Below are 72,089 nucleotides of genomic sequence, written 5' to 3'. Positions count from 1 at the left end.
GGAATTTAGAAATGAGCATATTTTTATGCCGTTGACAAACGGTATCGGTTCTAGACCAGGATGTATGTTCAAATGAGGAAAAATTTTCAGTTGAATTATCAATTTTTAAATGTAAGTAATATAATTCAAATTCAATTTTAGATAAACGTTTGCGCGTGTCCCTTATAATATGACGAAGAAGTGCCAATTTGAATTTATTCAAAATTTTTGAAACGTGAACGGAAGCTTTAAGGCTACATTTCACATGTATAAATTTGGGAATGATATTTTGATGTTTGCATTTAAGTAGAAACTGTAGATGATTCAAGAATTTCGTACGCTTAAGGCGTAACTTACAAAATCGGTTCTTGTCAGTGGACATATTGTGAAACGGGTACAAGCAAGAAACAAGTGAACAAAAGAAATATAATTCCGAAAGTCCAAACAAGGAATTACTTATAACATGAAAAAACACCAATAAATAATGAAGACAATTTTCATCAACATATGACAAAAACATTCCAAAAGGAGAGAATCATCCATTACTGAAAGCTAATAACCACGTGGAAAGAAGCAACGAAAGTCAAAATCGTGCACGTGGTAAACCGATACAAAGTAGAATTTCCTCGAAAATACCGGTTGATAGCACAAACCAAATCCGAAAAACTAATAGCCACATGGAAAGAAATAAATAAAATGGTGCACGTGGCAAAACAATAAACAGTAAAATATTCTCGAAAATGCCAGTTGATAGCACAAACTAGACTAGAAGAGAAACACGCTAATAAGACAATCAAAATCGTAAAAACAACCTGGTATTTAGCATAAGTATAATGAAACACTCAATCGATTTCGAGGGCAGCTAAAGGTTCCTCCTCATCAGGAGAAAGAAATACCTAGAAAGAAGAAAATAAAGGAGAAGGAGTCTCAGAAACACGTGGTCCTTATCAGCACTGCACGTGGTTATAACTGGCTTTTTTATTTAGAGTTGCATTGGCCGCCTACTTTTACTGAGCCAGGCTATCTGATCTAGCCTAAAGGACAAGAAAAATTAGCGAAGTTAAAAATAGGGAGCGAGGGGCAAATGCACCTTCACGCTCAAAATCTGAACTTCAAATAATGGAAAGCAACCACTGAACGGATTTTTATACCCTCTGGTAGCAAACGCGACTGGTACCAAACGCGAGGAGGTAACGCCATCTATCGAAAAAAATAACTGAATTAAGATAGTAGAATTTTAAATGCATTAGGAAGGACTGGATTGGACTTCAAATCATTAACTAAACCTGCTGAATCTTTGTGAATATGGAAAGCCTCAAGAAAATCCAATTCACCTATGGAAGAAGCCTTTTGGATAATTTTTGCAGACCCAAAGTCAAAATTATGGTTAAATGTCCAACTATGATACGCTATTGAAGACTTGTTAATTTCGCCTTTTCTGACATAAGATTCATATTCCTTGATACGAAACTTCAACGCTCTTTTTGTTTGGCCAATACATCTTAAACCACACTGACACGATATACTATAAATTCCCCAAGAATTCAAGACAGAAACACAATCTTTTAGAATCGAAGGATGAATTTTATTAATAGGGGAGAAACCGACTTGAAAATTGAATTTCTGGAGAATCCGTGCAATTTTATAGTTAACAGAAGGATAAAATGGAAGCACGACAAGGTCATTAATATTATTTCTAACAGTGGAATGTCTTCTTTGATGGGAATCTGAACATTTTTTAACGGCTTTATCAATAATCACGGGAGAAAATCCACGGTCAATCGCAGCTGCTCTCAAATAATTAAGTTCATTGGTAAGCAAAGATTCAGAGGAACAAACTTTAAGCGCGCGGAATACATAATAGTAAAAAGAAGCCATTTTTTGCTTAACAGGTTGGCATGGGGTGATAAACAAACTGCAAAGGGTTTATGGTACGCAGTGGTGCTAAAGTCAGTTTCATTGCGAATTATAAGAATATAAAGGAAGGGGAGGGACTTGTTGGATTCAATTTCAAGAGTGAATTGGATGGCTGGATCAATTGAATTCAAATAGATAGAATCTCGGATAAATCCTCTTTATAACCGTCAAGAAGTGCGAAAGTGTCGTCAACATACCGAATCCAAAGACGAAAAGATAGTTTATCAAGTTTATCAAATAATTTCATCTCAAAATAGTGCATATAAATGTCAGAAAGTACCGGAATGAGAGGACTACCCATAGCCAATCCTTCAACTTGACGAAACTATGTATTTTGGAAAACAAAGTGGGTTTGACTCAGAAACTTTAGTAAGCGAAACCAACTCATAAATTTCAGTATGTGTGAAGTGAAATTCCCGAAGCCTAGTTTCAAGACAATTTAGTGCTCCTTCGACCGGAACATTAGTAAACAGTGATTTGACATCAAATGAAACCATAATGGAACGAAGTGGAGAAATATTTTTAAGTTTATCAATGACTTCAACAGAATTTTTTACAGTGTGAATATTGTTGTCAAGTAGAGGAGAAAATCTGGAAACTAAATATTTGGCCAAATGATATGAAGCAGTACCTATGTTGGAAACAATTGATCGGAAAGGAATATAGGTTTTGTGGACTTTGGGAAGAGTATAAAGCCTAGCGCAATTAGTAATAGGTGGAATAAGTGATTTCTTCAACTGAGTTGGCAGAATGTGGGAAGATTTGATAGCACTTTTAACTTTCGTGAGGTCCGAAGTTGAAGGATCTTTAGGGATCGCAGTATGATCTTTAGGGATCGAGCAGTATGGGCCTTCATTTATCAGTTTAGAGACTCCAGTAATATATGTGTGTTTGTCCATAACAACGATCTGTCCGCACTTATCAGCTTTAGAGATAATGATATTAGTATCAGAATGAATTTCACGTAAGATCTCATTTTCCTTTTTGCTAAGATTCGAAGCCAAAGATTTGTTGTTAAAATTAACGTTATGAGTAATTAGGTGGCGGATTGTATCCTTATGCGCTTCCGAAATTTTGGAGAATTTAAAGGCTTTCTCAATAGGTGCGTTGATATGAGGAATTGAAGGTTTAGATGTCTTTGAAAAGTTGAAATTATATTTTAATACTTTTAACTGATCCTCCGAAAGATTCCTATTGGAGATATTAACAATGGGGTTAACGTTTACAGTGAGAAGATCAGCTAGATAGGTGGGACTATCCGACTGGTGTGTGAGTTTAAGGAATTTAGAAATGAGCATATTTTTATGCCGTTGACAAACGGTATCGGTTCTAGACCAGGATGTATGTTCAAATGAGGAAAAATTTTCAGTTGAATTATCAATTTTTAAATGGAAGTAATATAATTCAAATTCAATTTTAGATAAACGTTTGCGCGTGTCCCTTATAATATGACGAAGAAGTGCCAATTTGAATTTATTCAAAATTTTTGAAACGTGAACGGAAGCTTTAAGGCTACATTTCACATGTATAAATTTGGGAATGATATTTTGATGTTTGCATTTAAGTAGAAACTGTAGATGATTCAAGAATTTCGTACGCTTAGGGCGTAAATTACAAAATCGGTTCTTGTCAGTGGACATATTGTGAAACGGGTACAAGCAAGAAACAAGTGAACAAAAGAAATATAATTCCGAAAGTCCAAACAAGGATTTACTTATAACATGAAAAAACACCAATAAATAATGAAGACAATTTTCATCAACATATGACAAAAACATTCCAAAAGGAGAGAATCATCCATTACTGAAAGCTAATAACCACGTGGAAAGAAGCAACGAAAGTCAAAATCGTGCACGTGGTAAACCGATACAAAGTAGAATTTCCTCGAAAATACCGGTTGATAGCACAAACCAAATCCGAAAAACTAATAGCCACATGGAAAGAAATAAATAAAATGGTGCACGTGGCAAAACAATAAACAGTAAAATATTCTCGAAAATGCTAGTTGATAGCACAAACTAGACTAGAAGAGAAACACGCTAATAAGACAATCAAAATCGTAAAAACAACCTGGTATTTAGCATAAGTATAATGAAACACTCAATCGATTTCGAGGGCAGCTAAAGGTTCCTCCTCATCAGGAGAAAGAAATACCTAGAAAGAAGAAAATAAAGGAAAAGGAGTCTCAGAAACACGTGGTCCTTATCAGCACTGCACGTGGTTATAACTGGCTTTTTTATTTAGAGTTGCATTGGCCGCCTACTTTTACTGAGCCAGGCTATCTGATCTAGCCTAAAGGACAAGAAAAATTAGCGAAGTTAAAAATAGGGAGCGAGGGGCAAATGCACCTTCACGCTCAAAATCTGAACTTCAAATAATGGAAAGCAACCACTGAACGGATTTTTATACCCTCTGGTAGCAAACGCGACTGGTACCAAACGCGAGGAGGTAACGCCATCTATCGAAAAAAATAACTGAATTAAGATAGTAGAATTTTAAATGCATTAGGAAGGACTGGATTGGACTTCAAATCATTAACTAAACCTGCTGAATCTTTGTGAATATGGAAAGCCTCAAGAAAATCCAATTCACCTATGGAAGAAGCCTTTTGGATAATTTTTGCAGACCCAAAGTCAAAATTATGGTTAAATGTCCAACTATGATACGCTATTGAAGACTTGTTAATTTCGCCTTTTCTGACATAAGATTCATGTTCCTTGATACGAAACTTCAACGCTCTTTTTGTTTGGCCAATACATCTTAAACCACACTGACACGATATACTATAAATTCCCCAAGAATTCAAGACAGAAACACAATCTTTTAGAATCGAAGGATGAATTTTATTAATAGGGGAGAAACCGACTTGAAAATTGAATTTCTGGAGAATCCGTGCAATTTTATAGTTAACAGAAGGATAAAATGGAAGCACGACAAGGTCATTAATATTATTTCTAACAGTGGAATGTCTTCTTTGATGGGAATCTGAAAATTTTTTAACGGCTTTATCAATAATCACGGGATAAAATCCACGGTCAATCGCAGCTGCTCTCAAATAATTTAGTTCATTGGTAAGCAAAGATTCAAAGGAACAAACTTTAAGCGCGCGGAATACATAATAGTAAAAAGAAGCCATTTTTTGCTTAACAGGTTGGCATGGGGTGATAAACAAACTGCAAAGGGTTTACGGTACGCAGTGGTGCTAAAGTCAGTTTCATTGCGAATTATAAGAATATCAAGGATGGGGAGGGACTTGTTGGATTCAATTTCAAGAGTGAATTGGATGGCTGGATCAATTGAATTCAAATAGATAGAATCTCGGATAAATCCTCTTTATAACCGTCAAGAAGTGCGAAAGTGTCGTCAACATACCGAATCCAAAGACGAAAAGATAGTTTATCAAGTTTATCAAATAATTTCATCTCAAAATAGTGCATATAAATGTCAGAAAGTACCGGAATGAGAGGACTACCCATAGCCAATCCTTCAACTTGACGAAACTATGTATTTTGGAAAACAAAGTGGGTTTGACTCAGAAACTTTAGTAAGCGAAACCAACTCATAAATTTCAGTATGTGTGAAGTGAAATTCCCGAAGCCTAGTTTCAAGACAATTTAGTGCTCCTTCGACCGGAACATTAGTAAACAGTGATTTGACATCAAATGAAACCATAATGGAACGAAGTGGAGAAATATTTTTAAGTTTATCAATGACTTCAACAGAATTTTTTACAGTGTGAATATTGTTGTCAAGTAGAGGAGAAAATCTGGAAACTAAATATTTGGCCAAATGATATGAAGCAGTACCTATGTTGGAAACAATTGATCGGAAAGGAATATAGGTTTTGTGGACTTTGGGAAGAGTATAAAGCCTAGCGCAATTAGTAATAGGTGGAATAAGTGATTTCTTCAACTGAGTTGGCAGAATGTGGGAAGATTTGATAGCACTTTTAACTTTCGTGAGGTCCGAAGTTGAAGGATCTTTAGGGATCGCAGTATGATCTTTAGGGATCGAGCAGTATGGGCCTTCATTTATCAGTTTAGAGACTCCAGTAATATATGTGTGTTTGTCCATAACAACGATCTGTCCGCACTTATCAGCTTTAGAGATAATGATATTAGTATCAGAATGAATTTCACGTAAGATCTCATTTTCCTTTTTGCTAAGATTCGAAGCCAAAGATTTGTTGTTAAAATTAACGTTATGAGTAATTAGGTGGCGGATTGTATCCTTATGCGCTTCCGAAATTTTGGAGAATTTAAAGGCTTTCTCAATAGGTGCGTTGATATGAGGAATTGAAGGTTTAGATGTCTTTGAAAAGTTGAAATTATATTTTAATACTTTTAACTGATCCTCCGAAAGATTCCTATTGGAGATATTAACAATGGGGTTAACGTTTACAGTGAGAAGATCAGCTAGATAGGTGGGACTATCCGACTGGTGTGTGAGTTTAAGGAATTTAGAAATGAGCATATTTTTATGCCGTTGACAAACGGTATCGGTTCTAGACCAGGATGTATGTTCAAATGAGGAAAAATTTTCAGTTGAATTATCAATTTTTAAATGGAAGTAATATAATTCAAATTCAATTTTAGATAAACGTTTGCGCGTGTCCCTTATAATATGACGAAGAAGTGCCAATTTGAATTTATTCAAAATTTTTGAAACGTGAACGGAAGCTTTAAGGCTACATTTCACATGTATAAATTTGGGAATGATATTTTGATGTTTGCATTTAAGTAGAAACTGTAGATGATTCAAGAATTTCGTACGCTTAGGGCGTAAATTACAAAATCGGTTCTTGTCAGTGGACATATTGTGAAACGGGTACAAGCAAGAAACAAGTGAACAAAAGAAATATAATTCCGAAAGTCCAAACAAGGATTTACTTATAACATGAAAAAACACCAATAAATAATGAAGACAATTTTCATCAACATATGACAAAAACATTCCAAAAGGAGAGAATCATCCATTACTGAAAGCTAATAACCACGTGGAAAGAAGCAACGAAAGTCAAAATCGTGCACGTGGTAAACCGATACAAAGTAGAATTTCCTCGAAAATACCGGTTGATAGCACAAACCAAATCCGAAAAACTAATAGCCACATGGAAAGAAATAAATAAAATGGTGCACGTGGCAAAACAATAAACAGTAAAATATTCTCGAAAATGCTAGTTGATAGCACAAACTAGACTAGAAGAGAAACACGCTAATAAGACAATCAAAATCGTAAAAACAACCTGGTATTTAGCATAAGTATAATGAAACACTCAATCGATTTCGAGGGCAGCTAAAGGTTCCTCCTCATCAGGAGAAAGAAATACCTAGAAAGAAGAAAATAAAGGAAAAGGAGTCTCAGAAACACGTGGTCCTTATCAGCACTGCACGTGGTTATAACTGGCTTTTTTATTTAGAGTTGCATTGGCCGCCTACTTTTACTGAGCCAGGCTATCTGATCTAGCCTAAAGGACAAGAAAAATTAGCGAAGTTAAAAATAGGGAGCGAGGGGCAAATGCACCTTCACGCTCAAAATCTGAACTTCAAATAATGGAAAGCAACCACTGAACGGATTTTTATACCCTCTGGTAGCAAACGCGACTGGTACCAAACGCGAGGAGGTAACGCCATCTATCGAAAAAAATAACTGAATTAAGATAGTAGAATTTTAAATGCATTAGGAAGGACTGGATTGGACTTCAAATCATTAACTAAACCTGCTGAATCTTTGTGAATATGGAAAGCCTCAAGAAAATCCAATTCACCTATGGAAGAAGCCTTTTGGATAATTTTTGCAGACCCAAAGTCAAAATTATGGTTAAATGTCCAACTATGATACGCTATTGAAGACTTGTTAATTTCGCCTTTTCTGACATAAGATTCATGTTCCTTGATACGAAACTTCAACGCTCTTTTTGTTTGGCCAATACATCTTAAACCACACTGACACGATATACTATAAATTCCCCAAGAATTCAAGACAGAAACACAATCTTTTAGAATCGAAGGATGAATTTTATTAATAGGGGAGAAACCGACTTGAAAATTGAATTTCTGGAGAATCCGTGCAATTTTATAGTTAACAGAAGGATAAAATGGAAGCACGACAAGGTCATTAATATTATTTCTAACAGTGGAATGTCTTCTTTGATGGGAATCTGAAAATTTTTTAACGGCTTTATCAATAATCACGGGATAAAATCCACGGTCAATCGCAGCTGCTCTCAAATAATTTAGTTCATTGGTAAGCAAAGATTCAAAGGAACAAACTTTAAGCGCGCGGAATACATAATAGTAAAAAGAAGCCATTTTTTGCTTAACAGGTTGGCATGGGGTGATAAACAAACTGCAAAGGGTTTACGGTACGCAGTGGTGCTAAAGTCAGTTTCATTGCGAATTATAAGAATATCAAGGATGGGGAGGGACTTGTTGGATTCAATTTCAAGAGTGAATTGGATGGCTGGATCAATTGAATTCAAATAGATAGAATCTCGGATAAATCCTCTTTATAACCGTCAAGAAGTGCGAAAGTGTCGTCAACATACCGAATCCAAAGACGAAAAGATAGTTTATCAAGTTTATCAAATAATTTCATCTCAAAATAGTGCATATAAATGTCAGAAAGTACCGGAATGAGAGGACTACCCATAGCCAATCCTTCAACTTGACGAAACTATGTATTTTGGAAAACAAAGTGGGTTTGACTCAGAAACTTTAGTAAGCGAAACCAACTCATAAATTTCAGTATGTGTGAAGTGAAATTCCCGAAGCCTAGTTTCAAGACAATTTAGTGCTCCTTCGACGGGAACATTAGTAAACAGTGATTTGACATCAAATGAAACCATAATGGAACGAAGTGGAGAAATATTTTTAAGTTTATCAATGACTTCAACAGAATTTTTTACAGTGTGAATATTGTTGTCAAGTAGAGGAGAAAATCTGGAAACTAAATATTTGGCCAAATGATATGAAGCAGTACCTATGTTGGAAACAATTGATCGGAAAGGAATATAGGTTTTGTGGACTTTGGGAAGAGTATAAAGCCTAGCGCAATTAGTAATAGGTGGAATAAGTGATTTCTTCAACTGAGTTGGCAGAATGTGGGAAGATTTGATAGCACTTTTAACTTTCGTGAGGTCCGAAGTTGAAGGATCTTTAGGGATCGCAGTATGATCTTTAGGGATCGAGCAGTATGGGCCTTCATTTATCAGTTTAGAGACTCCAGTAATATATGTGTGTTTGTCCATAACAACGATCTGTCCGCCCTTATCAGCTTTAGAGATAATGATATTAGTATCAGAATGAATTTCACGTAAGATCTCATTTTCCTTTTTGCTAAGATTCGAAGCCAAAGATTTGTTGTTAAAATTAACGTTATGAGTAATTAGGTGGCGGATTGTATCCTTATGCGCTTCCGAAATTTTGGAGAATTTAAAGGCTTTCTCAATAGGTGCGTTGATATGAGGAATTGAAGGTTTAGATGTCTTTGAAAAGTTGAAATTATATTTTAATACTTTTAACTGATCCTCCGAAAGATTCCTATTGGAGATATTAACAATGGGGTTAACGTTTACAGTGAGAAGATCAGCTAGATAGGTGGGACTATCCGACTGGTGTGTGAGTTTAAGGAATTTAGAAATGAGCATATTTTTATGCCGTTGACAAACGGTATCGGTTCTAGACCAGGATGTATGTTCAAATGAGGAAAAATTTTCAGTTGAATTATCAATTTTTAAATGGAAGTAATATAATTCAAATTCAATTTTAGATAAACGTTTGCGCGTGTCCCTTATAATATGACGAAGAAGTGCCAATTTGAATTTATTCAAAATTTTTGAAACGTGAACGGAAGCTTTAAGGCTACATTTCACATGTATAAATTTGGGAATGATATTTTGATGTTTGCATTTAAGTAGAAACTGTAGATGATTCAAGAATTTCGTACGCTTAAGGCGTAACTTACAAAATCGGTTCTTGTCAGTGGACATATTGTGAAACGGGTACAAGCAAGAAACAAGTGAACAAAAGAAATATAATTCCGAAAGTCCAAACAAGGAATTACTTATAACATGAAAAAACACCAATAAATAATGAAGACAATTTTCATCAACATATGACAAAAACATTCCAAAAGGAGAGAATCATCCATTACTGAAAGCTAATAACCACGTGGAAAGAAGCAACGAAAGTCAAAATCGTGCACGTGGTAAACCGATACAAAGTAGAATTTCCTCGAAAATACCGGTTGATAGCACAAACCAAATCCGAAAAACTAATAGCCACATGGAAAGAAATAAATAAAATGGTGCACGTGGCAAAACAATAAACAGTAAAATATTCTCGAAAATGCCAGTTGATAGCACAAACTAGACTAGAAGAGAAACACGCTAATAAGACAATCAAAATCGTAAAAACAACCTGGTATTTAGCATAAGTATAATGAAACACTCAATCGATTTCGAGGGCAGCTAAAGGTTCCTCCTCATCAGGAGAAAGAAATACCTAGAAAGAAGAAAATAAAGGAGAAGGAGTCTCAGAAACACGTGGTCCTTATCAGCACTGCACGTGGTTATAACTGGCTTTTTTATTTAGAGTTGCATTGGCCGCCTACTTTTACTGAGCCAGGCTATCTGATCTAGCCTAAAGGACAAGAAAAATTAGCGAAGTTAAAAATAGGGAGCGAGGGGCAAATGCACCTTCACGCTCAAAATCTGAACTTCAAATAATGGAAAGCAACCACTGAACGGATTTTTATACCCTCTGGTAGCAAACGCGACTGGTACCAAACGCGAGGAGGTAACGCCATCTATCGAAAAAAATAACTGAATTAAGATAGTAGAATTTTAAATGCATTAGGAAGGACTGGATTGGACTTCAAATCATTAACTAAACCTGCTGAATCTTTATGAATATGGAAAGCCTCAAGAAAATCCAATTCACCTATGGAAGAAGCCTTTTGGATAATTTTTGCAGACCCAAAGTCAAAATTATGGTTAAATGTCCAACTATGATACGCTATTGAAGACTTGTTAATTTCGCCTTTTCTGACATAAGATTCATGTTCCTTGATACGAAACTTCAACGCTCTTTTTGTTTGGCCAATACATCTTAAACCACACTGACACGATATACTATAAATTCCCCAAGAATTCAAGACAGAAACACAATCTTTTAGAATCGAAGGATGAATTTTATTAATAGGGGAGAAACCGACTTGAAAATTGAATTTCTGGAGAATCCGTGCAATTTTATAGTTAACAGAAGGATAAAATGGAAGCACGACAAGGTCATTAATATTATTTCTAACAGTGGAATGTCTTCTTTGATGGGAATCTGAAAATTTTTTAACGGCTTTATCAATAATCACGGGAGAAAATCCACGGTCAATCGCAGCTGCTCTCAAATAATTAAGTTCATTGGTAAGCAAAGATTCAGAGGAACAAACTTTAAGCGCGCGGAATACCTAACAGTAAAAAGAAGCCATTTCTTGCTTAACAGGTTGGCATGGGGTGGTAAACAAACTGCAAAGGGTTTACGGTACACAGTGGTGCTAAAATGAGTTTCATTGCGGATTATAAGAATATCAAGGAAGGGGAGGGAATAGTTGGATTCAATTTCAAGAGTGAATTGGAAAGCTGGATCAATTGAATTCCATTTTATCCTTCTGTTAGCTATAAAATTGCACGGATTCTCCAGAAATTCAATTTTCAAGTCCGTTTCTTCCCTATTAATAAAATTCACCCTTCGATTCTAAAAGATTGTGTTTCTGTCTTGAATTCTTGGGGAATTTATATTATATCGTGTCAGTGTGGTTTAAGATTATTGGCCAAACAAAAAGAGCGTTGAAGTTTCGTATCAAGGAACATGAATCTTATTCAGAAAAGGCGAAATTAACAAGTCTTCAATAGCGTATCATAGTTGGACATTTAACCATAATTTTGACTTTGGGTCTGCAAAAATTATCCAAAAGGCTTCTTCCATAGGTGAATTGGATTTTCTTGAGACTTTTCACATTCACAAAGATTTAGCAGGTTTAGTTAATAATTTGAAGTCCAATCCAGTCCTTCCCAATGCCTTTAAAATTCTACTATCTTAATTCAGTTATTTTTGCCGATAGATGGCGTTACCTCCTCGCGTTTGGTACTACCAGAGGGTATAAAAATCCGTTCAGTGGTTGCTTTCCATTATTTGAAGTTCAGATTTTGAGCGTGAAGGTGCATTTGCCCCTCGCTCCCTATTTTAACTTCGCTAATTTTTCTTGTCCTTTATGCTTGATCAGATAGCCTGGCTCAGTAAAAGTAGGCGGCCAGTGCAACTCTAAATAAAAAAGTCAGTTATAACCACGTGCAGTGCTGATAAGGGCCGCGTGTTTATGAGATTCCTTCTCCTTTATTTTCTTCTTTCTAGGTATTTCTTTCTCCTGATGAGGAGGGACCTTTAGCTGCCCTCGAAATCGATTGAGTGTTTCATTATACTTACGCTAAATACAAGGTTGTTTCCACGATTTTGATAGGCGTTAAATTTCAATTAACACCACACCCGTAGGCGAAAAAATAAATAGTGACTTTTAAGTCATGCAATTCGAATTTAGTGATGGAGAAACGAAATTAAAAAGTGCTTGCAGGCGCAGAAAGTTTAAAATTAAAAAGGTGGTCGATTGAACTCACGATCTCAATGTACGGAGAAAACCTGCTCTGCTGTTTACCGCTGGGCTATGATCGCTCGAGTAGTAGGCGTCGGAAAAGCTATGCAGGTCGTCACTCGATTAACTCCCATTTTCAACGAAGTTAATGAGTTTCTGCGCTGCTTTAAATCGGCCCGTAATTTCTCGACTGGAGATTTTGCATTCTGAATTTTTTCAATAAGTGCGACCACAGTTTCAAGTAGTTTCTGAATACCCTCCGAATCACTAATGCCGACCATGAGCGCCAGCATACAGATTCATATATTCCTGTGAAAATATGGCTCATACTGATGTTCTCTACTTTATCTCAAAGTTTACACAGTTTAGAGATGCCTTGCATAACCCTGTCATTATTTTCACAACAGGCTTTTACGCTTGGTATAATATTTTTAAAAATTTTATCTGCATGAAACTGCGCTGTAGTAATTTGTTAATTAAAATTACCATAGTTTAATATTTGATAATGTGATCAAATTTAGACGTTAAAAAGTATGTGAAATTCTCTGAGATTTTATGTTATTTAAAAGATTAAGGAATTTAATAAATTTAGATCAGGGGGAAATCAGCATCTGGCAACCCGCATCATGCAGATTCAGTTTTTTTTCTTTTTTAAACCTAAAGTGAAATGAAATGAAAAGATTCAAAATAGTAGCGGAAATTACGAAATTTGGTAAATGTACGTTTGGTGGATGTTTTCTGGTAATGGATTTTTAGTTACGTATTGTATGTTTTATCGGTTTAATATGCATTTTAATTATTTGTGAAGAATAGCCTTTTTGTATGTAAAGTAAGCTACTTGTTAGGTGGAGAGTTGCGAATTTTTAAAATAGGTATAAATTCCTTTCATGTATTTCAGCAAAATACTTCTTATTTCAGACCTCTTGTTATTTGTTTGAAAAATTATACTTAAAAATTTTAGTATGCATAAATATTTCCTGAGTCTTCCTTAAGAAAAACTATAGTTATATTTCTTTTTGAATTTAACTGCCGGCATTCTTTAAATATTTTTGTAAGCGAATGCTTAACCATCAGACGTTCTGCTTTAGATGATTAAATCTTAGTTTAATGTTTGGAATTTCCATTTTTGAACTTCTGTTTCAGGCTATAGTTTTTACCAATGAATAATTTTTATCGACATTTAATATTCACTTATGCTTAACCATTCTTTAATAACTTATCAAATGAAGCATATTTGTATTTATGCAGTTACTAGCCTATAGTTTTTGTTTAAATACAAAAAAAAGGGGGGATCTGTATTCTGTATAATAAAAAAATGTGTTTGGCATTTTTCAACTTAAAAATAAGATTTTCTGCTAATAGTATATTTTAAATTTCCAGTTAAACTGAGCTGGAAAAAAACATTAAAAAATTGCAAGAGCTTTATATATGCATGCACCAAACTAGAAAGGCCTGTCTGAATTTGAATGCAGTTTAGTTTTCATTTTTAAAATGTTTTAAATGGATGACTCCTCTCCTTTTTTAAAATTCTTTTTTAAGAGGGTCAGGAAATGGCTAATTGGCAAAGCTAGAAAACATTGTTATATCATTCTGAAAGCTCGCAATAGAATGGGCTGTCTGCATAAGGGTTTGCAAACCAGTGGTATGAACTGAATATGGTAACTTTAAAAGTTCTGTATAATTCTCTTCTTTTAACTAGTAGTAAATCTTATAGATAAAAATTCAGAAAGTTTTATAGACCTATGTGAGAGAAATATGCTTTTCATGTATTTATTCTGTTACATAAAATTCATTATTTTGTTTGCCTGTATGTAAAATAAGTACTTTTTAGAGAATTTAATACTAGTTTAGTTGCCTCACTTTTTTTGTTGTGCAGTATTTATTTGGTAAAGTTTAAGCATTTATTATATTTGTTTATTTGAGTTTTAAAATTTTTTTCTGTATTTTAATACATGTACAGTTTACTGATTTTTTTTTTTTTTTTTTTTTTTTTTTTTAACCTTTCAGTCAGTGTAGATTTTTTTTCATGTCATTATTTATTTACCATATAATTCATATTTTGGTTGATCTTTGGATTATGGTAACTTAGCGATTTTTTGGCGACCAACTCTGCTACAGCAAACCTCTATTTTTTTTTTTTTTTTTTTCCGCCGCTATTTTGTCTTCACGAAGTAAAGACATGTTTCTTTTCTTTTTATTTACTCAACACTTTTTCCAATAATCTACTAGCCGAATTACACTTATGCTAGAAATTTTATCTAACACAACTGCTTAATCATGACAAATATTCACTGCAAAATTGGGAAAAAGTGCACAATAGCAAACTCCTTGCGCGTTTTTCAGAATAACACATACACATAAACCATGTACACATCGACTTATTTTTATTTAAAAAAACATCCCAGAATTGCACAAAAATGGCATTGCACACACTCTTAACTTTATCCATCTACACTGCTATTTTCTCATAAATTACAAAAATTTGCACGAAAATGCAAAAAAATTCTGTGAATCTTTAAACTCGGTAAAAAGCACATATATGAAATTACCTGACCGCGAAAAAGTATATACCCTTTCCAAGGATGAACATTTCCACATATAAAATAAATAAAATATCCAAAAAATTTTACCTCTAAATTATCTATTATATTATAAACGTCACCAACGAATTCATACCGCAAACATTACAAATGGTTACAAATACATAGTGTCAAATATTTAAATTATTTACATACAAGTTTACTTCAACTGAAATGTATACCAAATTCCTACAAACATAAAATTCACAAAATAATTATCATTTAATTAAAATATCACTAAACCATGTACACGTTGACTTATTTTTACTTAAAAAAACATCCCAGAATTGCACAAAAATGGCATTGCGCACGCTCTTCACTATATCCATGTACACTGCTTTTTTCTCATAAATTGGAAAAAATTCACGAAAATGCATGACAATTTTCTGAATCTTTAAACCAGGTAAAAAGAACATATATGAAATTACCTGATCGTGAAAAAGTATATACCCTTTCCAAATATGAACATTTCCACGTATAAAATAAATAAAATATGCAAAAACTTTTACCTCTACATTATCTATTATATTACAAACGTCACCAACTAATTCATACCGCAAACATTACAAATGGTTACAAATACTTAGTGTCAAATATTTAAATTATTTCCATGCACGTTTACTTCCCCTCGTAAACAAATTCTACAAACATATAATTCACAAAATAACTATCATTTAATTAAAATATAATTAAATTCAAAACACTACTTAAAATATAAATAAGCACATACATCAAATTAATAAAAATTAGCTTACAATCCTAATTACTTTAAACTAAATCATTGCTAATAACAATTTTCCCAATAATATCAAATTACTTTACTTCCACCTTACATTTAGAACAATGCATAAAAATAATATCCTCAAATAATTAAAAATACTAACTTACTTAATCTTCTTCAGAACCTTGCTTACATGGTGGATACACTTTTATTATTGATTCAATAAAATTATTGAACGATTTTTTCTGCAAATTTTTCCTCCACACTTCCTTCGCTAAATAAAAAGCAAAATTCTCTTTATCACAATGTTGTTCCATGTTCCACTTTATGCCGCTATTAGCACGTAAGATTACGTGCTGTATTTTATCACAATGCCTCGTAATGGCGCTTTTTATAGCACTCCACGTGCCCTCTATTGTATTGGTATGTGCACCTGTTTCCGGATCTTTAAAATAATATTAGACAGCGCCATACAATCCGAAAATTATTCAACAAAACTTCACACAACACACAATGAAGCTTGATACAAAATAATATACTGCCACAGATATTTTTCCAAATTCCCCCTCCCTTTTTCCGATTAAAGAACTGTAATTTGTCCATTAATATCACATGATATATCTCATGATCTCTCATTTCCCTCACACAAAATAATGCGTAATCGGAACTGAGTACTGCTCACATTATTACCAAAGTCCTAGGTAGTAACCTTTATCGCCTCCAAAATGTCGCCTAACTACCAGTTACCATATTCCAAAGATCAGCCCATATTTTTTTAGTTTTCATTTAATGCAAATTACAGAAAACCATTTCAAGTTTTTGTGTTGAATGCAATTTTTGGTCTACCTATCGTATTATTCAGCAAAGTTTGAAATTTGAATTGTCACTTTTTTATTTTGCTGCTAGAAGCACTTAAAATATTTTTCTCAAAACTGAACGTGAATGGGATTATTTTCAGTTACACTGCTGCACAAAATATTGTTACTGCAAGCAAATTTTATTCTAGCATTTTAATTCTCTACGAATGTCGTACGTTTCACATTTCTATTCACATTTCACTTTTCTTTACATAAGTAGAGTGAGTAACCTTGTGTAAAGGTTATTCACTCTATTTAGTAAAGTCTACAGTTAATTAGTACTGACTAATCATATTCATAAATACAGTTAGAAGGTTTGAAATTTCAGATTGTTCTAGTTTGAGGGCATATTTTTATTTTTCCTCCATCTCATACTTAAGAATATGTGCAAATTAAACTCCTTGATGTTTTTTATCATCATGACAAAAGAAACAATAGCAGGATTGTACATAAACAACCTTTTATTGAGTATAAGCATAAATATTGCACGGGGGTCCTTAATTGGGGGAGGATTGTAGTCGGCCTTTTATTAGCTGTTCAGTATTTGGTTTATGAATATAAAAGGTACTTATGTATTAATCCATTGACCGGCCAAGCAGTATGATTTAGCACGAATTACGGATAACTGGGTGCTTTAGAATCCCACAGTAACGAGGGCCAATTCGTGACTGTTCTTGAAATTTCAACCAAAGGCCGATAGGATAATATGCAAGTACCATGTAAAAAAATTGGTTAATTTTTGGATTATGGTAACTTGGCGATTTTTTGGCAAAAATTTGGCGACCAACTCTGCTACAGCAACCCTCTATTTTTTTTTTTTTTTGCCCCCATTTTGTCTTCACGAAGTAAAGACATGTTTCTTTTCTTTTTATTTACTGAACACTTTTTCCAACAATCTGCTATTCGAATTACACTTATCCTAGAAATTATATGGAACAAAACTGCTTAATCATGACAAATATTAACTGCAAAATTGGGAAAAAGTGCAGAATCGCAAACTCCTTGCCGCGTTTTTCAGAATCGCATATACACAGTAACCATGTACACGTCGACTTATTTTTACTTAAAAAACATACCAGAATTGCACAAAATGGCATTGCGCACACTCTTGACTTTATCCATCTACACTGCTATTTTCTCATAAATTACAAAAATTTGCACGAAAATGCAGGAAAATTTTGTGAATCTTTAAACTCGGTAAAAAGCACATATATGAAATTACCTGATCGCGAAAAAGTATATACCCTTTCCAAGGATGAACATTTCCACGTATAAAATAAATAAAATATCCAAAAACTTTTACCTCTAAATGATCTATTATATTATATATGTCACCAACGAATTTATACCGCAAACATTAAAAATGGTTACAAATACTTAGTGTCAAATATTTAAATTATTTCCATGCACATTTACTTCAACTGAAACGTATACCAAATTGCTACAAACATAAAATTCACAAAATAACTATCATTTAATTAAAATATAACTAAACTATGTACACGTCGACTTATTTTTACTTAAAAGAAATCCCACAATTGCACAAAAATGGCATTGCGCACACTCTTCACTATATCCATGTACACTGCTTTTTTCGGCTGATCTTTGGAATATGGTAACTGGTAGTTTGGCGATATTTTGGAGGCGATAAAGGTTACTACCTAGGACTTTGGTAATAATGTGAGAAGTACTGTTCCGATTACGCATTATTTTGTGTGAGGGAAATGAGAGATCATGAGATATGTCATGTGACATTAATGGACGAATTACAGTTCTTTAATCGGAGTAAGGGGGGGAGGAATTTCGAAAAACTGTAGTACTATATTATTTTGTATTAAGCTTCATTTTGTGTGAAATAGTGGAAGTGTGCGTGCCACGTAATGAAGATTAGGTAAGTTGCGCACTCTTTTAACTTTATCCATGTACACATCGACCTGTTTTCACTTAAAAAAAAATCCCAGAATTGCACAAACTTGCATTGCGCACTCTCTTTACTTTGTCCATGTACATATCAATATATTTTCACTTAAAAAGTCAAAGGAGCACCAAATTCTACAATATAGGCAAAAAAAAAAAAAAAGCATAATCTCAATAAAATACATTTGAAACCAAACAATAAAATAACATAAAAAAGAAAAAAGCATGTTATACATTTAAGCACTACCAAAAGCAGATATTCACTTACCATGATTTTCGAGTTCACTTCATACACCCAGAACCACGTAAAAATCAAAATATCAATCATACTCAAATGACTTTCTTCAAACCAGGTACTTTTTCTGATCAAACGCTTCACATAGTGACCATCTGAACCTTTCTTCCTACAAACCCATTCAAATCCATCTAAACGGTTTTAACACACACCACAAAAACGCTTACAGAACATCCCATTATTCAAAATTTCCCAGAATCATGCACCCGATTACGTCACAATAGGGTTTCCATAACATTCAACTACTCAGGCTACCATAAATGAAACAACAACTTGGCGATAAATCAAACAACAACTTCTAAAGAATAATACAAGGGGTACCTTAAAGTCTACTCTACCCAAATGTATATGTATTTTCCATGTTTTGGAAACAAGACTAAGAGAATGAACTTCTAGCAGTAATTAAAGGGCTGCATGGGGCAAAAAAAAAGGTAGAGAATGTTTGTTATAACAGTTATATTACTGTATATGTTACAGTAAAAATGATAAATCGGTGATTATATAAAATTACCAATGATTATACATAATCACTGATTCACCACTGAATTTGGTAAATATGATAAATTATTTCATATTTATCAAATTTACCAGTTAGTTTATAAAATCCCCAACTCGTAATTGAGAAGGTAATAAATTCAGATTATTTTGTGAAAACAAACCAAACCCATACTCTATGGGGGGGGGAATCATTTATTTGCAATTACATGTAAGTTTACTTCTTTAGACATATTAGACTTTCAGAATTACAAAGCTTGCCAGATTTTTTACATTTGCACTTATCATAATCACCACTAAATTTGGGAAATATCCAACTTGTAATGGTAAATGTGATAAATATCATGACTTGTTGGGCCATTAGAATAGTTTTTTTTTTTTTTTTTTTTTTTTTTTTTTTTTTTGTTGTTGTTGTTGTTGTTGTTGTTGTTGTTGTTGTTGTTGTTGTTGTTGTTGAGTACTTACTACTCTGAAAGATATTTTTTGGTTGGACAATATAGCATAAGAGACGACGAATTACAGTATTTTATATTTTACAATTAAAAAGTCAATAAATGGTTATTTTAGGTCATATACATTTATTTAGCCTGAACGAAATTTGAATGAGGGCCTGACAGGTGTTGTGAAATGAATAAATGCAATTTGCATGAGCTTGTACAAAAGATTTGCACATAAACAAACTGCAGTTACATATAAAAAAACAAACTAAGCCCATATTCTAGAGGAGGAAAAAAAACATTTTTTTCAAATAACGTTAAATGCTATTACTACGAATTACTAAATATTTTAAGTTTACTTATTTAAGCATATTAGGGTTAATCTTTGGATTATGGTAACTTGGCGAAAATTTGGCGACCAACTCTGCTACAGCAACCTGCTAGTTTTTGTTTGCACGCCATTTTGTTTTCACAAAGTAAAGGCATTTTTTTTAACTCAACATTTTTTTCCAACAATCTGCTAGCCGAATTATGCTTATGCTAGAACTTTTATGGAACAAAAGTGCTTAATCATGACGAAGATTAGGTGCAAAATTGGGAGAAAGTGCAGAATCGCAAACTGCTTGCCACATTTTTAAGAATTGCACAAAAATGGCATTGCGCACACTCTTGACTTTATCCATGTACACTGCTAAAGTCCTAGCTAGTAACCTTTATCGCCTTACCAAAATGTCGCCAAACTACCTGTTACCATATTCTAAAGATTAGCCCATATTAGACTATTATGACATTTAGAATTACAAAGTTTGCCAGATTTTTTACATTTGCACTTATCAGACTCACATTGTCCCTTACAAACACATCGTTGATATTCCTGACCTCCAGATAGAGATGTCTTTCTAACGCATTCTCGAAGTGATATTGCTAGATCTGGAACATCGTCAAGCAAAATAAATTTTTCTTCACAAATTGTGAATTGATTTCTGGTATACAACTGTGAAAGTCTTCCTTGTGTCGTTCCTAACTGATAAAACTCTTCATTTTGAACTTCTTATATCACCGCTAATGAATTTCGGGGATCACTTTTTGCTCTGTCAATGTCTGGTATTCGTAATTTCACTGTGTCACTAACTTTACCAGCAGGAAACGAACTCGAAAATCATGGTAAATATTTGTTTTTGGTAGTGCTTAAATGTATAACATGTTTTTCCTTTTTTATGTTATTTTATTGTTTCGTTTAAAATGTATTTTATTGAGATTATGTATTTTTTGTTTGCCTATATTGTAGGATTTGGTGCTCCTTTGACTTTTTAAGTGAAAATATATCAAAGTGTACATGGACAAAGTAAAGGGAGTGCACAATGCCATTTTTGTGCAATTCGGGGATTTTTTTAAGTGAAAATAGGTCGACATGTACATGGATAAAATCAAAGGAGTGAGCAATGCCATTTTTGTGCAATTCGGGGATTTTTATTTAAGTGAAAATAAGTCGATGTGTACATGGATACCGAGTTTGTGCAATTATTTGTCTTGTTATTTTGTCTTTGTGTAGCGGCGATTTTTGGCGCAAAAATTGCCGCTTTGCAAGCCAAAATAACGAGTCAAAGAATTGCACAAAAACGGTATCCATGTCGAAAATCGCCAAGGGGTACCCTAAACTATACTTTTACCAGTGCAACCTCTTCTGCACGTTTGCTTTTTAGGGCACGCAACTGTACGAACTTTGTCAAGTGGTCTTGATAGACAAATATAAACAGTCATTATCTGGTTGCGACTGCATGTCGCTTAGGTCCACCTGGCATCTTGAGTTCATCTCTTGAAAGACCATTGGCCTAACAACAAGTCCTTTCTTAGGTACCTTGGGTTTTTTTTTTTTCGGGGGGGGGGACAACTTTCATACAAATTTAAGTAAATCATAAGTAATGTTTTTGTACCTTTTTTTTTTTTTTTTTTTTTGGGAAGTTCTTTTAACATCCTGTTTTTACCACCATGGCCTATTGATAAGTTTACCTCATGAATTATGGTAAAAATTTCTTCAAAGTACACATAAAATCTAACATTGGAGCTGTCTTCACTTATGGGAAAGGTAAGTTTTTCAGCATTGCCTACTTTCATTACATCATATCTTTTTAGTCTCTGATAATCTTCCGCTTTTTTCCCACTACTTTTGTTTTTACTATTATTCACTTTTTTAACAAATCATCATAGCTTTCGTCAGAAAACCACTGTTTTCTTAGTATCCTTAATATTAAGTAATTTGGAATTAAAACGCTCAAGCATACCAGCCATTATTCAATGTTTTATTTTTTACGAGAGGGTAGCGAAAAAACGTCTACATGGAACTAAATGAGAACTACTTCTGAAATCACGTGGTTGTCACATGTTAATAGAAGCCAAGCAGTTGCGCAAACTGAACGAATTTTCGTAAAGTTAGGGACTTTTATCACATTCCCCATTATGAGTTGGGGATTTTATAAATATGAAATAGAATTTTCGTAAAATTAGTGACTTTTATCACATTCCCCGTTATGAGTTGGGGATTTTATAAACTAACTGATAAATTTGAAAAATACGAAATAATTTATCATATTTACCAAATTTAGTGGTGATTATGTATAATCACCGAATTTATTACTTTTACCGTAACATATATACAGATGGGTTAAAAGCACCTGGTTACATTGGGACAGCATTTGTAACTGGTGACCACATGGAGGGCAGATGTTTCCATGATGCTTGTCGAGTGCTGTTGTCAAAACTGCTATATATTATGCACTTCTGATCACCTCTGAGTTATGTCATTAAAAATTTATAATTTTTGCTGGCACATTTAGTGCGCTAGAAGTTTTATTTGATATGCAGAATCTAGAGTTTGTTGTGTTTTTAAAACTAAATTTAAATTAAAGATCTGCTGGGTTCCCGAACATGAAGAGATAAAGGAAAATGAATTGGTAGATATTGTGACAAAGTCTGTGGTTGAACTGTCTAGTTGACTTGCCTTTCCAAAGATAAAGCATTATCATTAAGCAGAAGATACTGAGTAAATGGCAGTGATTTTTTGACTTGCAAGTGAATAACAAGCAGAGAAGCATAAAACCCTAAGAACAATGTTGAAGCTAATAGAAACCGAAAGAAAGAAATCCTTGTCTTTGAGCCCATTACTTCCATGTAACTCGTAATAATCTTCTGAAAGCCAAGAACTAGCCTTTGTGCTCAAAATGATGTGTTCAAGTATTACTATATCATATTTAAACTAAATGTCCACATTTTAAGAGTCTTTGTCAGAAGTATTTTAATAGTTTAGATGTACTTCTTAACTGTGTAATCAAAAAAATAAAGTTCAGTTTTAATTTAAATATTAAGAGATACTGGTATTTATTATCTAATGTGATCTGGTTTTAAAAGAATTCATTGTTTTTTACCGCTATGCATTTCAATAATTTCATGTTTTGCGATTATAGCTATGTTTTATTTGTATTCATCTTCTGAGTATTTCATTATGTTTAAGCATTTTATGCTAGGATCACATGTCTTGCGTCTGGCACATATAGCCTACGAATGATTTTGTGCTACATAGACTCATTATTTCTTAATCAGTTAATAACTAATAATTACTAACTTGTTACTAGAGCTTTGTTGTTTTAAAATTTTCAGATTTGTTTTCTCTTAAAGCCAAATTTTAAATGAGCTCTGAGCCGCTGTCAAGATCAAAATCCTCAATGATTTTATCATTAGTCATTTGATATATATCTGAATATAGTTCATCTGAATTTATTACCTAGTTAACAGTGTCATTATCTTAAATCTTGTTAATTTTTTGCCATTTCTTTTGCATGGGGAAACAATTCTTTAGCTTTAACCGTTACCGAATTTGCTTTGAATCAAGGAAATTCACCATGCACATTTTCTTTCGTTAAAACGTAAATACTGCATAAGTTTCAATAAACTTAAAATGTGCTAAGTGTGTAATCCAGCAAAAATATATTTACGGGTGCCCTTTGGCGATTTTTCGCGGTGCATAGACACACAGTTTGTGCAGTTCTTTGGCTAGTTATTTTGGCTTTGTGTAGCAGCGATTTTTGGTGAAAAAAATCGCCACTACACAAATCCAAAATAACAAGTCAAAGAATTGCACAAACTCTGTAGCCATGTACACATCTACCTGTTTTCACTTAAAAAAAATCGGAGAATTGCACAAACTAGGCATTGCGCACTTCCTCGACTTTGTCCATGTACACATTGATCTATATTCACTTACAAATTCAAAAGAGCAGTCAACAAAATATATCTAATCTTAATAAATTACATTTTAAATCAAGCTATGAAATAACAAAGAAAATTCATCTTAGCACTACACAAAGGAACTACCACTTGCCATATTTATGAATTTACGTGTCTTCAGTCAAACAAAATTTCTTAACAGCATCCAAAAACTTCTTAAAATTATTCGAACTAGAATCTGTATACTGGCGCCGCCACATAAATTCACAAAAATATTCTCCATAGTGTCGGTATCGTCCAACATTCGCCCATACACATTTCCTTCCTACAAACAGGACACTTAATAATGTCTGCTAAGTAAACCTTCATTTACACACTAATCAATTAATGCTTTATTCCCTTTCCTTCTAAATGTACAGAAACTTCAAATTAATCTTATCACATTCAACCGTTTTACTGTGTAAACCGCAAAATAACTGCGTAGTTATCCAAAATCCAACACAAACTTTCCAAATCTTTTCCCATGATTCAAATTGATGGCAATCATGCAACCAATTACGTTGTATAATAGGGTTTCCATAACATTTAACTTCTCAGGTTACCACAAATGAAACAGCAACTTGGCGATAATCCAAGGGGCGCCCTTAAATCTACTCTAACCTGTTTTCCTATCTTTAATCCAAAAGAGAGGAATTTTGACAGTTTCTACTAAAGTGGTTGTGCTAGAACAGCAAAAGCCCAACTGGTCTGACATTCAGATACCCAAAAAGCTCAAGTAACCAGAATAGGTACTTACGGAAAATACCATCGGCCGCAAGAGACTGTCTAATCACGTCAACCCCCCCCCCAAAAAAAAAACTTACTAAATACAAGAGAAAATGTTCTATTCTTATTTTTCTTTCAAATTTATTATATTATTTATTTATATTTAATTTTTCATTAAAAATTATCATTATTTTTTATTAAATAAATATACTGTAAAAGCAATAATTTTCGTTAAGTTTTAATTTTTGCGAGAAAATATGAGTCTCGCGAAATACTTTTTTTCCACCTCAAACAATAATAAAATACCAGAAATTTTTCACTTGACTTAATTTCACAAAATTGCCAATATCTTTTTTTTTTTTTTTTTTTTTTTTTTTTTTTTTTTTGTGAAAATTACAGCCTACGTGTAATCAAGCTTACACCAAACCCAGCGTGTTTAAAGACGACTTTTCCATTTTTCATGAAAAATTGTGTAGTTTGGCGTGTTTTCTTTTATAGGTAAAAATGGTCGATGGGATTTTCCAATGGTCAATGGGAAGTAACCCAGAATATTTTAAAATTTTTGAAACATTTTTCTTCCAAACAATTTAGTGAGAAATATATAACGCCATTATAGAACACATAATACTATTAATGTGTATACATTGTTATCGACAGTGCGATTTAACGCCAGTTATTTATAAGCATGACAGTGCCCACCAGCGGCCGAGCAGTAAAGTCGCTGAACACTGGTAGTTCGGTCCGAGGTTCGAATCCCGCGAACGGGCTGGCTGCATGGGCATTTTCATGGTTTTCACCATGTGTAGTGTGTATAAGAGCCAGTTCCCCTTAGAAAGTGCTCCACGAAGGCATCCCTCCCCTTAGGCAGATAACCCTTGAGGCTTTGCCATAATCACACACACAAACTATAAGCATGACATCATAATATAATCATAAGAAGTTTGTTATGGTTTAATGTAAACTCAATTAATTCTGTATAAGCTGGTTTAATTTTTATAAAGTTAGTATAATTTACTTTTTTCCTCGCATTGTGAAAAAAATTATTAATATTTGGGACAGCAGTTATTTTCAAAGTTATGAAATCTAGGTAAAAAAAAAAAATCGCAATTCCTGACTCTGAAAACGGATAAACAATGGCCATGTAACAAGAAAAATTATGATAATCCGCTTACGTTTTTATATGTTACATTCATAATTTTTATCTCTTTATTATCTACCTAAATAAATAGATATTGTTTCATTTAAGCTTCTGCTGGAATGATGAGAGACTTCTCTGCCGACTTTCACATTCAGAAGAATTTCATAATCAGAATAGATGTTTTACTTTCATCTTTAAGGGCTGCAAAATATAATTATATGTAATTTTGATGAGTTTTTGTATAATATTAAAGCAGAAGCTTTTTGCAATCATTTGGCTTTTCTTACATGAATTCCTTTTTTATTCGTTCAACTATCTGGAATTCAACATTTCTCTAGCATTCCAGGTAGTTGAGTTTTGACTGTATGTAAGTACCATTTGGTTTAAGAGAGGAGAACATAAAGAAAGATCATTGTGAGGCAGTATCTAAGCAATTGATCTGCTGCTAAGGTGCAGTGACAGCAAGTTGTCGCAGGTCAATGCACAAAATTACTAATTCTTGTGTAGTTGTAACACTTTTATGAGAATGGCTATACTTTTAGAAGCTTAAATGTTATTCAACTGCTGATCTCTCTGAAGTGAAAATTTTAATTATATCTCATATATTTCTAGCTTAAATTTTAAAAACTGCTAATTATTTTAGATTGTTTTATCTCGCCCCAAGTTTGCGGTCAGTGACGGAGAGGTTAAGACCTGCTGAATGCTAGTAATTTATCTTGGGTTCTGTTGGTAAGCTGCATGGGAGTTGCATTGTTTTCTAATTTGTATATGATGGTGACTCGGTGTCTCTTAAAAAGTTTTTCCATAAAGGCATCCTTTCTTCAGGCAAATAGAATTCCTTCCTTAATTAAATCCAACCAGCATTTCCAAAATTCATTATGCTGGTATTCAACTTTATCTTATTGTTTTTATTTTAAAGACATTTGCCAGTTTTCTTCATTATTTTCTGAGAATACTTTCTTTTCAAATTTTTCTGTGAAATTAACATCTTCAAAATCTAGTTATGGTCTATTTTGGTTGTAACAGCAGAATAAGCACTAAAGTAGTTTTAAATCAAGTTTCAAGAATTTTACTTCTTATAGATAGAAATTAAGGAAATTATTTTTCTGGCTAAACTTTCTCTAAATCAGACATGATTTATTTTCAAAGATAATTACTATTACAAAGAATTACTATCTTAGGGTTAAATAGTAGTATATCCAGCTTTATTGGAAAGTCTGGTTCAAATCCTGGCAAAGAGCATAGCTGATTTTTAATGTTTCCTGCGTCAGAATCCTAAAAGTGTAATGAGGCATCAGGACTAAAGTGCAGTGGATGATAATTTGGTCAGCTGGGTCTCATGCCTGTTCTTGGTCACATTTTAAATAGACAATAGTATAAGGAATTATGATATACCCCATACATGTTGCCATGATGCAAGCGATTACATATCCAGCTAACAATGGAAGATCTGTAGTTTGAATCTAAGGGCATAGCTGATTTTTCATGTTTCTTGCTCCAAAAATTCTAATAGTCTACTGTAGTATCCAGACTAAAATATGACAAATGGCAATTCATCACCATCCAAATTTGGTCAATTAGGTCTCATGCCTGTCCCCAGTTGTCTTCCTAGGTGGAGGAGCATATAAGGAGTTATGGCAATCTTTTATTCATGCTGTAAGTGATAGCATGTCCAGCTACCATCAGAAGGTCTGATTTAAATTCCGCTGAGAGCACAGCTGATTTTCTGTGTTTTCTGCTCTTAAAAACATGGTGTCTTCATTGTTGTCAAACAGAAGAATTAGCTGTTGGTAACTTTTTCAATATTAGTTTTGCTGATACTTGAATATTCAAATTTGGTTCTTAAATTGTTTAAATTTTTTGTTTGTTTGCTGCCCCCCCCCAAAAAAAAGGGTTATTGGGAGAATTTAAAAATGTGTTATCAATTAAGAATTCTGTTAATGCTGCCACCGTTTTTCTTCTGAAATTAAAGCTAGCTTCTAATCGTCTTTCCCTTCAGGTGAGAAACATTTCAACTGAGCATCTAAAATGAGCATATTTATGTTTCATTTTTACGAGTTATAAAGCTTCTCAAATTCTCCTTTTATTTAATTTTCAATTTTTTTTTAAAAGGGGACAAATTTATAGAAGAATCTTTAAAGCCCGTTGTAAGGTCTATAATACTATGGATCTAGATTTTTTTTTTTTTTCTATTTTAGATAAGCATTCAATGTACTTCTTGGAAACCAAAAGAACCTTTCAAATCCTTTTTCTTGCCATTAACTCTGTCAGCAAAGACTTATCACAGATATCTTCCGTGATAGGGCCTTTTAAACAGTAGGACAAAGATTGGAACTTTTTCAAGCATACCACTTAAGAGGTTAAATGAATACAGATAATCATAGGGAACTGAACATGAGGGATAATATTCATATGTGCATGCGAATTTGTAAGCCAAACTGTCATCATAATTTTTTCTTTCCTTGTTTTGCTGTATAATTACTATTAATGGTGCATAATGTTTCTATAATACTATGGTCTCATAATGACTATATTACTATGGATGCAATACATTTGTATTATGAAGACATAATACTCCTATTTTGCATTATGTGTCCACAGATGTATTTTAAAAAATTAAACATAGAACAAATGTTACTTTTCTATTTACATCATGCATTACCGTCAGACTAGGATATGTGATGATAATATAACCCAATAACACGTCGGTTCCCTTCAGAATGGGAGAAGAATAAAACTGCATAATTTTCCCTTTCTTGATTTTCAAGAAGTGAAATCAGTGAAATAAAGTTTAATACATGAGTAAGTGTAGTATATTTTTATATACTCTGAGTGGCTAAAATATTAGACATCCTTACCTCAATAAGGCATTGTTTCACCTTTAGCTTTGATCACAGCTGATATTCTTCTGGGCAAGGACCTAATGGTAGTTCTAATTTTGATTAGATAGTTGTGCTTTGAAGCTCTGACGTGATCTTTTCACTTCGTCCCATAAATGCTGATTAAGATTCAGGTCAGACTACTTACTGGCCATGGAAGTAATTTAAACTCTGAATCATGCTCTTCAAACCTGTAATCAGTATGCACTGTAATCAGTTATGCACAGTTACAAGGCATATTGTTCTGCTGAAAGTGACCGTCTGAATCTGGAAACATCATAGACATATACAAGTGTACAGGATTGGCAATGTTATTGATGTATACTGTGGACTTGAAAGCTGTTTTTCAGACATATCAAGGGAGCCGCTGTACAGGGTGTGGCAGTGTTCATAGTAGGATATTAAAAACACAAGGCAGTAACTGTAATTTACCTATTTATTACCTCTTATGTCAGTTAATAGTTAAAGGTATGCCATTTACTAATGTGCAAGTCATTGCCCATTGCGGGGATTATTTCTTGAATATCATGCCTGTCAAATGATTGCCCCTCTGCACAACACATTCGTCTAGGCGTTGAAAGCTTGCCATAACTCGGTGTAACATATTCCCTGGGACACTGCCGACGGCAGTTCTTATGCGATCCTTCAACTTGGGAATGGTGGCACAACGTGTTCAGAAAACTTCTTGCTTCAGGTGGCCCCAAAGGAAAAAGTCTGCACATGAAAGATAAGGTGAGTCAGACGGCCAGAAAATGTCACCAAAATGGGAAATTACTCTACCTGGAAATGTCTGTCGCAATGGTCCGTCCATCTGGAACTTTCCCATGCCGTCCCAAGTTGAAATATTGCCGAAATAGACGCTGGGTAGTAATAACAGAGTAATTATTCTTGAAATAACTTTCAACAGCAAAGGCAGGATGCTGTGCACTCCACCGATCCATATCGCTGTCACACTCGAAATGGCAGCTCATTAGTACACGAATGCGACACGAGCTGGTGCACATTCATGCAGTACGTCATTGTACTACGCAAGTCAAATTACGTTATGAATGCTGCCGCACCCTGTATTGAGGGAAAATATTTGTCAGACCATAATCCTTAGCCCACCAGCTTGAAAATTTGACATTAGGGGAAGAGGGTTCATAAATTTGTTCTGTTTGCTTCATATTCTGACCCTGTTATCTGCATGATAGAGTAGGAAAGGAAATTCTGCAGATTGAGTAACCTTTTTCAAATTGTCATGGGTTTAGTTTTGATGCTCCTGGCCCCACACCAGTTAGGATTTCCTATCCTTGACAGTCTTCCATTGTAAAAACCCATTGGTTGCAAAGTCTTTCATGTTATGCATTCAGATATATTTTATGATGTACTGAGTTGGTATTGAGCTGTAATTTGTCATGTTAACTTCTTTTGTTTCAGATGCTTCATGCCAGCTTCGTTTACAGCATTTTCTGATCAGAATTGTCCTCATTGCTTGAAGTGTTTTTTCTCAGCTGCTGCACTCTAAGCATCTAAGGTACTTTATACGAGAGAAACCTTGTACATTAGCCGTTTTAAAGAGTCTGGAAACAAGTCTTTTGCACCTATAATCATACGTTGTTCCAAGTCACTCAAATCTTTTGTATTTATCAATTTGTATTTCACAGTGATATTATCACTTTTAAATTCCTTCTTGCCACCCAACCAGTATAGTGGTTAACGTCACTGCCCAGGTGCCCACATAGTGCCCAGGTTGATTCGAACCCCGAAGAAGCCATGGATGTTTGTAAATGTAATAGTGTCGGTGCAGCATGGGGACATTAATTATGCGGCAAGCCAAAAGTCTTCTCATGTGGTTTGGTGGAAGGAGAGAGGGGTAGGAGACTCTCGGACCCGTCCCCTTAGGGTGCTGCCCATCAAAATTGGGGGCGGAACTGAGCCAAATTGCACCGTCACATGTTAGGTGCTAAAGGTTGTTGCCAAAGACAGAGGTAATCTTGCACTTTTTGCCGCGAGAAATATCGTGGGCTCGAGCTGACTACGTCAGACAAATGAGCATAAGCAACAACAAATTTCTTCTCTGGATAAGCAGCCTCTGGCTATTATGTCACCGGCAGACTGTTTCACATTAAAGATCAAAAATAGTTTATAAGGTATTTCTCCCACTTTCCTAGCGTGCCTTTGTGGTGTAGTGGTTCTGCACGCTGGGCCGGTATTCCAAAGATCCGTGGTTTGATTCCCGGCTAAGGCATTTGCTATTTTTCATCTTTCTTACTTCCAAAAAATCCTAATGTCTCTACAGTGGCGCCTGAACTAAAAAAGGGTTGTGGATGACGACTCTTCACACCCAGGATTTGGCGGTTGGGTCCCCTAAAAAGCCCAGTCGCCCTTTAAAAAGGAGAGTTTATAAGGTATTTCTCCCATTTTCCTAGCGTGCCTTCGTGGTGTAATGGTTCTGCATGCTGGGCACGTATTCCAGAGGTCCGTGGTTCGATTCCCGGCGAAAGCGTTTGCTATTTTTCATCTTTCCTGCTTCCAAAAATATACCTAATGTCTCTACAAGTTCTAATATTTTCTAGGAAGCATAATATAGTGTAACAGAGTAACTGAATTTGAATTTTATAAATATAAATTTAATTAGAAAATTATCATTCTCTTTCAGAAATTAATTTCATTTCTTTTCTGTTCAGGGACTGTTAAATTTCCATTTGCATCTTCATACAGGAAATTCTTACAATGAGTAGTTTGATGCAGGCTGATAACAAGAAGTGCAACCAAGATGAAAGTTACGAGTGTACTGATTCTGTTTTGGTTTCATTTGAAACAGTGACAAATGATTCATCTAGATCTGCTCTAAAAAAGCCATCAGTTGTGACAAAAACTGATATTAGAGAAAAGCTCATTTTTGAAGAAGTAGAACAAGATGGACCACAGTTATTATGTTATTTCAAAGATTCTGAAAGTTATTTCAATTCAAAAAAGGGCAAATCATATCCTGTAGAAAATAGTATCAGAACTCCCAAAAGAAATACTCGTGTTCTTGCTGAAGTGGGAAATCTTAATAATACTTTTAGCAAGGAAGACCCTATCTTCTCTGGAAAAGAAAGCAAATTGAATAAAACATTTGAATACTTTGAAAGTAATACCAACAAATTAAACGTTTCGTTGGATACACATACTGAGAAAAAGTTGTCCGGCTCTGATGACAGCCTTGGTATTATCCCTGCCCTATTAGATGAATTAGGCTCATGTTCAGATCTGTTATCTTTTGACATGCCAGTTAAAAAAGTTGAACAAAGTGAATATGTACCTGTTGTTGAAGATATTCCTATTTGTCCATCTTCTCCAATTTTATTACCGAAAAGTTTTTCTGATGATATATGTGTATCCATAAACAGAAAAGAACCAAAATATGCTAGTACACCTAAATCTAAAATATGTGATACATATTTTGATATATCTGCCCATTTAGGTAAAACTCAACATTTTTTGTCAGAAAGCAGCATTTCTCCTGTCACAAATCGATCTGAAAACCACTTTAATCCTATGTTGAATGAAAGTTATAATTTAAATGAGCAAGAGGAATTCAATAAAAATAAAACGTATGAATGTGTAAATGTACCTTACCAAAATAAATCACCTTCTGAATATAACACCAATTGGACTTCATTAATAACTTACTCAACTCCGGCAGCAGATTCAGCTGCAGGTATGAAATACTATGTATCAAAAACAGAATGTTCAGCTATAATAGAAGAGAGTAATGAAAATGAAACCATTATTAATAATCAAAATGAAAAGAAAAATTCGCATGTTAAAAATTTAAATTCAACTGTAGTTTATCCATTAACCCCGAGCCAAGACACTGGATATATTAAGAAATCAATTAGAGAAGAACCTTTAACTATTCAACAAAACAAAGATGAAAACTGCATTCTTGTAGAATTGTCCAGTAATGAGCATAATAGCGACGTTAAAATTGTCGAATGTGAAAATAAAAATAGTAATTTTAATTCAACAATTACTTACTCGACTAATGCTGAACATAAAAAAGACATTTTAATTAAATCTGACTCTCCAAAATCGTGCTTGGATGTTTGCAACGAAAAATGTCTAGAACCTGTTAATGGGATTGATTTAAATGCAACATTTAATCTTGAATGTCCAATAGTTGGTTCTGAATCTATGAGAATTACATTATTAAAAGGAATTTCGCATGAAACTGATTTTTATTCTCAAAAATCATATAGCTCTGCAGACAATGTGACTATTAAATCTAATGATTCTTTACAGAGTTTATCCCATCAAGAAATATTACTTTCTGATGTTGAAACTATCAATAATGCGTTTGAGAAAACATTTTCATTAGGTAATCCAGATAAGTGCAGTGTGGAAAATTTACAAATGGATGTTGGGGAAGTGCGAAACTTCAGTTTTGAAGATATTAGCTGTGATGGCAAAAAATTATTTAAAGCAGATGCGCTGCTCAAAAAGCAAAAAGATTTAATAAAAAAACCTGTATTGTGTTTACCAGAAGAGTCTGTATTTAAGAAACCTGCAAGGTATGATGGCTGTTTGCCTGTCAAACACAAAAGTTGTACATCGAAGTTGGTTAAGAAACAACTTAATTCTAGTCTTTTGAATCAAACTGTTTGCTTAACTGAAGGTTCTACAAATTGCTTGGGTAAGAACTCAAATGACTGCAGAACAGCTGGAAATAAATCTACAATATCTGATTTATCTGCTTGGAATGTTTCCTCGAAAAGATCTAGTACCGGTTCACAAAGATGCCTTAATTCTTCCCTTAAAATGAAACAGCCTTTATTAAAATCAAAGTCTGCACATTCTGAAGAAGCAAAAGCTATGGATTTTAATAAAGTTGTTTGTTTGACTGAATCTATGGGACCACGTAGTAAATATGTCAATAGGTCTTATTATTCTAGTTCAGTGAATACATTTTCAAGTACCAATAATCAAATTATAGAATGTAAGGAAATCCTGACTACCACTGATGATAAATCTGTATTGGTTGGGAGGAAAAATTCCTCTAAAATATGTTTAAATAGCACCTTTGACGTTGGAAATAAAGGTAACAAAGTTTCTTGTAATTCATTGGTACCTAAGCAAAGACATTCTATTTCACATACTGTGAGTGATCCTAGTATTTCTTCTAATCTTCCCCTCAAAAATAAAAGATCTGATGTGAAACGAATACTAAGTATTCCTGTGTCTGGAAAGGAAAGTTTCAATAAGAAAACATCAAGATGTGATTCAAATACCAGCAAGTTTGAAAATGTAATCAGTAGAAGGATCAGTAATGGAAAAAGTGAAATACAGGCTATTAATGAAAGAAAAAAAATTCATCAAGGTGTGGAAGTTGCAACAAAGATGGAGGTTAAGAGGTATGTAATTTAGATGTCTTGTATTCAATTTTTCTTATTTTTGATTTATTTTTGTGATGTCATCCTTACGTACAGTTTCAAGGTTTTGTGTCATTAAAAGTCAACCAACTTTTCATACAGTATATGCATAAATTATTTAACTTAAAATGATTTTGTTTAATACATATAGTTTACATGAACATTTTTCTGATTTTTATCTCTGGATATTTCCAAATTCGTTTATTTTTATTTAGATTTTATAAATATTGTTAAATGTGTCGTTCAAATTTTATTATAAATCACCTCTTTCCTAATTCATAGTAATTTAGGTCATTTATCAAATAATAATCAGTGCTTAGAAAACAAATTAGTAAAACTTCAGTAGATCAAATTGAATGCTTAAATATACAATTTGAAATTAAATTTTCTGAAGTCAGATATTCAGTTACCCAAAATTTCTCTTTCCTCCACTTTTGACTTCTTGGAATTCAACTGCATCTGTTTGCTGTTTAATAACTAACAAACAGATTCTTTGATTTTTAATTGGCTTTTTGGTAATGTGTTACACAATGGATACACACTGCAATTTGTTTGTGTAGTAGTAATAAAAGTTAATGGGGTTTCTGAGAGTGATCAGTATTCATTTTATGAATCAAAGGTATTATTCTCAAGTAAAGGGCAAAAGTAATAGTTTGTTAAAGAGAGAAACTGAGGTTATCCGCAATCTGAATAATCCTCAAAGTGCCACATCAAGAACTTGGAACTGGTTTTTAAGCAGTAAATCAGTCAGTCAGTAGTCTGGTAAAAGACAGTCAAGAACAACAGAATCTGATGACCATTTTTTCTCATTATTGATGAGAAAAACTGTTAAAGGACTTCAAAAGAATGGGTTTTAGTCTTTCAAGCTGCTACGGGAACTTGAATCAGTTATTCCGCTTTTGAATGAAAGCTTCATAAAGTTGAACTTCTTGCGACAAAACCAATGGTTTGTATCCCATTCATTTAACCTTCCAAAGGGACTTGTTTAGGTCATCATCACATGCAATGGAGCCAAAAGGAATGGGACCATGGATTATTTAATGATGAATGTAAAGATGGCCTGAACGGAGATTTTAGATGTGTTTTGATCTGGAGGAAGGGAGGAACATGTAACTTAACCTCCCTATTTATGAAACATCCTGTTTCCATGGAAGTGTTTTCTTGGTTTGAGGATAGAATCACCAAAATTGGCTGCATCGCTCTCCATATTGATGGAGATTCTCGTAACCAGTTATTGATATGTGAATAAGATGTTAAGGTTCAAGTAAAGTCATTTAAGAATACTGTTAATCTAGATTTTTAGCTAATTTATGACAATGCTTTTCTGCATTGAGCAATTCTAGTTTCAGAGCACTTGGGAACAAGATACCACTGAAATGGATTGACCACTTTTTTTGTCAGACTTAAATGTGATTGAGCATGTGTGAAATGCCTTAGGCCACATTGTTGGGTACTTTTCTGTTATCAGGACCAGATTCAGAAATGTATGTATGTCTATGTACACACACACACATATATGCATGTAAGATGAAAAAAAATATCTGAATCAAAATTTTAATTAAAACTAACATTAAACTCTTTAATTCTCAATCTCTGTTCTAAAAATCGTAATAACCTCCCTGGATTGCATCATTTCTAGATCATTCGATTTTACATGGCCTGCACAGCACTGATGACGTAATAATTGGGAACTGAAACTTTAAACCAAAATTCTCTCCCTGTGCTTCCAGCTTGCATAACTATGCACTTTAGCTTCGCTCTCTGCTCTGCTAAAATGTAATTTCACGACCTGCTTTCTATCTCAGCAAAATAAAAAATGTACATTTTCTTGAATAGGCATGATTAGTGTGCCAAGTAATTGTGGCCACAAAAGTCAATTGCAAATAAAAATGGAGTTAACCTTCCAGCACGCGCTCTTAGCAATTTTACATGAGCATGCGTGCGTCGTATTTTTTACGACATCTGTTATTTTACCGTTTTTGGCACGAAAAACGACAGAAATGAGTGAATATTGATAATAAATTTGTTAAGAAATAAAATATTAATCTTATTATTGCAAAATACAAATGATGTCACATTCAAATATAAGTAAATTATTTTTGAGTTCTTACATTAGTGAGATGAAAATGCAATGATGTATTTCATTATAGAAAATTTTTAATTTATTATTTAGTAATTATATTTTAAAATCAAAGCTAATTTTAATATTCATCAAAGACAAGTATAAACAATAAAAAAGGAAAACGCCTTGGTAAGGAAAAAAAGTAAGTTTAGCATTACTTACTTCTACAAGGAAATTTACTTCTTACTGGTTACAAAAACGCACTTTAAACTAACTTTAATGTTTTTATTTATTTCTAAAAAATAGAAATAAAAGGAAATAAGGAATGGAAATTGTTATTGTTTTCCCATCCAAAGGTTTCCTTGCCTTCCTTTTCTTCATCAGATAATTCTTGAAGAATCCGAGCAATATCAGCTGGTTGCACATATTATTTTGCCATGAAAACCGATATAAAATTTACAGAGCCAAGTGTATTGAAATTAAAATAATACACGGCAATTAATGGCACAAAATTAAAAAATATTTGTGGAAAAAATATTTTCAGAATTTTAAAACACGACCACGTGCATGTTGTAACTTTTATGAAAAAACTGAGATGTAGAACAAAAGCCCAGTTAAAAAAAAAGTCTTATGACTTCCTGTTGGCACATTTCATGATGTGGAGAAGGGTAGAAAGGAGTTATAAAAATGACTTCCAGACGTCTCAGCTTTGATATGCGAAAAACGTGCATTAAAAACTGAATTTGTCGTAAATTTTGCGCATACTGGAAGGTTAAAATCGCCTCGACTGCCTTTTTATGTCTCGGTGTTCCTACATCAGTACTTCTAAATTTTGCTGTTATTTCAATTAGTCAGACAGGTTTACCAGTAGCCTGAGACCTCAATGGAAAATTTATTCAGCTCTTCAGATCATTGTTTTGTGATAAATTCAAAGGCAATAGGAAAGAAATGAATCATCAAACTTATTTTTTCAGTGTTTTAAAAATAACCTATCATCCTTCTGCTGTGGTGTTTTGCAAGTGCTTCAAAAAAAATAATAATAATCACGCGATAAATCCAGAAGTTCAAATATCTAGTGAAAAGGAATATTGAATTTGCTTCGGCCATCTCTACAATATTTGGAAATAAAAGTGCTTTAAATCATCTGTGAATTGCCACTTAAGGAGATTCAGCATTACGGTGGGTTCAAGGCTGAATTTTGTTTTGAAATTCTGAAAGTTTGTGCTTTGCAAGTACATGCAACAGAAAATTATTTGCGCTTACCTTTTTTCTAATAGTACTTCGTCAATCGACAGCTAAAAAATTGTTGCTTTTGTGTGAATTTAACTCGGGAACAAAATTATGTAATATACTGCACATTCTGTACTTTTCATTTTTGCTTAAATTTCTGCATTTGATTGTGCTGTTTTTCAAAATGCAAAATTCTTGTTCATTAATTTTTCATAAGTATGTTTGAGCAAATTAATGAATGAAATTTTAAGCTATTTATTTATAGGGAAGGATATTAAGGTAAAAAATTATATTTTTGAATTTATCTTGAAAATTTTGAATTGTTGATAAGTATTTGTAAGTGCATGAAATAATTTTGAAAAATTATTGTAGAATATGATAAACAGTGTTTTTGAGTAGTAGTATAGGAATAATAAGTTGTATGGAATTATATTTTTTTAATATATATGTAATAAATTTTATTTTTTTAATGTAATAGAGTGTGGTTAATTTTTCTATAAATGGAGTGTTATAATGCAGTTCGCAAAGGCCAGTTACCTTATAAAAGGAACGGAGGCCTTTCCAAGTAACTGCCGAAATAGCTGGATATGTGTGTACTAGGAGAAAGCGGTAGGGGGTTTTCCAGTTTGTATAAAATAAGTAAATTACAAATTTCAATAACAATAGTATATTATTTCAAATGATGTTTTAAATAAAAACTTAATTACATCATAAAAATTTGAAATCTTTTGTGATTTTATAATGTTAATGGATGTTTGAAAATTTTATATTTCGCAAGATTTAAAAGCATTTCCTAAACATATATAATTATGAAATTTATTTTATTTTATGTTCACAAAATTATATGGTCCATATTATTATTATTGTATGGCAATGTGGAATTTTATGTCTTATATTTTAATAGTTGTATATTTTTTCCATTTTAATTAATTAGTTTGAAGACTTTTGTGGCCATAAATTATAAATGTAAACTTTTTATACAATACTAGAGGCCAGTTACCTTTATTAACCTTCTAAAACCGGGCCGAAATTCTCATAATATAGCCTTCAGACCGGCGCGACCCGAAACAGTTTTGCCCCCTTTTTGACATTTCCTAATGAGAAAAGTCGTTAGTTCCCCTCCATGGATGAAGTAAAATTTACATGTTTGTCCGACGCTTACGTCCCATAGTAGAGGGGTTGCTAGATTTGCAATTTTTTCGATGATTATTTTGCTTTCATTTAAATGAAGTTCTAAATGAATAGTGCATAAATAAATATGCAGTACTGGATGCATATCCAGTGCACACTTTATTTAGAACAAAATGTATGCAATGTTTATATTTCACTCACTATTTCTAATCAATCTCGTAAATAATTTGTGAATTTTTTAACTTTGTTTTCACTCTTCATTTATATTCGCGTATTTTCGTATTAGAAATTAGAAAGTGAAAATAAATTTTAACAAAATATAGTAAATATGGACTAGATTTGTAAGTCTGCAGGCTGGAATGCGATTTTTAATAACATATTTTCATTAATAAAATAATGGTAATGACTAATTTAATGAAATAATAATAATAATATTTATTACCATTAGATGATTAGAATGAGATTCAATACAATTAGATTTTGAGATGAACTTACAGCAATAATAAAGCTTTACATAACAATAACAGAGATTTAAATCTGCTTTTTTCGATAATTTTGTTATTATAATATAAAAATCAAAAGAGAGACATTGGTTGCGTTTAATCATTCAACTTTAACAAATATTACATTGGACTATCAGGCAAAGAAGGTATATCTTTAACGAGAATTTTTCTTTGTAAAATTGGCTTTTGTTTATGTTAGCAGAGAAAAAAATCCGTGACTTATACATGCAATCATCAAAAGAATTTTGAGAACAGTTTTAAATGTTCATGAAGAATTAATTATACGTCAGTTTCTTTTCATAGGTAGAAATTTCGTCTAAAACCATCGTTATATCCAAAAGTTGAAGTCTATTTCATTTTCAACGAATATTCTATTTGCACATAATATATTTTCTAATTTATTTTAGAAAGAGTAATCTTTCACGTTTTCAAAAGAATAAGGAAATATTGGGTGTTGACACAATGTAGTCAATCTGGTTTTCATATTTCTTCCAGTAATGAAAACGATTACCCTGGAATATTTTCAAAGCAAAATTAAGAAAACCGTTTACGCCAAATTTTGCATAAAGTATCTTCTTGTGTATATTTTAATTTAAAGTGTGGAATTTTCTCTTTGAAAATATCAAAAATCATGAAGAGCAAAATTAATTCATGAGAAATAACTTTGAAATGCAATAATTCCACCGTAATATGAAATAGTGGAGAAAAGTGCAATACAGTTTATTTATTCACAAATAATCCCCTCATATGCGTAATTTATGTACTATCGATTGAGAAATATAGGTTAGTAAATTAAACCGGTTATTTCAATACTTTTCCTTTATCAATATTTTTACGAGCTCTTCAGTAGAGCGGTAAAGGTGGCTGAACACTTGTAGCTGGCTTGGGTTTGAATCCCGGATAAATAGTTGGATTCACGGTTTTTGTGTAATGTAAATGCAAGCCAGCTTCTCTTAGAAAGTCCTCCGCGAAGGCATAACTCCACTTATACAGGTAATTGTTGTCTGCTTTGATGTAATTCAGTGAGCGAACAAAATTTATCCAATCAATACCGAAGAACGGGTTGATTACATGTGGAGTTTTCCACCAAGAACGTAAATGCGAGCAATTTTCTCTTAAAAAGGTTTACACAAAAGCATCCATCCCCTTAAGCAGATAGTGTTCGCGTGCTTTTCCGTAATCCAATCCTAATTTTCATACATTTAATAGTAAGTTGACATACACCTTATTACAGACAAAATAACCTTTTTTAAAGATATTTTTTTATCAACTTGTCTGAATTCCCTTTATCTCTTGAGGAGTATAAGAATTTCAGCAAACAAAACGGCTGAAATTTTATAAAATGTAACTGATGTTTTGATTCAATTTAGAAGTAACGTGAGCTTTACTGATATTTAAATACTTTTTGGCAGATCTCATCCTAAAAGGGTCTAAAGATAAATTGATTTTATTTAATTTACAATCAATGAAAATCATTGAAAGCAATCACTGAATGAATGAAAATCACAAAAACTATTATGCATACAATTGTCTCTTATTTATCTCCTGATAAATCAGACAAAAATGCCTGCATAATAGAAGCACTTTGAAAGAGTTAACAGCTCTTAAGGGTTATATGCACTCCACAAGAAAATGTCAAAATAAAATCTTATTATTCATAAGTATAAAAAGAAAGTAAACAATAAAAGCTTTTTTTTTTTTTTTTTTTTTTTTTTTTTTTTCTTTCCTCCTCCCTAGAATAGCATTAAATCTAAAATATTAATAGTAATTATCAATCTAAAATATTAATAGTGTTATGATTAAAAAACATTAAATATGGTAAGCTTAAAGAGCGTGCAAAATCGCTGACGTTTTAATCATAGCAAAAGTCAGTACTAAACAAATTAACATTAAAATTATGTGACAGATTGAGAAAGAGATGGCCTCTATTTAATTTTCAAGCATATTGACGCAAGACGAAACCTGCGGTTTTTGCCAAAATGTAGCCAAACTGATAAGAAGAGGGAAATAATGCATAGCCGGCGGCTACTCTGAGCAGCGACAATGGACTACCCAAAGATCTACAGATAGGCGATTCTCTAAAATGGGGAGGGAATGGATGGTACGACAGTTGTACCAATGCCGGCGTCTGAGAAAGTCATTCTCCTGGTACGACTGCTGTACCAGCCGGCTTCGAGAGGTTAAGGAACAGAGGTTTCTATGTGCAACTGTATTTAAGCATCTCACAGCCATCAGCAAATTGTCACGCTGATTTGCAATATAGAGGATTTGCCCATTTTTATCAAAGTGTATTTTGTTATTGTACTGAATTTTTTTACTTACTATGTATTAAGTTCTAATTCTCATTTTACATTGCTTTACAGTTAAGAAAAGGTAGATTATTTTATAAATAATTCAAATTTCATGAATCTGTAAAAGAAAATTTTGGTCTTATATTGATGACAACAATTTTTACAGAAGATTTTCAAGCTAGGGACTGCAAAATATTGATTATGATTAATATTCAGGCAAAGATTTTACAGAACTGTGAACTTTTCCATTATTTCTTGAAAAAAATTAAAACATTCCTTCAGTGATTTTATAGAAAAATGAACTTGCAGACTTTCAATTTGAATTTATTGTTAAAAATATTTACAAGATTATTTATTAAAAAAATATTTATATCAAATTCTATAATATTTCCATTGTTTCGCTGCTGCTGTAATGCTTTTTTCTAAAAAGGCCTTTTTCTCAAGATAAAAAATATGTGACTCAAAATTTTAAATTAACAGTTAACTCTTTAATTCTTTCTCTCTGTTCTAAAAATTGTAATAACCTCCCTGGATTGCATCATTTCTAGATCATTCAATTTTACATGGCCTGTGCAGCGCTGATGACTTAATAATTGGGAACTGAAACTTTAAACCAAAACCTTTCTCTTTGTATGCTTCCATCTTGCATAACTACGCACTTTAGCTTCCCTCTCTCCTCTGCTAGGATGTAATTTTGCTGGCCTGCTTTCTATCTCAACAATATAAAAAATGTAAATTTTCTTGAATAGGCACGATTAGGGTGCCAAGTGATTGTGACCACAAAAGTCAATTACAAATAAAAATGGAATTAAATTCGCTTCGACTGCCAAGATTCTTAGATATTACAAACTCAACATGTTGGCATATTACGCAATCAGAATTCTTCCTCTTCAATATGAACCTACCTACGTATCAACACTGCTTGGTCTTTTTCTTGTGTTTTTATTTCATTCATACATACATTTCTGAATCCAGTCCTGATAACAGAAAAGTACCCTTTATTATAGCATGTCAAATACCTCCCCGAATCCTCCAAGATCTGTCTGTTGTCCCCTGTTTGTATCGCTTCATTACTAGCTGCATAATGTCATGATTAAAATTTAACCTGCCTTCTACAGACAAGCAAACAGGGGATTATTTTCATCTTATGTTATCCTACCATCAGAAAATGTGTGTCTTAATAGATATGATATGGTCAACTGAACACGCCTAACAAACAGAGAAAGATGGAAACTGTTGCTTGCAGGAACTTTGTACTCGTAGCATTCAAAACAGAAATTATGGTAAAATCGGAGTGCTTTGCAAAATAGCAAAAATTGCTTAGAACAGTTTTAAGAATAGCAGAAATGAAACATGTTGAATCCTAATTGTTTATTAAATAGAGGCATCAATTCCATAGGACCAATTGGTGCAACTTTGGCAGGATTTTCACCAACTTTCATGGCTAATGAAATGATACGCAAGTACAGACAATCGCTTTAAATGTGAAATCCTTAACAGAATTCAGCAGTAAACCTTATATAAAAATATTTTAAAAAATTATCATAAAGCCTTGCTACCTGCTGGATGATCAAGTAACATGAAAGAAGAAAATAATGTGTTAATAAATCCGTGCTGCATAATTAAATTTACTTATGTTATTTTTCATTTTTCAAATAATTTCTTTTCTGGGCATAATTACATATATATTTTTGTTTTTATAAAAACAATATTTAATTAGAATTTCATGTTTTGTTTTTATGAGGGGAAATATGAGCTCTTTGTAAAAATTTTCACAGTTTATTGTTGGATACGTGTATAATAGTTAGAGTTCCGTAATGATAGACAATATTTCTGTCAGTAACCCATAAGAAAAAATCCAGAGCTGTTTTAAATTTGATCTTGGAGGAAACTGAAGGGGACTTCCTATCATCCTGTGTTTATTATCCCCGATTCTGTTTTGATGGTAATCAGCAGTGGCCAAACGTTTAAAGTAACGATAGTGATAGTTCACCCTCTTGTTTTGTTCCCAGTGGATCAACACACTGGCTGCTTGAGATTTTTATGATTTTCCTCTGACTTCAGTAAAAAATTTTCTCAAGTCTTTCATAAAAGTTTTCCCATTTTAGAAAGGTAACTCAGGTATGCTTTATAATAATTAAACAATTCAGTTATGTTCGAATTGATTACTATATTGCTTTTTAAAGAGGACAGAGTCTCCCTTATATGTATTAACATTTTATAGTTATTAAAAGTGTATGTTTGAATTTTAGTGGATTGAAATTTTAAAGTTTATTATTACATGCTCTGCTGGTAGGTAAAATATTTATTATGTAAATGCACATTATATTCATGTGAATAAAACATGCTTTTTATTTCATTTAATATCAGAAATTGATTTCCCTTGTATGTACAGTATGAGAAATATACAAAGTAAAATTTTAAGTTTAAATGCTATATTTTCCGGCATAATAATGCACATCTATAATTTCAAGCTACATTTCTTAATTTTTAAGTATATTCATTATATAACACGCACCCTATTCTTCACGAAGAAACCTAATAGATGCATGTGCTATGCTCTATAGGACACTTATTCGAAGATTTGTCCTAGCCTTTCAAACAACAATATGTACAGTGGTTTTAAATGATCGAGGGAGTAAATATTCTTGCAAAGAGCGTGGACTGTATTCAGTGCAGCTGTCCAAAAGCTATTGTAGAGTTTTGAGAAAAGGGGGATATAATTTGGAGTAAGAATGCACTTCCAACCTGAATGAATTTGCAGAATTAGGATTCAGATGTTTCTGTAGATACTGTGATTTTGAAGGGAACATCAAAGATTTTAGTTGAAATACAGTTGATCCAGAGTTCCTTTTAGTAATAAATATGGCTTCTGCCAAACAAAACTACACAGTGCTGGTTTCAAACACAGTCATTCTGTTTGTGAAAAAAATGGAAATCGTGCTGCAGCAAGGATGTTTGGTATTGGTCAAAGCTGGAACGGATAATTATTTATTTATGGATCAACATAATAATGATGGTGAAGAGGAAACAGAAATTGATAATGTGCTTGAAGGTATAATGGAAGACTAACATGACAAACTTTTCATGTTATCTGATAATGAAATGTTTTTATGTTCAAAGGGTGTGTCATTCCTTTTAAATAAACTGCATAAGTACACGTAAAAATCTTTCTTTTGTGTGCTGATTTTTTTCCTTACTTCTAATCAATCATTTTTATATCTGGCATATAATGTGCACCAGTAAATTCCAGTCATATGGTTGGTGTTTAAAGTGCGTATTATACGTTGGAAAATATTTTAACTACTTGGTGCAAATTGTGTAACCTGGTTAAATGGCAACTAATACCAAACATGGCATTTGATAATTTCAGGCTGTTTTCTCAAATTTTAATTTCCCATTAGGAGCAGATTTTGTGAAAGCAAGAAATTTAGTTTTAAACTAAACCTTTTAATCACATAAGATGCGGCATCTTGTGTAAATGTCACAAAATCTAGAGCTTGCCTTTCATCAAACTAAGAATATAAAGAAACAGAGCCATATATTCAAGCTTCCAAGGTATTCTAATGAACATAACTGCAATTTTTTTTAAGTGTGTAATGAAATTTCATAAAATTTTCTATTTTATATGTATATATATATTAGACATTAATATTTTACCTTTTCAGTTCTTTAGTTCAAGCAAAGAAATTGCCTTCTAGAGTATCAGTAAACACAGCTCAAGAAGTTTCTCAAAGCAAGTTGGGTAACCACCTAGCAGGTAATCATTACTACTGTCTTATAAATTTCAATAGTGGTTGCTTTATCCTAATCTGAAATCACAAGTGAGAACACTGTGTTAATCGATACATTTAAAACACAAATTAATGTATCTCATCTAGAACATCCATGGTACTTTTTGGTTAGTGGGCTGGTGTTTTTAATTGTGTACCAAGTGCGATAATCTGTTTATTTCACTTAATGCGCTGTGGACGCTTAACTAATCTATATGGATTCCACAGTTTTGCCATTTCTAAATGAGTCAAGATTAAATTCTTCCAAGACAAAACTGTCTTCCTTAGAGAAAAACTGTTCAAAAAACCACAAAATCAAATTGGATTTTACTATTGATGATATTTTTGTATTAGTCTTGGTTTTTAAATTTAATAAAATGTCTGTTTCCTGAAGCTGTATTAAGGATACCATCCCTATCTCTAATTAGATTTCAAGACAAATAGATTTGGTGCCCTGTTAACTGAAAAGTACCAACATTTACCGGTTACTTGCACTATTTTTATTGTCATATTTACTTTGTCTTAGCATCTTCTCGTGCCAGGGTCTCTCATCCAGTTTCAAAATTACAAACAGATCAGTCTGCAACCCTGAATAGAAAGCTGGTGCGTAGATCTATACCTGCTTTCCAGAGATGTAACAATAATCAAGAAAGTATGATCAAAATATTATAAATTTTATTTTGCTTGTATTAATGAAATTCAGCATCTATATATATTTATAATTTACTTTACAGGGCAATAATTTATTTAACCCATTCTAGACCGACGTCGCGTATACATAACTTGAAAAACGGAATTTTTTTTTTTTTTTTTTTTTTAAATGCCTGCAGATGGTGCTAAATGGTAACAGTTTTCACATCGATCAACTCATGGGGCTTTTGACCTTCATGTATGAGCATCAGTTTTTGTTCTGTGCTTCTGGTTTTCATAGATTTTTTGGCCTAAATACACTGGGAATCACGGCACTTTAAGTTAAAGGGACACTGGCGAGTTTTATTTCGTCAGGAATTTTTTTTTTTTGTGTGTGTGTGTGTGTGTGTGTTTCTTTATTAGAATGTGAGGAAGTGAAACCAACTCAATGTTTTCATTTATGTTGTTTTTTTTTAATTAGGAGAAACACATTTAGTGGGAAATTAAATTTGTGGGAAAACACATTTAGCTGACTATAGCGGGTGTAATGTCGGTAAACTTCCTTAATGGAAAAACTCGGACCAGTTGTCCTTTTTTATGTTTATTTTAAAACTTAACATAGATTTTCTTAGTTAATGAAAAAGTAACTTTACAGCATTATTATAGAAGGGGAAAGACATCAGCTTTCCTGATGCGTAATGCATCTAACTTGCTCGGCGATTGTCCTGTGTGTCGATCCTTTTTTTGAATTATTCCACACACAGCAGAATTGGGTAATAATTATTGCTTAATTTTCTTTCACACTTCGTATTTGTAATTTTGTTTTCATGAGTATAGCTATAATTTTAGTATTTTGCATGTGTCATTTATTTCTATTAATGTGATATTCTTTATATTATTACATATTAAGAATTAGTATATTAAGTATAAATCTTCAAAAATTGAGGTCATTATATTAAAATGCTGATTTTATGTGAATTATTTTGGTAAAAGTATGCTTAACTGCTGAAAATGCATGGCCTGGTAGCAACGTTCCATTTCGGGAGAGTACAGTCCTGTGGGCACTTTTCATTCTCCGAATGCTGGTCTTGAGCAGTATCTTTTACATTTTCAATGTTAATGTTCAGTTATTTATTTGTTACTTTTAGGATTTGTTTCGTATTTATATCCACATGTTTTGCATTTAAGTCTTTCAAAACTGAAGGGAAACACTCCAAAGTTAAACATAAAATTAACAAAGCAACAACCTTGTGTTGGCGTAGATTTAGTAAAGAACTCGATCGATTTCAAGGGTAAACAGATACAGGTCCCCCTTATAGATTTCTTTGCTTCTGATGAAGAGGGACCTGTTTGCTCTCGAAATCGATTGAATTCTTTACTAAATCTACGCCAAACACAAGGTTGTTACTTTGTTAATTTTATATGAGTGCTTGCTTCTAATACAGTAAAAAGTATAAAATCTGAACCTTTCAATCATCAACTTTTTTTGCTTTTTTTTACCTTTTTTTATCTTTCAATCATCAAAAAACTGCTGATGTTTTTTGATGGAATTTTTTTATTTTTGGATAATCAGGCATGAGGAGAATCTTGTTTCTTAATTTCACTCCGGTGAATCATTATTTGCTACTTTCATTATCACTTGACTATCAACACACTGCAGCTTGAGAAATAACTCATGCAATGATGTCTAAACTCATATATATATATATATATATATATATATATATATGTAAACTTAAAGCCTCTAAAGTTAGAATAAAATTGTAATCAAAGCAAGTCAATTCCTCAACAATATTAATAATTGCAATGGTGGTTAAGAGATTAAACACTGTATCTAAACATATTAAAATAAGAATACATCAGCAGAATAAACTTGAAAAATAAAAATATAAAAATGTATAAATATAAAAAAGGGAGATTAATTTTTATATTTTGTATATTTTTTCCCTTTTGCCATTTTTTTTTTATTTTATTTTTTTATTTTATTTTTTATTTTATTTATTTTTTATTTTTTTTATTTTCAAGTTTATTGTATGTAGAATAAACTTGAAAAATAAAAAAAAAAAAAAATGGCAAAAGGGAAAAATATACAAAATATAAAAATTAATCTCCCTTTTTTATATTTATACATTTTTATATTTTGTGTATTTTTATTTTTCAAGTTTATTCTGCTGATGTATTCTTATTTTAATTTTGATATGTTTAGATACAGTGTTTAACTTCTTAACCACCGTTGCAATTATTAATATTGTTGAGGGATGGCCTTGCTTTGATTTGAATTTTATTTTAACTTTAGATACTTTAATTTACTTCAATTCTGCAGCTATAGCACAGGACTGGTTAAAAAAATTTTTGCTTTTAATTTTTAACATGTGAATATATATATATATATATATGTCATAATAAAAGGAAAAGACAGAACACTATAGATCGGTGATCTAAAGAACTTGGCAGTCGAGGCAGTTTTAATTCCATTTTTATTTTCAACTGATGTTTGTGGCCACAATCACTTGGCACTCTAGTCGTGCCTTTCCACAGAAGATTTACATTTTTGATATTGTTGGGATAGAAAGCAAGCCAGCAAATTACATCTTAGCACAGTAGAGAGCAAAAGCTGAAGTGCGTAGTTTTGAAAGATGGAAGCACGGGAAGAGAAAAGTTTTGATTTACAACGGCAGTTTCAGTTCTAAATTATTATGTCATCAGAGCTGCGCCGATCATAGAGTGATCTAGAAATTACGCAATGCAGAGAAGTTATTACGATTTTAGAATAGAGAGGAAGAATTAATGTTTATAGTTATATTATAATTCTGATTCATATAATTTATCTTACATATATATGTGTGTGTGTGTGTGTGTGTGTTGAACACCAAAAAGCGTGGTAACCTTTTATGTTGACATTACGCTTGGCAATGATTACAAACTTCTGCTAAGAGGTGTATTCTAACCTGCTTCTGCTAACTTGTAAATTAGCTTCTGCTAACTTGTTGAGTAGGAGAAATTTAACAGAAATTTCTTTCCATATGCAAAAAATAGATTTTGTAAATCATACTCATAGGCTGAACAATTACATTTCATGCTGTTTAAATTGAGAATGACTGATTTGTTAGTCAGATAAGTGCAGAGTTGGTGTGGCTGTACTGAGAGGCGAAAATTTTTGTTTAATTTAGGGAAGCATATCACAACAAAATTGAGCAATAGCAAAATGCTTGGAATTTAGGGAGGCGCTTGACAACAGAATTTCAAGCCCACAAAGATTGCACCAGGTGGCGAAATGTCTAGTGCCAGCCCAGGATAAGCTTTAAATGTACGTGAGAATTTATTTGTTCAGGGCTTAGATAAGCCCTAAGAATGTGTGAGAAGTAGTCATAAGTATAATAAAATACAAGCTTATTTCATCCAATGTGTGCTATAAGAAAGAAAAACAAAATTGTGAAACAATATATGTCTAGTTTTTAATCGCATGATACAATACGAATAATGTATAGTGGACATCTGCTGAGTTTTATGATATGAACTGTAAATTGGGAGGCTTTCAGATATTGCAAATAAAAGGTAAAATTTCCCAGTTAATGCAATTTTCAAACAAATTTGGAGAAGTAATTGATGAAGGTGATAAAACAAAAGTTTTTCATTGCATTGACAATGCACCAATCATTAATCAACTGACAGATATCAAGTATTGCAAAATCTACAGTATGGTCTAAAGCCAGAAAATATTGTTGCTCGTAGTGAAGAAAGTGACAGAGGTGGTTGAAAAAAAAAAAAAAATTCAATTGTCAATTTAGTGGGAATTCTCAACATGGCAATTGCAGTACTTGAACATTGGAACTTTATAACTAAACAGGAAGTTATGTCCATCTGCGGAATTAAAAAGTATTAGTGCAAAAAACAAAGCAAATTAAACAATTTGCATTGAAAGAAATATTTAATAAAGCAAACAAAGACCGAGATTTTTTGAAAATTTTGATTCCCTTAAGGCCATAAATGCTTCATTGTTTCATAAATCACTATTTCATATATTTAATTTTATAATGTCTACATGCCATTTTACTAGATTTCAAATGATAATCTAATATCCAGATGAATCCCATATCCAGAATTGCCAGTCTCTATGAGTCTGGATCTTGGACTTAGCGTTATATTAAATTGCTGATTATTCGGTTGTGAGCATGGAAATGTTTAAATTGTAAGACTAGTTCATTTAGAGTGCAAGGTATGAGCAAATGTGCTGTGCCTCATGATCCTTAAAGACCATTTTTAAGTTAAATAAAGATTGCTCTTATTTCATTTCGCAGAAAATCTAGTAAATACATGATATAAAAATACAGTAAAAATTAATGTGAGATAAACAAATGTCGCAAAAATTTTCAAGGGGATACCAAAAAATGATATGAAAATTTTACTTGCTCCAATTGCTGTGAAGTTGACACTGAAATTTAAAAAAGGGGGGGGGGGGAATCCTGAACCTCCTTTGCCCCCCCAAAAAAATAGAAAAAAGAAAAATTTTGATCTTTGTATAAGAATTTTGATCATCTTCTGGAGCTTGCTGAGTGCTACTAGGAATCCGTTAAGTGGTATTTTTTCTGATGTATTGGCAGGTATTGACTAATACTCAAGCATCCAGTTTTCTGTGTTTTCCGTCTGTCTTGATATATATGAAAAATAATCGTGGTCTGTAAATTTGTCAATCCGGTTTAAAAATATGTATGGCTTAATTTGTTTACTTCTAGTTTAAATGACATTAACATACTTATTAGTGCTGTCATCAACTTTTCTTTCTGATTAAGAAATTAGGCAAAATATAAAGCAGAAATATTTTATAAGATTATTTATTTTAGACAAAGTGCACAAGAGATATCTGCATGAGAAATTAAAAGGTTCCATTTTTATGTATGCTATTTGTTTGACAATTATTTTAACAAATGTACTGAAATCATAAATTTGATTCTTTTTTGAGCTCAAAAATGAAAATGTTTGATAGATTCGTAATTTTTGGGACATTTTTTTTAAATAAACTGATCTAAAAGTGATTACTTATTTGTAATTGTAATAATTATATATATGCTTTTTGCTTAATTTTTCTCATTCTCTAATAATAAAATAGCTATCAAAAAAGACAAGAGCAATTTTCTTCCATTAAAGGAAATGGCTGGTCAGAGAGTATGCAATGTAAATGCTAACTCATCTAGTGCTGTGCTACAGAATAATAATACTAACAAAGTACTAAATGGTAAGTTTTTGTTTATTTGAAATATGTAACACAAAAATCTCATTTAATGAAATTTCCAGAATGTGTCATTTTCTTATAAAATGAGAATATTTGATGTTTTCTAAATTAAAAGGTAATACAGTATAAAATCTGAAATCTGGATGTCCATTATCTGGAATGATCTAAAATCCGTACTTCAAAACCACCAACAACGTTTTTCTCGTAGACTTTACGCATGTGCATTTGATTCCCCCCTTCGTGCATAATAAAACATCTGGACAGTCCCCATTCTTAATTTCACTTCGACATTAAATAAAATACCTTGTTATTGAAGATTCAATCATTTTTAGCATAAATTTGTTCGATCAGTAGTTTGGTTCCGTTCCTGCATATCTGCTTCATATAAATCTCAAACTGAAACTTTCCACATAGATACAGCGTTGATCCGACGCCAACCTGGCAAATCATTATTTTATTATACTTTCCTTTCATCACTGCATGTATTCATGACAACTTGAGTAATAACTTGTGTTACAATGCTTAAACAATTTTTTTATGTTAGTAACTGAATAATAAAGGAGTATGGTAACCTTTTATGTTGACATTACGCTTGGCGATGATTAGAGATTTAAGTTAAATGTGCTAACAAATGTTGACAAGGAAAAATTTTCTTTCTATATGCTAAAAATAGATTTTGTTGATGATACTCATAGACCCAAAGCTTACATTTAGGACTATTTGAATTTAGAATAACTTATTTGTTTTTCACATAAACCCAGAACCAGCGCTATGGCCGCACTGAGTAACAGAATTTAGGACCCACAGAGACTGCATCAGGCGGTATGATATCTAGCGCCAACCGTCAATAAGGCTTAAGTACATGTGGGAATTTATTTATTCAGAACTCTGATAAGCTTTAAGCATGTGCAAGAAATAGACATAAGTATAATAAATAACTAAACTAATACAATTCAGGCTTAATTGTCTCAGTGCATGATAGAAGCAAGATTAACAAGTTGTCTTTACTCACCAAGCTTATGATGCATAACCAAATATGTATAGTGAAGGATAGTTAAATTTGATGATAATAGCCGTAAATTTTAAAGGTTTTCTGTTATCGCCAAAGAAAGGTGAAATTTTCCAATTAACGGATTTTGTAAAGAAATGTGGAGAAGCGGTAATAAATGAAGATGATATAAAAGAAGTTTTTCATTTCACAATGCTTCTCAATCATCAATCAATTAATGAATGGTGAAATCTTAGTATGGTTCTAGATCCGGAAAGAAGAAAGTAACAGAGAAGTTGCTGAAAACGAGAAAATTTCGATTGACGAGTTAGTAGGAATTCTCAAAACAGCAGTTACAGAACTTCAACAATGTAACTGAGCAAGAGATTATGTCTGTTTACAGAATTAAAGAGAAAGTATTAGCACAAAAAAATGAAGCAACTTTAAGAACTTGCATTGAAAGAAATGTTTAATAAAGTAAACAAATAAATATTAAGCTTTTTTTTTTTTTGTAAATATCGTTACCCTTTATAAATACTTCATTAATTCATAAATCACAATTTTATATTTTTAATTTTATAATTTCTACATGCTATCTTACTGGATTTAAACCGATCATCTAATATCTGGAAAAATCTGGAATCGCCAAAGTCCCGATGAGTTCGGATTTTCGACTTTGTACTGTACACTACAAAGTTAAAGATCTAGAATCATCAGGGCTTCAACCATTCTGGATTTTAGATCATCACTTTAAATTTAGTAAAATAACATTAGAAATTATAAAATTAAAAATATAAAACACTTATCGTATTTGACAGCATATAAGACGCACTTTTTTCCCTCAATTTGGTCTCAGAAAAGTTACCTGCGTCTTACACGTGAAGGACACAGATTAACTTTCAATACTGAATGCTATTTTTAGCCTGGATAAAGGTCTAGACACTCATAACTTTTTCTACATCTGCCATAATTATTTTGTGCATGCGTGAAATATCTGTTGCCAAAAAGCGCCAAAGCTCGAAGCTGATGTCAAAGTTTGAACAGTTTTGACGGTCACATTATGGAGCCTTTCCTTCTTTACATAGACTTTCTTTGACTCATCCGACACACGTGTCGGTATCGGTGCTTAAAACTGTTTGTTTTAAAAAAAATACCCTGGAAAATATGACTACAGCAAACAAAAGATTAAGCTATACAATTCAGTATAAACTAGGAGTGTTAAACTACGCCAAAGTGCATGGAAACAGAGCAGCAGCAAGGCATTTCGGTCCACCACCTACCAAAAAAAAAATAGCTTGCCGTTTGTTAATTTTCCTTAATAAAACTATGTTTGGTAATTGCATTCAATGATTGTTTATTTGGCTTTTACAAAACGTGAGAACTAAAAGAAACCACATTTTAAGTTATTGTGGTAACACGCTATCGCGCGGACTATTGAAACCTTTTTTTTTCCTTGTGTATGGCCTTCTAAATAAGGGTGTGTCTTATATGCCGTCAAATACGGTATTTATGACCTTTAAGTCAAAATTCACAAAGAAAGTTAATTTGCTTTATTTAACATTTATTTAAATGTAAGTTATTTAAGCTGTTTTATTTTTTTTTTTTTTTTATTTTTTTTTTTTTTTTTGAGATTATGGCTAACACTTCTTTAATTTTATAGATATACCTTATTTCTTGTTCAGTTAAAAAGTTTCATTTTTCAAGTACTGTAACTTGCGTGAGAATTCTCACTGTCATCGAAGTCTTTTCCTTTTGATCAACCTCTTTGTCACTTTCTTCAGTATCGGTAACATTATTTTGTGGTTATGCTACAAATTTCGGCCCTCATTAGTTTATTGATGATTGGGGCATTTTCATTGCAATCTTATATTTTATTATCTTCATTTATTATCACTATATATTTCTTCACAAATTCCATTAATTGGAATGGCTTGTAATATCTGAAAATATACAAATTTGCAACTGTCACCTTGAAATATAAGAAAATGGCATGTCCTCCCATGGCATGCAACAGGTTATACGTTAAAATATTTCAAATATTATTAGTCTTGCCACTTTTCAGAAAATTTAGCATAGGTTTTTCACAGCTTTTGCATCACCAGTAAACCAACTAGTTTCAAATGCTGCTGAGTTTCTGGTATAAAATGATTTTCAAACCATTCATTCATTCATTAATGTGTGTTATTCATGCACTTTTGTTTGAACAGTAGATGACAGGAAAAATCTTTGATCCTTTAAATGCCCGAAGTCATGTATTTTTCCAGTTATGAAAAGTTCATGTTTGTGCATTCTTGCAGCATTTTCGCATGCCAGAATCATAAGTCTTGCTTTAGAATCTTCAATACCAGTTGGAATTTTTCTCTAGAGGTTGTCAAGATAATGCAGGGCATATTTTGCCAGAAAGGACTAGTTTCATTTGCACTGTAAATTTATTCTGGAGATGAATTTTTTTGATGAGAGTGATGAATTCATTTGGGAAATATTCAAGTGTTTCAGTATAAGCTTGAAGCTATTTCATTAGAAAGGTTTAACTGTTTGAGACTGTGGCAATTATTAAATTTGGTTAACGAATCGATCAAATATATTTAAGTCGATTTCACAAGTAAATTAACTCTAAAAAATATTTTGGCTTGAGGCATTGGCTTGTCGATGTCACACCCTCACTACAAAGCTGTCTAACTCATTCAGTTATCACTTTGTCTTCATCAATTTTAGCATAATAAATGATTTTTCTATTAATCATTGCAAGTGAAGTATCTGAATCAACAACAATAAAAAAATTCCATTTTCTCCCCTCACGTACTTGGTACCCATACTCTTTGTGTAATATTGAGATAGGTATGCCTTTATCCATTTTTTGCCAGACATCGAAACATGCTTCCGCTTTGCAAATCTCACTACAGCTTCAGAATTAGAAATTATTTTTGACATAATTAAAATTCAAACTTCAAATTTTGATAACTGTTATCATAAGCTGGATCAAATTAGAAAGTTAAGGAAGAGGGCAATTGGCTATGAACCTTAAAATATGATAGTGTGCATCTGCTATGTGCAGCCTGCAAAAAATAAGCTGAATCGAATTAGAAAGTTAAAAAGGAGAGCAATTGGCTATGTTAAGTGAACCTTAACCCATTAACCGCCGAAACTGCAAGGAATGTTTTGTTTCTCATGAAAATAATAACAAATATTAAATTAAGCATTTATAACATAAATTTACATTGAAAATAAAAAAAAATGCTCTTACCTGTGGAAAACACGAGTGTTGCGTTCGCGCAACGTCAGCGGAATAAGACTACGGATGTTTAGTGAGTAGGATTGTACTCATGTGATGTTTCTTTCAAGTGGAGCGCAGGATTACTTTTCAGCTGTATAACGTTTTATAAATCTACAAATCACTTTACTTGTAATTAATTTAATATTAAAATATACATTGCATTTCTTTTACAAATACAGATTATTTCAATTGAAAGATTCAAGCATGAAAAGCTTACTTACAATCATGATGTAAAGCTACATTACGTACTTTGCATCTATAAACAGTCTGGCTATGGTACTCTTTACAACAATGTCTTTTGTTATCAACGGACTTTATGATAAAATGTCTACCATCTCCATGCAATGGTGAAATTAGTAGGTTTACTAGGTTATTTTGAATGCTGAATTTACTAGGTCTTCCTGTTGCTGATCTATTTCTGGCTGATTCTACACTCTCAATAGGAGTTTGCAAAAGGAATAATGCATTCTCGCATCTGAAATCTAAAAGAGACTTTATATTTCCAGTAGTAAAAAGTGGTGATATTTAGTAAGTTTAGATACAGTCTCACCTCATATAATTTATCAGTATTGGCAATTTGACTATTGTCAAATGCAAATTCTGCTTCATATTCCTGTACTGCAAACGTGATATCGATTCTTGTGCAACAGGAACAGAAATGTCCTTATCAAAAGACCAATACATTTTTCTTGAGGTAAAGAATGATATCCTGTATGCAATAAATTCTGGGCCCTTTTTTTTTTTTTTTTTTTTTTTTTTCTGAGCGTATATATTTGTCTGTTCAACGAGAAGAGAGTAAATGTCTAAACCAAATCGAAAATCTGTGCACTAGTTTTACCTTATATTTTGTCTTTTATAATTTCTCTTCTATCTCTTTCTTCACGTTCTTCCTGAGACATAACTAACAGTTCCTTTTTTATCCACTTCAAGATATCAGTCTTCTGCTTTTTAAACTTTTTAGTATGACTATAACTGCTGACTGCTTTTAGAAGGCTGAAACTTACTTCTTACGTGATTTTTCAACTTCCCCAGCAGTATCATTTGGTAAAATATCATTATCATTATTTAAAACATTGCCATTCCTTTCTTCTTCGTCACTAGATTCTACAATTTCTGGAGGAACAACAACAATATCAGTTTCATTCTGGTCATTATTAACATTATCATCATCTGTTTCTTCATCAAAAAATCTTTGAAGGGCTTCTTCTAATGTAAAGATACCTCATTCTAGGCATTTTTAAACAACCAGAACATCGAAAGGAATGAGTGAAAAAAGAGATTGACTACCAGATTCCTGCTGATGTTACGTCAGCGCAACACCTGTTTTCCCTTCCTTCCCAACACAATTATAAACATCTGACTGATGTAATGTTCTGATGAACGGTGACCTTGACTAAAAATGGATCACTCATAAAGACGGCAAATCTTTCGTTAAATATTTTCAGCAAAAATACCCGGTCGAAAATTTTGCTTTAAGTTTGAGATTAAATATTATAAACAAAATGATTGTTGAAGACAAATATTTTTTTACAGAAATAATCTTCATAATATTCACTACACAAAATCATCTGCTGGTATAAAATATCTTAGGTAGTTATACTTATATACGCATTTATTTTGACCGTTGCGTCAACGCAACACCAGCGGCTAATGGGTTAAAATTTAATCTGCTGTACCAACTTCTCTACTCCTATGCCAACAAAAGAAAAGCAGTATAAGCAACATCCCATTCAAAGCAAGTATGTCTCAGGGTTTCACTTATTGTTTAGATCAGGTAAACAATACTAAACCCTTCACAACCTTTCAAAGGCATGGCAAATGTCAATCAATGTATTGTCACTGACTTGGTGCGATTTGCTAATCAGCAGGTGTTTGAAAGTATATTGTAAGAATATTGGTCTGGGAAAAAATTTCTTTTATGCCACAGCTGCCTTTTTTTAAGTATTTTATTCTTCATTCCTAGGCTTAAAAGTAAGTAATAAAGGACTTGGTAAAGGAGAAAATTTTGTTAATCGTGAGGTCTGAATATTGGACGTCTTGATTTCAGACTGCATTCTGTATCCCTTAGGATAACTTATGTAAAAGTTTTAAACTAATTGCATTTTATTTTAGAAACTATTATATTCCATTACCAGTCAGAATTTTTGTCTGATTTTGGTTCTAAATTAGCAAGAGAGAACATTGACATTTTAGAAACATTAATTCATAAGCTAAATATTGATTTCAGGTTGCATATTAAAAAACGTAAAAAGTTTCTTAATTGTTTTTGATTTATGAAATAATAGAGCTATATAAAATTCTTTAAAGTTCAGTTTAATTCAAGCTAAGCACCTAGAAAATCCTTCACAAAGGTATCTTTCTTGTAGGTGGATAATCCTTGTATGCTTTCCAATAACCAAATTATGTATGTAATTATATCGTTTGATTAATGGTCTGAATCTAGACTTTTATTCATTCTGAGTTATTTTTCATTCCTTTTTATATCTGTCTTTTAAAGCCAAACTGCTTACAATTTCATGCTGTTAATAAATTTTGCACCTATATATTTTACATAATTTTAAGATTTTGCTTTTAAATGTTATTCAGAAGTTTACATTTAATGGCATTTTATTTAATATAAGTGTTATTGCATACTTTCAGTGCAGTTTACATGTTTTAATCTCATTTACACATTTTTATCTTGAAATAGGTTATCAAAATATTGTTACCAAGAGCGCTTCATTAGTGAGGAAGCTGAAAAGTCCATGTCGATATTCTAAACCATGATTCATTTTTCTATAGTTATTATTGCTATGGCTACCTTTTTATTAGTTGTTATTGTAGTATTAATATTTACAATAAAAATTAATTTGGCATTGGATATATAGTGTATAAAGATTTAAGTGTATTTACATGTATGTATTTGAAATAAATGTATTTTAATATATATATATATATATTTGCGGCAAATTTTCATATTTGTGTCAAGTCAGAATTTATGTTAAAAATCCTATTTTTGTATTATTTGTAACTTTTAACAGCTTTATTTCACAAAAGAAGAGCACTTTTTAATGTTATTGAATTAAGAAAATCTTTCTCTTATAATTTCCAAAAAATTTTAGCTTTATAAAAAAGAATATTCAGTACAAAATTCTCATTGTTAAATAAATCTATAAATTTATTCTAAAATATTGCCATCTATTATTATACAAGAATTGCTAACAAGAACATCTGTGAAAAAGAGCAACTAACATCATACTTATGAATTGCTGTTGGATTACTTAATTTTGGTTCTTTCTGGATCTATCACTGCTATCCATGGTGGTTTTACATTACAATGAAAAAAATTTTGTGAACAGTCATATTTCCATCAACGGTTTTAAGCTGGCGTGGGTGTAGGAATATAGGTACCTCAGGTTGGTACCACACTAAAAATTAAAACAATTTGATAAAAGGTACAGAATGTACAAATACACTTTATTCAGATGTAGTTACTCCCCACAAGTAGTTGTAATGATGCAGATGAATAATTTTCAAAGATTAAATAAAGATAAGAGGGCCTCTTCAAAAGATATGCTGATCTCGTATGTAATGTGTGTTTCGTACTAGATTTGAATGAGGTTTTAATTTCTTGCAGTAGCACTTTCCCGTCTCATCAGTTGAGGGGTAATTTTTATTTATCTGATTATTTACAATTAAGTGGCAATAGTACTCTAACAAGACAGTGAACTGTGAATGACACACAGTGTCACTGTCTTGTTATGACGATCTCAGTGTTATAGTGACAAAGGTATGGCTTAATCTCCGCTTTTTGTTGCTTCATATTGTGACACTGTGGTGAAGTCGCACTGTGGCAATGTTATGAAGTCTTACTGCGATTGTAACTTCATGTAGTATTATGCCTTTCACATACATGTGAGAGTAAACCTGGCAACAACGGCAGTGTTATGCTTGGGTGCAGAATTTTGCATTAGCAAATTAATAAAAAGCTTTAATGTCATTGTGGGTGTGTTTAATTTGTAAATATAACTATAAATATAAGATTTGTCCAGAAAGTAGTAGGACTGAATTTTTAAAATTTTATTCATAATTTTCACATATCAACTTTGTAGTTTTAAAAATATGCCTCTTCTGCATCAACAAAGTGCTTCCAGCAACTCTGTCGGTCACTGAAGGCTTCCTGGAAAGCACTGCGGCTCCCTTGTTACAGCCTCTTGAATGGCCTGAACTGAGCCATGGTGCCATCCTTTCATGACTCTTTTTCATGCAGGGGAAGAAGTCTGAAGGAGGAACATTGGGCTGTACCTGTACTTGAAAGACTCAGAAAACGATTTGCCCATGTTCATCCAGCAATAGCTGGATCGTGGAGGTTCCATCGCGACAATGCGACAAACCACATCGCCTTTGCTGTCGATGATTTTGTGCCAAAACATTGCATCACACAGCTTCCCCAGCCACCCTACAGCCCAGATGTTGATCCTGCAGACTTCATGTTCTCCTGACTGAAAAGAGTCATGAAGGGACAGCACCATGGCTCAGTCCTGTCCATTCAAGAGGCCGTGATAAGGAAGCCTTCAGTGATTGGCAGAGTCGCTGGAAATGCTGTTGATGCAAAAGGGGCATCTTTTGGAAACTATTAAGTTGATGTTTCAAAATTGTGAATATTTTTTTTAAAAAAAAAAAGATCAGTCCTACTGCTTTCTGAGCAAACCCTTTATAAGTGTATTAAATGTTCAAAAATGGCAGAATGATTTTGTCGTAATCGTCTACACTTTCTATGTCAGAGCCCATTGCAGTCAGATTTACAAAGAATTTAATATTTAGCTTTAAGAATGTTTTGAGAGTTTTGCTGTATGACATAAAGTAACAGGAATGTAATATAATAAATTTTCATGAGTGTAATGTAAAATGGTTAATGGATGCCGTGCAACATTGCATTACTTTTTGATTGAGTAGTGTATTGTCACAGTACTCCTATTAGAGAACTGCTTCAGTAAAACACAACTACAAGAATATTTTTATTAATCCAATGAGAAGTTATGTTCTTCAAGTTATTATTATGGAAATATTTTATTCCACATTTTTTAGCTATTGAAAATATTTAATATAATTGTAAAAATTTCTCATTGTACTGAGGTTATATCTCATCCTGTTAATATTATATAATTGTGTTATGTTTATAATTTATTACATTCTCTATAAAACTGTGTACTTTCTGTAGAATGTATTACCGTATTTGACGGCATATAAGATGCACCCTTATTTAGAAGGCCATGCACATGTAGATGTAGAAAAAGTTATGTGTGTTTAGATCTTTATCCGGGCTAAAAATAGCATTCAGTATTGAAAGTTAACCTGTGTCCTTCATGTATAAGACGCAGGTAACTTTTTTGAGACCAAATTTAGGCAAAAAAGTGTCTTATATCCCGTCAAATATAGTATATATGATTCAAACGTGATCATGTGGGCATTTTCCAAGCATATTACATTGCTATTACTTTTAAGTACAGTCAAAAGTCTTTAATCCATAATCCGGACCTCAAAGCTATAAATTTTCTGCGCATAATACGTTTACACATGCACGTTTAATGTATAACGGACGGTATGAGCTAAGCTAAAATTATCTATTTCAGTTAATGTTGTAGATTGCGTTGTTTCTTATTTTTCTAATTGGATACAGCTTATTATGTTTTGCAATCTGTTAGAGCAATTTTATAAAAGTAAGCTTGAACTTTCGATTATGTCAAAAAGGATTTCCAATTCTGGAGCTACCAAAGCATCTACAAAGCGAAAGCATGTTTCGATGTCCATCAAACAAAAAGTGGAATTGCTGCAAAAAATTTATAAAGGCATATACTTTGATTCTCTAATCATTCCGAAATGTGTTTATCAATTTCACGCTGCTCTGGGGGGACGATGCGGTGCACAATGAACTGGAAGTTGATCTGTCAGCACTAGCCTTATCTTCAGGGCAGATGTTTTTATTTTATTCTGCTTATAATTCCTTACTAAATGTAGTATATCATCTCGATGTACTCCGTCTCTGATATGATTTAAATCAAATTCCTCATCATTATAAATATCACGAATACACATCAAATAGTTTTCTGGTTGCAATTTTCTAATTTTGACTATGCGTAATGTATGCTTTACGCATGCATGCGTTGAAAGAAATGTTTAATAAAGTAAACAAATAAATATACAGCTTTTTTTTTTTTTTTTTTTTTTTTTTGTAAATTTTCATACCCTTTAGATCATAATTGCTCTTTATTTCATAAATTACGATTTCATATTTTTAATTTTATAATTTCTGCATGCCATCTTACTAGATTTAAACTGATGATCTATAATCCGGAATCGCCGAAGTCCCGACGAGTCCAGTAATGTAGCTTATATGTAGTAATATACTTTGTAATGTAGCTCTCTTCTTGGCAGATACATTATGTGAATCAGCATAATCCAAATTAAGAAACATGATTCCAATATAAAATGATGTTGCTCAAATTTATACTATATTCAGATTAGTTTGTGTGTTATTTGATCAAAAAAAGGTGATGCTTTAGTACTTCACCATAAATTACACCATAAATTACAGCATGCACACTACAGCTGACTTTCAATGAGTTTATGAAGTCTCCACACAATAGAAGCAACATAAATGATTCTCTAAAGCTTTTGGTGGATGAAGGAAACGTCTAATCATTCCTAAAGGTCCTTCTTTAGTGTATCCCACATAAACTCAAGAAGAGTGCGATCAGAACTTCATGACAGGCAATCTGTGCATATGTCTCATGCTCAACAAATCTATCACAATTCAAGCTTAACAGTACTTGGCATTATCATCCTACCTGTAATTTACACTACCATCAGGATAAAAAAAGGTCATTCACTAGATTCAGATTACCAACTGACTTCTCTTCATGCACAGCATTACTGAACTAGGTTTAACCAAATAGAAATAAAGCCTAAATCATAGATTCCCACCAAATGTCCTCACATTCATAAAGTATGATATCTTCTTGGGTTAAATAGTTTCTTCGAGCCATTTCAAGGTAACCCAGTAAAGCTGCAATTTAAAATAAATTTACCTTCAGATTATTATATATTGCACAGTGAAAAAATACAAATTATAATGAAATATATTAAATAATTTTAATAAATTGTAAAATTGAATTTCAAGTTTTACAATTATTTTAACATTAATGAATCAGGCTAAAATTACAATATAAATGAATGTTTATACACATGTTTAATTCCATCAAATTTGATATTAAAAAACCGATAATCCGGAATCGCCGAAGTCCTGACGAGTCTGGATTAAAGACTTGACTGTAATACCAGTCCAGAAGCTACATGATTTTGCTTTCTTCAGAATTTAATATTTCATATTTTCTCAAATTTCTAAATTGTTTTAAAAGTAAGAGTTCTTGTTATAGCTTATTAAAAACTTAACTACATTTCTTAATTTAACAGGTTTTTTCCTCTTTAAAAATGGAAAAATTAAAAGAAATTCTATTTGGCTTGCAATATTTTTTGTTTGGCTTTTAATACTGGTCTTTCTTCTCTCTTTCTCAATTCCTTAATTGCTTTTCCTTCCAGAAAAAGAATTACATTATTATATTAGATGAAATAATAACTGTTTTATTACTATAATTATAAGATATTTATCTATTTGAATATTTTGTATAGCAGAATGTTTTGAACAAAAAGCTTTTGTAAATCAGCACAATCTTGAAGTACAATTTTAATTTTCAAATTAGTGATTTCTTGTTTAATCTGTAATACTTGATGTATAATTATGCGTACAAAAATAAGTGGATTAAAGTGTGGCTCTGGTAACTAAATTACAGAAAATTTGGTTATAAGCATGCATTCTCTTTCATCATTATTTCTCCATTGACAAGTTACAATAATATGTGATTTCTAACCTATAAATTTAAAGTAACTTTTGTATGCTACAGGGTTTCAACTTATTTAAATAATTGTATTAAATAAAAATGTCATAATTGATTCAAAAAGTTGATTAATATAACTTATTTAAATATTTCTGCATTCCCTAAATACATTTTATTGCTCTATTAATAGTAAAGTTTAAATTTAATGCCGTTTATTATGCAAAAGCTTAATAAATTTTCATGAATTAATACTTTTAATTCATAAAACAATTCTTGTTATCAAAGCTGAATTACAGAAAATTTGAATGCTGTACATACCTTCATAGCAATGCTTAAATACTGTTAGTAGCTCATATGGTAAACTGAATGAAACTCATTTGTTTATAAGACAAAAAGTTCCATATTTTTAATCAACACATATGAGGAGTAAACACTTAACTGTATACTGACTTGAATGATAGCTGCAATAATTTATATATAGTAAGTAAAGTGGGTTTAAAAATTATTATTAAGAAAGAAACAATTAACATCAAGAAAAATACCAGAGATTTAACTTCTGCACTTGGTATTATTTTGCAGACCAAAGATGAGAATTCAGAAAATATGTTTTGAGGTAACATGAGATAAATGCATTCTTCATTTAACATAAATATGAATACAGAAAGGAGTTTGAGTTACATGAAATAAGATATGTAAAGTTCCAGTTATGTGGACTATTTATTATTTCTATATTATCAAAAATTAATTTAATTTTTCATAAGGTTACAGTTTTGCATTGATATAAATAATAATAAATGTTTTACAATGCATGCTTTTAAAAAGTTAATTTAATCTAGATGAATCTGTAAAACAGAGCCATATTACTTTTGGGTGAGTCAAACACTTGCCAGTACTTGGGCACAAATAGTGCATAAATAAGAATTTGAAAGGTAATAAAAATATTTTGTAGAAGCAATTCGAGATTACTTTCGGATATTAAAATGCAGTGGCATCACTGACACTGCACAGATGGACTTTCTTTAAAGTATTCATTTGATTTTCTTTACTAAAGTCAGAAATGGTTTTGAACTGTAAAGTGCTAAAAAGGCATAATATATATTTTAGTATTGATTTCACTATTTTATTATCAGGCAGGAACTTTTATATACTTTTAACACTAAATACTGTAAAAAGTATATAAAAAAGTCTAAAGATTCTAAAATGAAAGGCATATTTATGCCTTTCATTTTAGAATCTATGCAATTAAAACATAATTTCATTTATTTTATTCAAATAGAAATTCTTTGTATTTATGAAAATTAAGTAGTTTAATTTTCTCAGAAAAAAGCCACATTTTATGTTGTATTATGGGCAAAAAATTATTTCATTTTTAATTACATGAATTTTCAACTTTTGTTAAAATAATGAAAATATCAAATTCCTTCCATTACATTAAAAGAAATATTTGTTTGTCCTACAGTAAAAGGCAGTGCTGTTAAACCCGTTTTCAGATACTTTGACTCTCCAGGAATTCGTTTTCTGCTGTAAACGAATTTAAAATAGAAATATATTTGTTTATTTGAATGCAGCGAAGAACATGAGATCTGTCCCAATAAAAAGAATTCCGTTAAGTTATATTTTTCCTTAGAATCATTTTTCTTCCGCTGAATGGTTACAAAGACTTCAATTATTGAATCGATGTTTGATAATATGCAAATTTCCAAATTATTACAGTGAAGTTTTTAAATTCCTCTATGAAAAATCCCATTCTTTAATTCCCTATGTAAATATGATTTCAGAAATTAATCTTTTCATTCACCAATGCTACAAATGGTATGTTAAAGCAAAACTAAATGTGATTAGGTTAGGTAATTAAGCTAGATGTAATATTTAAATTTCTAATAAAATAAAGTGTGTTGTTTGCACAACTGAAATACATTAATTTAAAATAAAATTATTGTAGATAAATTTGATGGTGTGGCTTAAATATACATTCTGATTTATAGTATTGTAATTTTCATTGCATTTATATAATTTTCTACAGTGGGTTAAATTATATTAAAATACAATTTTAAATTCATTTTCTTTATAAAATGAAGTAACTTGTACTTTTGGTCAGGAATTAATGTCAGTTTACATTGTTTTGTCACAAATGAGAGTTTAACTTCTCCGATATATAAGTATTGATGAAATGTAATTTACTTATTTTTATATTGTTTAAATCAGGGGCTCTCAACCAGTGGTATGCAAGAGAAAAATAGGTGGTACACAAAGAAGCCAAGATATTTTTAACTCTTAAATTCAAAAATTAAAACCCCAACATCCTGATTTTTTCTCTAACACTCATAAATTTGTGCGATCTGAGCTTTGATCAAGAGTGGTGGTACTAAAGGTTTTCAATTTTTATGTAGATGGTATGCATTAGTCAAAAGGTTGAGAATCGCTGGTTTAAATAATTAAAGTGTCTATTAAAAAATTTAACACCAAAATTATATTCCCTTAATCTTTCAAGAAAGAAATACTTTTGCGTGGTTGATTTTCATGGTTTTCTAAATATGTAATGTGAATACAAGCCAGTTTCCCTTAAAAAGTTCTCCACTTAGGTAGGCAGCCCTTGTATATTCTGCCATCTTAAAATAGCTTAACCTAAACTATCAAATATTCTTCTCTAACTAAATCTCTTGGTAAGGAAATTGAGTTACTTTAGCAACACAAGTATGTTATATGTTAAAACATGGCCTAATTTATGGGAAAAAAAAAAACTTATGTAATAATTTTTAGAAATAATTTCAGAAAATTACATAAAGGAAAAGTCAAAGTTCAGTGTTGTAAAGTAATATGACATTTGTAAAATTATAACATTTAAAAACTTATTAAATATAAATGGAACCTGGTTATGCAAATGTGGCATCATTTGTAATGTGACGCAAAGTACCACACATGGAAGTAATTTGTGAAATCGATTTTGAAAAATAGTAGAGCAAGCTATAAAGTATTGCAATAAAATAAATTATTTTTTCACATTACCCTCTACTATTAAAAGTAACAGAAATATAATTATATCTTCCAAAAGAAAGACCTCTAAAGTAAAATTTCTAAGCAGTGAAACAAAAATTAGAGTAAACTCTTGCTGATGCCCTAGCTTCCCCACTTTTGGTAAATACAAATAAAAGTGAATCAATTTCCAATTCATTATTTCTTTTTGTTCATAGTTTTTAAATTGCAATTTTATTGTTATACCTTAATTATTACTCGTGTCTTTCAGTATGCAATAAACAGTGCTTATCTGAAAATTTAACAGTGATGAGATGTTCAGCTAGCAGAAGGAATAGAACAAAGAAATGTGATGCTAAAACTCTTTTGTCAGTGTCCATGATAACGCTAGATATGACAGAATGTATATGTATTCGTTACAGAATGTAGTACCAAGCAAAAACACTACAAGCTGTCAGTATTTTTTATGAAAGAAACTAAAATTGCAAGCTATTAGGATAAAAATAATTTATTTTGAAAAGTTTATTAAAACATTTGTCTTGGGGGTACAAGTTCATACACAGGAATACCTTCCGTCAAAGAATTATGTGAGCAAGTTCAGGGTGGGGCAAAGAAATTTCTTGTGGTGGTAGTAAGTAGTTGATTTTCCTATTTTTAAGCTGTATCTATTGTTATCAATAAATATGACTTTACCCATTATGTTATTGTTTACTCTTTGTTTTCTTCATATCACTAGGTGATGATAGGAGGTTAAATGTACACAAGGTGTACAGGCTGCTAGGCCAAACATTAACTTTCATAAAGGCATCTGATCACAGCAAACCTTGATATCTGGTGCACAGTGTTATTGAGCAATTGCTGTTATTTGGTGTAACAGCTTTAAATATTATTAAAATCTTGTAGTTTAAATAATTTAAATAGAGGAACATTAAGGTATTTGTGAATGGCAATATTTAAAACCAGACTCAAGTGCCACGTGCGACTCTCGCACGAAGAATGTAATTTATTTTTAAATGTTAGAATTCTGTTTTCTTGTTTTGTTTGTCGCCGTTTTGAGTGCTAAATAAAGTATTTTCTGTGTTCCATCATTGGAGTTGCTTCATATTGCCAAAAAAGTATCACAGTCGTAATTATTATGGAGGCACCGACCGAGATCGAATAATCGTGCGTATTTTTATTTTATTAGTTCATCACTGAACATAATAGTATTAGTGATACCAGATTATTACTTCCTGTTAATATTGAATTGCTTTTTTATTAGTTCATCGCTGAACTCAATATTAGCGATACCAGATTATTACTTCCTGTTAATATTGAATTGTCTTATTTTATTACCGTATTGGATATTATTTTTAATATTCATTTTAGTTGTCCAAACAGTAGATATATATATATTGCTCTATGTTATTCTTATTTTAGTCACAATGTGGTAGAGAGAATGAACTTCATATAATTTAAATATTTCATTTTTGAGGTATACGTATTTAACAGAGTACATTTAATTCCATGATTCCTGACTGCATTAATTAATTAAAGTAATTGAATTGAGATATTTTGAGGATACAGTGTTCGTTAATTTTAAACATAGAAACAATGTCTTACTTAAAAAGAGCTCGTAAGGAAGATTTGCAAAATCTCGCGGCTGAACTGGGAGTTCATGTGACTGCAGATTTGAAAATAGTCAATTTAAAACAGAAAATTGTTGAAAGTAGAGATTATGATGAAGTATTCGTCAAAGGAGTCTTAGACACAATAATAGAAGAACGGAAAGAGAGGGAGAAAAGAGAAGAACGTAGGAGACCGGGAGAAGGAGAAGAAACGAACAGTATGAATTAGAGAGATTAAGACTTGACAAAGTCTCAAAATACCGGACAGATCCGGCCGAAAACGGAGCTGCGTCACCTTATTCAGAAATTCGATGACAAGAAAGGAGATATCAGTCTATATTTGCTATTGTTTGAAAGGCAAGCAGAATGGGCTCAAATTGATAAAGAAGAATTTGTATCTCATTTACTAGGACTACTTCCTTACGAAGTAACCCAGTTAATAGCTAGAGAACCCTCCGATAAAGCTAAAGACTATGAACACGTGAAGAATTTATTGTTAAGACGGTTTAAACTAAGCCCGGAAAAGTTTAGGCAGAAATTTATGAAACGTCAAAAGAGTACCGAATCCACATTGGTGGATTTCAATTATGAAATAGAAAATTATTGCAAAGAATGGGTGACTGGTCTAGGAGTTAAGACTTTTGATCAGTTGCTAGATTTGATGGTGATTGACCAACTTAAACGTCGAGTTCCTCCTGAAATTCGAGATCATTTTCTTGATCAGTGGGTAGAGATGATTTCATCTAAAAAATTAGCTGAAAAACTTGATGCCTATGAAAACGTTTGCGGAAACTTTCATAAAAGGTCTGTAGTGGATCGGCAGAAAGCAGGGGCGTAGCTAGAGTTTCTAGCGCCCGGGGACAACTGAAGAATTTGCGCCCCTTTCTGTGTGCAAGAAATGGAAAATATTTCATTAAAAAATTTCGTAGCATCAATTTGGCGCCCCTTGGATGCTGCGCCCGGGGACAGATGCCCCACCCTAGCTACGCCACTGGCAGAAAGAAAGATACAATGCACTAACTCAAGGTACACTGGTGTGCAATGTGTAACGTGTATACGAGCCAGTTTCCCTTAGAAAGACCTCCACGAAGGCATCCCTCCCCTTAGACAGATAGCCCTCGAGGCTTTGCCATAATCACACACACACACACACACTGGTGTGCAAAAATTAAGGACGAGACGGTTTTTTTCAATATAACTTTGTACAAAAGCTTTCCAAATCAACACATTTAATAGCGTAAGATCCCCAATACGTAAGGACATGAGTAATGTAAGCAACACTTACTAAAAGTGAAATCAGAGGGATAAAAAGAAGCTTTATTGAAAAAGTAGCATGAAGCACAATACGACTGAAGGCCGAAACATCAGGTCTTTAATAGGGGATATGATCTCCCCTGACTGCTAGGCAGGTTTCACAGCGTCTGCCCATGCTGAGAATGAGGGTGCCAATGAGTTGTTGAGGCATTGCTGCCCATTCGTCTTGCAGCGCCAATCGAAGCTCCGGAATCGTTACTGGTGGTAAGGTACGAGCTGCCAAGCGTCTGCCTATAAAATCCCATACATGCTCGATGGGATTGAGATCCGGAGATCGTGCCGGCCAATCCATACGTTCAATGTCCTCACTCTCTAAGAGCTGTTCGGCAGCTACTGTGCGATGACATGGTGCATTGTCGTCCATGAAAAGGAACTGCGGACCCATAGCGCCTCTAAAAAGACGCACATATGGAAGAAGAATCTCGTTACAATAACGGGTCCCGTTGACTGAACCTGCGTCAAAGATGTGAAGGCCTGTACGACTACCAAGCATGATGCCTCCCCAAACGAGAACACCGCAACCTCCATACCTGCCCCTTTCAATGATGTTCGAGGGATGATTGCGGCTTCCCCGCTCTCTCCAGATGAGTATCGCTACACAGACTGAATCTGCTCTCATCTGTAAAGAGTACTCGTCCCCATTCATTGTCTTTCCAATTCCGGTGTTCCCGGCACACAGAGAACGTCTTCTCCGATGGGCAGGCGTTAGAGGTACACACTGCACAGGGCGTCGTGCAAACAGACCGTGCAGTCTTCTGGCCACGGTAAAACGCGATATCGGTCGTCCAGTCCCCTGTGTCGTGTGTCTAGCAATTTCTCCCGCTGTCTGCCGCCTGTTTCTTCTGGCCTGTAAGGCAATATACCGGTCATCTGCGGGTGTGGTTCCTCGTGGACGACCACTAGTAAACCCCCAGATAGATGTTCCTGTAATTTGAAATTGTCTCCAAAGTCGTGAAACGATGCTGTGAGCAATTCCGAACTCTGCAGCCACACTTGTCACACTGCGGCCTTCCTCCAACTTCCCAATGATTCGACCTCGGGTAAAAGCATCCAGATGTCGTCTAACGGATTGATTATTCGCCATTTCTCGCTGAGGCAGCAACTCGGTGTGATTTTAACTGCTATACGGCGTGCAATCTCTTTGCCAGAAATACTGATCTTACACCGACAACATGCTTTATACTACTCAGACACTCCCCCATTACGTCTACCTGCATATCTGCGCATGTGCTACCGTACATCACCTTACTTAATCTCCTAATTGGTCTTTCTGTTTGCTCTGCCTCTTCGTTCAGCTGATATGCTAATTTTTCGATTTCGTCCTTAATTTTTGCACACCAGTGTAAATTGAGTTCAGATAATAAAAATAAAACTGAAAAAAAAAGTGTCATCAGGATTTAATTTGCAAAGCTGGTTTCATAGACCTAGAAGTGTACGTCCAGATGATAAATATGAAAAACGAAAGACGCCACAATGCTGTCAGTGTGGGTCCTATCAACATTTAAGACCCCAATGTCCAAAACTTAAGAATAGTGCTGAATCTCCTGCTAATCTTAACGTAATTAGTTCAAAACCAGAGGATAAATTTCTATTACCTGATACTAGTATGGGTTACGTAAATGGTCATAAAATTCCTATATTAAGGGGTTCAGGTGAGAGTATTGATATAGTTTGTCGCAAATACATCACGCGGAAAATGCTGACAGGTGAAAATGTGTGGGTTCAATAGCCATTTGATTTGAATCCAACCTGTTTACCATTGGCTGAGATCGAACTAAATTGCGATCTTGGGCGAGTAATAACTAAGGCTGCCATTATTAGAAATGAACTCGACAAAGGAAGGTATTTATTAGGCAATCGAACTTTTGCACGGTTTAATAAACAAGGAAAGGAGCCTGATAGTTGTCCTCACCAGGTTAATGCTGTCTCTACTAGAGCTCAAAGGAAAAGAGAAATAGCTGAAGAGAAGATCTTGGAACCGATGAAGGAAGAAAATAAAGCATCCAGAGATGTTTTTGAAGAAGAAATTAATTTACCGGAACTAAATACGGAAGATGAAGCTCTCATGAAAGTGGTAAACATTGACTCAGAAGAAGTTTCACAACTTCAGCTTACTGATAAGGAACTGTCTAAAATCATCAAAGTTAAAGAAGGTACATGCAAAAATGAGAACTATAGTCTGACAAGAAAAGAGCTTTTAGTTAAAAAAAAACGACGGATAAATGGGCTTTGAAAGACAGCTTGTCGTTATACCTGAAAAACTCAAGCCGTCAATTATAAAGATGTGCCACGAAGGAACTTCTGGTCATTTGAGTGTCAAAAAGACCAAAGACAGACTTGCTAGGTATTTTTACTGGACGAGGTGTTGGAAAGAAACTGAAGATTTTGTAAGAACCTGTGATGCTTGTCAGCGCGCTGAAAAAGGAAATGACAAAAAGTAGGCTCCAATGACATTAGTACCAGTAATTTCCGAAATATTCACTAAAATAAATGTCTATGCTGTTAGTCCGCTACCTATTTCAAAGACTGGAAAAAAATATATTATTACAGCTCTGTGTATGTCGTCCAAATATCCAGATGCTGTAGCGGTGACAGACATTTCTTCGCCATCTGTGATTGATGCTTTCTTACAGATTTTCAGTCGTATGTGTTTCCCAAAAGTGATCCAAACAGATCAGGGAACCTCTTTCGTCAGTACTTTGACAGAGGAATTTTTGGAACGTTTCGTCATTAAACATGTAAGAAGCTCTGTGTATCATCCGCAGAGTAATACCATTGAGCGATTCCATAGAACGCTAAAAAGGGTGTTAAGAGTCGTATGTATAGGAGCGTCTTCTGATTGGGAGAATTATCTACCATCAGTTCATTTTGCTCTCAGAACAGTCACACACGAAAGCACTGGTTTTGCACCAGCAGAATTAGTTCATGGCAAAAACCTACGAACGCGAGTCACTTTATGAGCAGTG

At 32.7% G+C, this 72,089-nt stretch overlaps 1 protein-coding gene across 3 annotated transcripts; it reads left to right on the top strand.

Moving 5' to 3' along the window:
• Positions 1–13,147: 13,147 nt before the first annotated feature.
• LOC118200243 (uncharacterized) lies at positions 13,148–58,289 on the top strand. 3 transcript variants are annotated; one of them, XM_085808985.1, is made up of 6 exons: positions 13,148–13,281; positions 31,514–34,225; positions 45,129–45,220; positions 45,760–45,885; positions 50,971–51,096; positions 58,045–58,289. In XM_085808985.1, the coding sequence occupies exons 2-6, from the start codon at positions 31,560–31,562 to the stop codon at positions 58,119–58,121; spliced, it is 3,087 nt and encodes a 1,028-aa protein (XP_085665111.1). In that variant the 5' UTR covers positions 13,148–13,281; positions 31,514–31,559; the 3' UTR covers positions 58,122–58,289. The 3 variants fall into 3 exon arrangements, with proteins under 3 accessions (XP_085665111.1, XP_085665110.1, XP_085665112.1); XM_085808984.1 differs by having other exon boundaries at positions 13,277–13,412; XM_085808986.1 differs by lacking the exon at positions 45,760–45,885 and having other exon boundaries at positions 13,277–13,412.
• Positions 58,290–72,089: the final 13,800 nt, after the last annotated feature.

Source organism: Stegodyphus dumicola, chromosome X2 (genome assembly GCF_044657685.1).
Source record: "Stegodyphus dumicola isolate Sdum_Otavi_A_Nest chromosome X2, ASM4465768v1".
Lineage (NCBI taxonomy): Eukaryota > Metazoa > Arthropoda > Arachnida > Araneae > Eresidae > Stegodyphus > Stegodyphus dumicola.
Note: the sequence above shows the minus strand (reverse complement) of the source record. Positions and strands in the feature narration are given on the sequence as shown.

Bases quoted from the DNA above. Each gene is read 5' to 3' on its own strand.
- LOC118200243 (XM_085808985.1), top strand. From the start codon at position 31,560: ATGAGTAGTTTGATGCAGGCTGATAACAAGAAGTGCAACCAAGATGAA. The intron at 34,226-45,128 runs GTATGTAATTTA...TTACCTTTTCAG, and splicing joins ACAAAGATGGAGGTTAAGAG to TTCTTTAGTTCAAGCAAAGA. The intron at 45,221-45,759 runs GTAATCATTACT...ACTTTGTCTTAG, and splicing joins GTTGGGTAACCACCTAGCAG to CATCTTCTCGTGCCAGGGTC.